General features: G+C 45.9%; 1 protein-coding gene across 3 annotated transcripts; it reads right to left on the bottom strand.

Annotated features, from left to right (window-relative positions):
• Positions 1 to 37,045: 37,045 nt before the first annotated feature.
• On the bottom strand, positions 37,046 to 56,362 carry LOC140077844 (inter-alpha-trypsin inhibitor-like). 3 transcript variants are annotated; one of them, XM_072125384.1, is made up of 6 exons: positions 56,129 to 56,362; positions 38,534 to 38,691; positions 38,349 to 38,451; positions 37,661 to 37,828; positions 37,247 to 37,420; positions 37,046 to 37,147 (listed from the first exon to the last, which is right to left on the bottom strand). In XM_072125384.1, the coding sequence occupies exons 2-6, from the start codon at positions 38,618 to 38,620 to the stop codon at positions 37,140 to 37,142; spliced, it is 540 nt and encodes a 179-aa protein (XP_071981485.1). In that variant the 5' UTR covers positions 38,621 to 38,691; positions 56,129 to 56,362; the 3' UTR covers positions 37,046 to 37,139. The 3 variants fall into 3 exon arrangements, with proteins under 3 accessions (XP_071981485.1, XP_071981486.1, XP_071981484.1); XM_072125385.1 differs by lacking the exon at positions 56,129 to 56,362 and adding an exon at positions 41,669 to 41,761 and having other exon boundaries at positions 38,349 to 38,400; XM_072125383.1 differs by lacking the exon at positions 56,129 to 56,362 and adding an exon at positions 41,669 to 41,761.
• Positions 56,363 to 72,089: the final 15,727 nt, after the last annotated feature.

A 72,089-nucleotide genomic window follows, 5' to 3' on the forward strand; every position in this document is an offset into this window, starting at 1 on the left:
AATAGTTAGGCACCGCCATGGGTCCGGTACTAGTTTAGTGTAACCCAGCTCTTCCTAGGACAGGACAGGTGTCTTCATTCTATCTACCTCTGTAATAGTTAGGCACCGCCATGGGTCCAGTACTAGTGTAACCCAGCTCTTCCTAGGACAGGACAGGTGTCTTCATTATATCTACCTCTGTAATAGTTAGGCACCGCCATGGGTCCGGTACTAGTTTAGTGTAACCCAGCTCTTCCTAGGACAGGTGTCTTCATTATATCTACCTCTGTAATAGTTAGGCACCGCGATGGGTCCGGTACTAGTTTAGTGTAACCCAGCTCTTCCTAGGACAGGACAGGTGTCTTCATTATATCTACGTCTGTAATAGTTAGGCACCGCCATGGGTCCGGTACTAGTTTAGTGTAACCCAGCTCTTCCTAGGACAGGACAGGTGTCTTCATTATATCTACCTCTGTAATAGTTAGGCACCGCCATGGGTCCAGTACTAGTGTAACCTAGCTCTTCCTAGGACAGGACAGATGTCTTCATTATATCTACCTCTGTAATAGTTAGGCACCGCCATGGGTCCGGTACTAGTTTAGTGTAACCCAGCTCTTCCTAGGACAGGTGTCTTCATTATATCTACCTCTGTAATAGTTAGGCACCGCCATGGGTCCGGTGCTAGTTTAGTGTAACCCAGCTCTTCCTAGGACAGGTGTCTTCATTATTTCTACCTCTGTAATAGTTAGGCACCGCCATGGGTCCGGTGCTAGTTTAGTGTAACCCAGCTCTTCCTAGGACAGGTGTCTTCATTATATCTACCTCTGTAATAGTTAGGCACCGCCATGGGTCCGGTACTAGTTTAGTGTAACCCAGCTCTTCCTAGGACAGGACAGGTGTCTTCATTATATCTACCTCTGTAATAGTTAGGCACCGCCATGGGTCCGATACTAGTTTAGTGTAACCCAGCTCTTCCTAGGACAGGACAGGTGTCTTCATTATATCTACCCCTGTAATAGTTAGGCACCGCCATGGGTCCGGTACTAGTTTAGTGTAACCCAGCTCTTCCTAGGACAGGACAGGTGTCTTCATTATATCTACCTCTGTAATAGTTAGGCACCGCCATGGGTCCGGTACTAGTTTAGTGTAACCCAGCTCTTCCTAGGACAGGACAGGTGTCTTCATTATATCTACCTCTGTAATAGTTAGGCACCGCCATGGGTCCAGTACTAGTGTAACCCAGCTCTTCCTAGGACAGGTGTCTTCATTATATCTACCTCTGTAATAGTTAGGCACCGCCATGGGTCCAGTACTAGTGTAACCCAGCTCTTCCTAGGACAGGACAGATGTCTACATTATATCTACCTCTGTAATAGTTAGGCACCGCCATGGGTCCGGTACTAGTTTAGTGTAACCCAGCTCTTCCTAGGACAGGACAGGTGTCTTCATTATATCTACCTCTGTAATAGTTAGGCACCGCCATGGGTCCGGTACTAGTTTAGTGTAACCCAGCTCTTCCTAGGACAGGACAGGTGTCTTCATTATATCTACCTCTGTAATAGTTAGGCACCGCCATGGGTCCGATACTAGTTTAGTGTAACCCAGCTCTTCCTAGGACAGGACAGGTGTCTTCATTATATCTACCCCTGTAATAGTTAGGCACCGCCATGGGTCCGGTACTAGTTTAGTGTAACCCAGCTCTTCCTAGGACAGGACAGGTGTCTTCATTATATCTACCTCTGTAATAGTTAGGCACCGCCATGGGTCCGGTACTAGTTTAGTGTAACCCAGCTCTTCCTAGGACAGGACAGGTGTCTTCATTATATCTACCTCTGTAATAGTTAGGCACCGCCATGGGTCCAGTACTAGTGTAACCCAGCTCTTCCTAGGACAGGTGTCTTCATTATATCTACCTCTGTAATAGTTAGGCACCGCCATGGGTCCAGTACTAGTGTAACCCAGCTCTTCCTAGGACAGGACAGATGTCTACATTATATCTACCTCTGTAATAGTTAGGCACCGCCATGGGTCCGGTACTAGTTTAGTGTAACCCAGCTCTTCCTAGGACAGGACAGGTGTCTTCATTATATCTACCTCTGTAATAGTTAGGCACCGCCATAGGTCCGGTACTAGTTTAGTGTAACCCAGCTCTTCCTAGGACAGGACAGGTGTCTTCATTATATCTACCTCTGTAATAGTTAGGCACCGCCATGGGTCCAGTACTAGTGTAACCCAGCTCTTCCTAGAACAGGGCAGGTGTCTTCATTATATCTACCTCTGTAATAGTTAGGCACCGCCATGGGTCCGGTACTAGTTTAGTGTAACCCAGCTCTTCCTAGGACAGGACAGGTGTCTTCATTATATCTACCTCTGTAATAGTTAGGCACCGCCATGGGTCCGGTACTAGTTTAGTGTAACCCAGCTCTTCCTAGGACAGAACAGGTGTCTTCATTATATCTACCTCTGTAATAGTTAGGCACCGCCATGGGTCCGGTACTAGTTTAGTGTAACCCAGCTCTTCCTAGGACAGGACAGGTGTCTTCATTATATCTACCTCTGTAATAGTTAGGCACCGCCATGGGTCCGGTACTAGTTTAGTGTAACCCAGCTCTTCCTAGGACAGGACAGGTGTCTTCATTATATCTACCCCTGTAATAGTTAGGCACCGCCATGGGTCCGGTACTAGTTTAGTGTAACCCAGCTCTTCCTAGGACAGGACAGGTGTCTTCATTATATCTACCTCTGTAATAGTTAGGCACCGCCATGGGTCCGGTACTAGTTTAGTGTAACCCAGCTCTTCCTAGGACAGGACAGGTGTCTTCATTCTATCTACCTCTGTAATAGTTAGGCACCGCCATGGGTCCGATACTAGTTTAGTGTAACCCAGCTCTTCCTAGGACAGGACAGGTGTCTTCATTATATCTACCTCTGTAATAGTTAGGCACCGCCATGGGTCCGGTACTAGTTTAGTGTAACCCAGCTCTTCCTAGGACAGGACAGGTGTCTTCATTATATCTACCTCTGTAATAGTTAGGCACCGCCATGGGTCCGGTACTAGTTTAGTGTAACCCAGCTCTTCCTAGGACAGGACAGGTGTCTTCATTATATCTACCTCTGTAATAGTTAGGCACCGCCATGGGTCCGGTACTAGTTTAGTGTAACCCAGCTCTTCCTAGGACAGGACAGGTGTCTTCATTATATCTACCTCTGTAATAGTTAGGCACCGCCATGGGTCCAGTACTAGTGTAACCCAGCTCTTCCTAGAACAGGGCAGGTGTCTTCATTATATCTACCTCTGTAATAGTTAGGCACCGCCATGGGTCCGGTACTAGTTTAGTGTAACCCAGCTCTTCCTAGGACAGGTGTCTTCATTATATCTACCTCTGTAATAGTTAGGCACCGCCATGGGTCCGGTACTAGTTTAGTGTAACCCAGCTCTTCCTAGGACAGGACAGGTGTCTTCATTATATCTACCTCTGTAATAGTTAGGCACCGCCATGGGTCCGATACTAGTTTAGTGTAACCCAGCTCTTCCTAGGACAGGACAGGTGTCTTCATTATATCTACCTCTGTAATAGTTAGGCACCGCCATGGGTCCGGTACTAGTTTAGTGTAACCCAGCTCTTCCTAGGACAGGACAGGTGTCTTCATTATATCTACCTCTGTAATAGTTAGGCACCGCCATGGGTCCAGTACTAGTGTAACCCAGCTCTTCCTAGAACAGGGCAGGTGTCTTCATTATATCTACCTCTGTAATAGTTAGGCACCGCCATGGGTCCGGTACTAGTTTAGTGTAACCCAGCTCTTCCTAGGACAGGTGTCTTCATTATATCTACCTCTGTAATAGTTAGGCACCGCCATGGGTCCGGTACTAGTTTAGTGTAACCCAGCTCTTCCTAGGACAGGTGTCTTCGTAATATCTACCTCTGTAATAGTTAGGCACCGCCATGGGTCCGGTACTAGTTTAGTGTAACCCAGCTCTTCCTAGGACAGGACAGGTGTCTTCATTATATCTACCTCTGTAATAGTTAGGCACCGCCATGGGTCCAGTACTAGTTTAGTGTAACCCAGCTTTTCCTAGAACAGGACAGATGCCTTGGTTATATCTTACTTTGGTAAAGTTGGCCACCTGCATTGAATCAGTCCTAGTTCCTTGTAACCCAGCTTTTCCTAGAACAGTACAGACGTCTTTGTTATATCTGCTTTGGATATATTTAGGCACTGCCATGGGTCCAGTGCTTGCTCCTTGTAGCTGGACTCTTTCTTGAGCAGTAGTGCGAGTCAGATGGGGACAACTCTGCGTTCTACTTGTATTGAAGGCCGTAACGCAGCCGCGCCTCAGGAATCCACAATGTCCGAATGTGTTTGGCGCGGTAACCGGAGGGATTCTTTGTCATCTCCAGGCTGAAAAAAAAAATCCCATCTTGTGAGGATTTGCAGTGGGAATGGAAGCCTGGCACCCATCGCCGTCCACGCCGGCCAGTTCCCAGTCCACATCGTGAACTCTTGGCGTGCGTTCCAGCCCAGATTCCCTCACCCAGCGCCAGATTGTAACGTGACATCTCCAAGCATGTGAATGGCAGGTGAGACAGGCGAGCCGCCCAGACAGACGGAGCTGTGTTTAGTCACTTGGCTACTACTTGTCGCTCCTGTCTGCACTTGTGACCAAGGTATGGAGTGTATGGCGCTAATGACGGTATAACGCAAAACAAATATGGCCCCCCCCCCCCTTCCCGGCTTGTTGGGGGTAGAAGTTTTGCTGTCACTGGGAAGAGATCCTGAGAATTGTGCGTTGCGTTCCTGCCAAGATCTCCAGGAGGAATTTCGGCTTAAAAGCATTTCCTTGTATTGTTCTGGCTGCACAAGAACCTCAGACTGCGGAGCAGATGGATATTCTCTCGCTCAGTCCCCCCCCCCCCTCCTTATGTGCAAGGGGGAGGAAAGAGGGGAAGCAGGGGGGCTTCGCTGGAAATGAAGCAGCCTGTCAAAGGCAGGTCTGTGCCCCCCACCTCCTCTACATGCTGCTAGTCGGGGTCATGAGAATACAGCCGGGCTATATAGACATGTGAGGCAGACAAGGTGCTTCAGAGGAAAAGCATAACCTCTCGGAGGAGGGGGGGGGGCACTTTAATGGGCACTTTGTCTACGGGAGAGGCGTTTGGTCAACTCCTTTGACTTAACTTTCACTCATTGCTAAAATCTGGATGATTTCTCAACATAAGGCATAGAGGACCCCCCACTAATAAGAGGGTCTAAAGATAGGTGTGTGTATAGGTGGGGGGCACTAGCCCAGATTAGCCCAATCCTTCATCCCCTTTGCTGGCAGGGACACTCCCTTAATAAAACTTATCTCCATCCCCTGTACTAATATGTGTGTATAGATGGGTTTCTCCATCTCTCCTCCATCCTCGAGGCTGCGGTCACACATGGCGCTTGCATTGTGTTTCTAAATGCAACGCAAGCGCCGCACGTGACCGCACCCTCCAGGCCGCCCACCTCTCGTCTGGTAAGTGTCCCATGAAGCCCTGGCACAGAGCGGTGGTCATTATATCCCCTTCCTCTGTCACCTCCTTTATGATACATAGGACAAGGCCCTGGTGAAGTTGGGGTCACACCTGATCTGTTCCCCTCAAGCCGCTGAATCTGACACCATGTCTTCCTTTGCGTTGCCTGTTATTGATGGTAGTCCGGCTCTTCTGGCTCCTAAACGGCTCCCTATTAAATATATGATAGGGAGTCCTGTCAGTCACCCAACACCATTACATTTTTAACCCAATTTTACTGGGTTAAGCTATGAGCTCTCTGAAGGGAACCGACTCCTGTTGTTCACACGAAAGAGCCGGCCCGTTTGGGAACGACCCATCAGTACTCTACATCCCGGATGGGAGCATCTTCCTGCAGCATGAAGTGGATTCATTTGTGGGGGTTACACTGAGTTGTAAAACTATGGTCTCTGTTTCCCCCTTAAATCTGCCTTCCCACCATCTATTACCCCCTGGCTTTGCCTTCCCACCATCTATTACCCCCTGGCTTTGCCTTCCCACCATCTATTACCCCCTGGCTTTTCCTTCCTACCATCTATTACCCCCTGGCTTTTCCTTCCCACCATCTAGTACCACCTGGCTTTTCCTTCCCACCATCTATTACCCCCTGGCTTTGCCTTCCCACCATCTATTACCCCCTGGCTTTTCCTTCCCACCATCTATTACCCCCTGGCTTTTCCTTCCCCCCATCTATTACCCCGTGGCTGTGCCTCTCCACCATCTATTACCCCCTGGCTTTGCCTTCCCACCATCTATTACCCCCTGGCTTTTCCTTCCCACCATCTATTACCCCCTGGCTTTTCCTTCCCACCATCTATTACCCCCTGGCTTTGACTTCCCACCATCTATTACCCCCTGGCTTTTCCTTCCCACCATCTATTACCCCCTGGCTTTTCCTTCCCACCATCTATTGCCCCCTGGCTTTTCCTTCCCACCATCTATTGCCCCCTGGCTTTTCCTTCCCACCATCAATTGCCCCCTGGCTTTTCCTTCCCACCATCTATTACCCCCTGGCTTTGCCTTCCCACCATCTATTACCCCCTGGCTTTTCCTTCCCACCATCTATTACCCCCTGGCTTTTCCTTCCCACCATCTATTACCCCCTGGCTTTGACTTCCCACCATCTATTACCCCCTGGCTTTGACTTCCCACCATCTATTACCCCCTGGCTTTTCCTTCCCACCATCTATTGCCCCCTGGCTTTTCCTTCCCACCATCTATTGCCCCCTGGCTTTTCCTTCCCACCATCTATTACCCCCTGGCTTTGCCTTCCCACCATCTATTACCCCCTGGCTTTGCCTCCCCACCATCTATTACCCCCTGGCTTTGCCTCTCCATCATCTATTACCCCCTGGCTTTCCTTCCCACCATCTATTACCCCCTGGCTTTGCTTTCCCACCATCTATTACCCCCTGGCTTTGCCTCTCCATCATCTATTACCCCCTGGCTTTGACTTCCCACCATCCTTTACCCCCTGGCTTTGCCTCCCCACCATCTATTACCCCCTGGCTTTGCCTCTCCATCATCTATTACCCCCTGGCTTTCCTTCCCACCATCTATTACCCCCTGGCTTTGCTTTCCCACCATCTATTACCCCCTGGCTTTGCCTCTCCATCATCTATTACCCCCTGGCTTTGACTTCCCACCATCTATTACCCCCTGGCGTTGCTTTCCCATCATCTATTACCCCCTGGCTTTGCTTTCCCATCATCTATTACCCCCTGGCTTTGACTTCCCACCATCTATTACCCCCTGGCTTTGACTTCCCACCATCTATTACCCCCTGGCTTTGACTTCCCACCATCTATTACCCCCTGGCTTTGACTTCCCACCATCTATTACCCCCTGGCTTTGACTTCCCACCATCTATTACCCCCTGGCTTTGACTTCCCACCATCTATTACCCCCTGGCTTTGACTTCCCACCATCTATTACCCCCTGGCTTTTCCTTCCCACCATCTATTACCCCCTGGCTTTTCCTTCCCACCATCTATTGCCCCCTGGCTTTTCCTTCCCACCATCTATTGCCCCCTGGCTTTTCCTTCCCACCATCTATTACCCCCTGGCTTTGCCTCTCCATCATCTATTACCCCCTGGCTTTGACTTCCCACCATCTATTACCCCCTGGCTTTGACTTCCCACCATCTATTACCCCCTGGCTTTGCTTTCCCATCATCTATTACCCCCTGGCTTTGCTTTCCCATCATCTATTACCCCCTGGCTTTGACTTCCCATCATCTATTACCCCCTGGCTTTGACTTCCCACCATCTATTACCCCCTGGCTTTGACTTCCCACCATCTATTGCCCCCTGGCTTTGACTTCCCACCATCCTTTACCCCCTGGCTTTGCCTCCCCACCATCTATTACCCCCTGGCTTTGCTTTCCCACCATCTATTACCCCCTGGCTTTCCTTCCCACCATCTATTACCCCCTGGCTTTGCTTTCCCACCATCTATTACCCCCTGGCTTTGCCTCTCCATCATCTATTACCCCCTGGCTTTGACTTCCCACCATCTATTACCCCCTGGCGTTGCTTTCCCATCATCTATTACCCCCTGGCTTTGCTTTCCCATCATCTATTACCCCCTGGCTTTGACTTCCCACCATCTATTACCCCCTGGCTTTGACTTCCCACCATCTATTACCCCCTGGCTTTGACTTCCCACCATCTATTACCCCCTGGCTTTGCTTTCCCATCATCTATTACCCCCTGGCTTTGCTTTCCCATCATCTATTACCCCCTGGCTTTGACTTCCCATCATCTATTACCCCCTGGCTTTGACTTCCCACCATCTATTACCCCCTGGCTTTGACTTCCCACCATCTATTACCCCCTGGCTTTGACTTCCCACCATCTATTGCCCCCTGGCTTTGACTTCCCACCATCCTTTACCCCCTGGCTTTGCCTCCCCACCATCTATTACCCCCTGGCTTTGCTTTCCCACCATCTATTACCCCCTGGCTTTCCTTCCCACCATCTATTACCCCCTGGCTTTGCTTTCCCACCATCTATTACCCCCTGGCTTTGCCTCTCCATCATCTATTACCCCCTGGCTTTGACTTCCCACCATCTATTACCCCCTGGCTTTGCTTTCCCATCATCTATTACCCCCTGGCTTTGACTTCCCACCATCTATTACCCCCTGGCTTTGACTTCCCACCATCTATTACCCCCTGGCTTTGACTTCCCACCATCTATTACCCCCTGGCTTTGACTTCCCACCATCTATTGCCCCCTGGCTTTGGCTAGATACGGGGTACATGTCACCATCTATTGCCCCCTGGCTTTGACTTCCCACCATCTTTTACCCCCTGGCTTTGCCTTCCCACCATCTATTGCCCCCTGGCTTGCCGGACGGGGATCTTCTGATCCTCTATTAGGGTGACGGGGCGTCCGGCTAGATACGGGGTACATGTCAGAATTATACTGTGGGTGTGTGGAAGGTCACAGGAAAGATACAAAAGGACGCCCAAATGGGGCAGGACCGGGTGTCATGACGGAGTCGTTCTCACACCTGCCAACCCTGCCCCCCTCGCCCTGAATCCTTAACACAAGTTCAAGAAACTAAAGGCAGCCGAATGTGCGCCCCCCCTCTACTCCTCCCTTCTCGCTACACCCTGATCCAAGGCCATTCTTCGCTGCCTCCCGGAGCCTTTATTCCAGGTCGCCTCCGCCTATTCATGGTCTGTACAGCCGAGTCCTTCTCTTGTGGCGAGGGCCTCATGCAGCAGCTGCTATGGTAATGAGGGCCCCGCAGAAAAGCCCCCCTCGCCTTTCCAAATGCACAATAAATCCAGCGGCCCGGGCAGTCACAAAGGAGGCAGCTCACCCTAACACTGCTGCCTTTCACATTCAAATGCATTAACCAGCGGGTAGAATGGGTTTGGACTGTATAAAATAGATGCATAAGGAGACCCCCCCCCCTCCCTCCCCTCCCTCCTCAGTCCCCCAATTTCCAGACACAGCCCAGAATTCAGCGCTCGCCCCCTCCCCGCGCACATACTCACAGATTGTTGTGTCTGCTGTGGAATTTGTGAATGCAATATGTGAGCGCAGGTCCCCAGGCCCCATATATAGAGCTGCGGTCTATACGTAACTAGCTATGTACTAATATGTGTATAAAAAGGATGCAGGGAACCTACATGGGGCCCCATATACAGAGCCGCGGTCTATACGTAACCAGCTATGTACTAATATGTGTATAAAAAGGATGCAGGGAACCTACATGGAGCCCCATATACAGAGCCACAGTCTATACGTAACCAGCTATGTACTAATATGTGTACAGAAAGGATGCAGGGAACCTACATGGAGCCCCATATACAGAGCCACAGTCTATACGTAACCAGCTATGTACTAATATGTGTACAGAAAGGATGCAGGGAACCTACACGGAGCCCCATATACAGAGCCACAGTCTATACGTAACCAGCTATGTACTAATATGTGTATAAAAAGGATGCAGGGAACCTACATGGAGCCCCATATACAGAGCCGCGGTCTATACGTAACCAGCTATGTACTAATATGTGTATAAAAAGGATGCAGGGAACCTACATGGAGCCCCATATACAGAGCCACAGTCTATACGTAACTACCTATGTACTAATATGTGTATAAAAAGGATGCAGGGAACCTACATGGGGCCCCATATACAGAGCCGCGGTCTATACGTAACCACCTATGTACTAATATGTGTATAAAAAGGATGCAGGGAACCTTCATGGGGCCCCATATACAGAGCCACAGTCTATACGTAACTACCTATGTACTAATATGTGTATAAAAAGGATGCAGGGAACCTACATGGGGCCCCATATACAGAGCCGCGGTCTATACGTAACCACCTATGTACTAATATGTGTATAAAAAGGATGCAGGGAACCTACATGGGGCCCCATATATAGAGCTGCGGTCTATACGTAACTAGCTATGTACTAATATGTGTATAAAAAGGATGCAGGGAACCTACATGGGGCCCCATATACAGAGCCGCGGTCTATACGTAACCAGCTATGTACTAATATGTGTATAAAAAGGATGCAGGGAACCTACATGGAGCCCCATATACAGAGCCACAGTCTATACGTAACCAGCTATGTACTAATATGTGTACAGAAAGGATGCAGGGAACCTACACGGAGCCCCATATACAGAGCCACAGTCTATACGTAACCAGCTATGTACTAATATGTGTATAAAAAGGATGCAGGGAACCTACATGGAGCCCCATATACAGAGCCGCGGTCTATACGTAACCACCTATGTACTAATATGTGTACAGAAAGGATGCAGGGAACCTACATGGAGCCCCATATACAGAGCCTCGGTCTATACGTAACCAGCTATGTACTAATATGTGTACAGAAAGGATGCAGGGAACCTACATGGAGCCCCATATACAGAGCCGCGGTCTATACGTAACCACCTATGTACTAATATGTGTACAGAAAGGATGCAGGGAACCTACATGGAGCCCCATATACAGAGCCTCGGTCTATACGTAACCAGCTATGTACTAATATGTGTACAGAAAGGATGCAGGGAACCTACATGGAGCCCCATATACAGAGCCTCGGTCTATACGTAACCAGCTATGTACTAATATGTGTACAGAAAGGATGCAGGGAACCTACATGGAGCCCCATATACAGAGCCTCGGTCTATACGTAACCAGCTATGTACTAATATGTGTATAAAAAGGATGCAGGGAACCTACATGGAGCCCCATATACAGAGCCGCGGTCTATACGTAACCAGCTGTGTACTAATCTGTGTATAAAAAGGATGCAGGGAACCTACATGGAGCCCCATATGCAGAGCCGCGGTCTATACGTAACCACCTATGTACTAATATGTGCATAAAAAGGATGCAGGGAACCTACATGGGGCCCCATATACAGAGCCGCGGTCTATACGTAACCAGCTATGTACTAATATGTGTATAAAAAGGATGCAGGGAACCTTCATGGGGCCCCATATACAGAGCCGCGGTCTATACGTAACCAGCTATGTACTAATATGTGTACAGAAAGGATGCAGGGAACCTACATGGAGCCCCATATACAGAGCCGCGGTCTATACGTAACCACCTATGTACTAATATGTGCATAAAAAGGATGCAGGGAACCTACATGGAGCCCCATATACAGAGCCTCGGTCTATACGTAACCAGCTATGTACTAATATGTGTACAGAAAGGATGCAGGGAACCTTCATGGGGCCCCATATACAGAGCCGCGGTCTATACGTAACCAGCTATGTACTAATATGTGTACAGAAAGGATGCAGGGAACCTACATGGAGCCCCATATACAGAGCCGCGGTCTATACGTAACCACCTATGTACTAATATGTGTATAAAAAGGATGCAGGGAACCTACATGGGGCCCCATATACAGAGCCGCGGTCTATACGTAACCACCTATGTACTAATATGTGTATAAAAAGGATGCAGGGAACCTACATGGGGCCCCATATACAGAGCCGCGGTCTATACGTAACCAGCTATGTACTAATATGTGTATAAAAAGGATGCAGGGAACCTACATGGGGCCCCATATACAGAGCCGCGGTCTATACGTAACCAGCTATGTACTAATATGTGTATAAAAAGGATGCAGGGAACCTACATGGGGCCCCATATATAGAGCCGCGGTCTATACGTAACCAGCTATGTACTAATATGTGTACAGAAAGGATGCAGGGAACCTACATGGGGCCCCATAAACAGAGCCGAGGTCTATACGTAACCAGCTATGTACTAATATGTGTACAGAAAGGATGCAGGGAACCTACATGGGGCCCCATATACAGAGCCGCGGTCTATACGTAACCACCTATGTACTAAAATGTGTATAAAAAGGATGCAGGGAACCTTCATGGGGCCCCATATACAGAGCCGCGGTCTATACGTAACCACCTATGTACTAATATGTGTACAGAAAGGATGCAGGGAACCTACATGGAGCCCCATATACAGAGCCTCGGTCTATACGTAACCAGCTATGTACTAATATGTGTATAAAAAGGATGCAGGGAACCTACATGGAGCCCCATATACAGAGCCGCGGTCTATACGTAACCACCTATGTACTAATATGTGTACAGAAAGGATGCAGGGAACCTACATGGAGCCCCATATACAGAGCCTCGGTCTATACGTAACCAGCTATGTACTAATATGTGTATAAAAAGGATGCAGGGAACCTACATGGAGCCCCATATACAGAGCCGCGGTCTATACGTAACCACCTATGTACTAATATGTGTATAAAAAGGATGCAGGGAACCTACATGGGGCCCCATATACAGAGCCGCGGTCTATACGTAACCAGCTATGTACTAATATGTGCATAAAAAGGATGCAGGGAACCTACATGGGGCCCCATATACAGAGCCGCGGTCTATACGTAACCAGCTATGTACTAATATGTGTATAAAAAGGATGCAGGGAACCTACATGGGGCCCCATATACAGAGCCACAGTCTATACGTAACCAGCTATGTACTAATATGTGTATAAAAAGGATGCAGGGAACCTACATGGGGCCCCATATACAGAGCCACAGTCTATACGTAACCAGCTATGTACTAATATGTGTACAGAAAGGATGCAGGGAACCTACATGGAGCCCCATATACAGAGCCACAGTCTATACGTAACCAGCTATGTACTAATATGTGTACAGAAAGGATGCAGGGAACCTACATGGAGCCCCATATACAGAGCCACAGTCTATACGTAACCAGCTATGTACTAATATGTGTATAAAAAGGATGCAGGGAACCTACATGGAGCCCCATATACAGAGCCACAGTCTATACGTAACTACCTATGTACTAATATGTGTATAAAAAGGATGCGGGGAACCTACATGGGGCCCCATATACAGAGCCGCGGTCTATACGTAACCAGCTATGTACTAATATGTGTATAAAAAGGATGCAGGGAACCTACATGGGGCCCCATATACAGAGCCGCGGTCTATACGTAACCACCTATGTACTAATATGTGTATAAAAAGGATGCAGGGAACCTTCATGGGGCCCCATATACAGAGCCGCGGTCTATACGTAACCAGCTATGTACTAATATGTGTACAGAAAGGATGCAGGGAACCTACATGGAGCCCCATATACAGAGCCTTGGTCTATACGTAACCAGCTATGTACTAATATGTGTATAAAAAGGATGCAGGGAACCTACATGGAGCCCCATATACAGAGCCGCGGTCTATACGTAACCAGCTATGTACTAATCTGTGTATAAAAAGGATGCAGGGAACCTACATGGGGCCCCATATACAGAGCCGCGGTCTATACGTAACCACCTATGTACTAATATGTGCATAAAAAGGATGCAGGGAACCTACATGGGGCCCCATATACAGAGCCGCGGTCTATAAGTAACCACCTATGTACTAATATGTGTATAAAAAGGATGCAGGGAACCTACATGGGGCCCCATATATAGAGCCGCGGTCTATACGTAACCAGCTATGTACTAATATGTGTATAAAAAGGATGCAGGGAACCTACATGGGGCCCCATATACAGAGCCGCGGTCTATACGTAACCACCTATGTACTAATATGTGTATAAAAAGGATGCAGGGAACCTACATGGAGCCCCATATACAGAGCCTCGGTCTATACGTAACCAGCTATGTACTAATATGTGTATAAAAAGGATGCAGGGAACCTTCATGGGGCCCCATATACAGAGCCGCGGTCTATACGTAACCAGCTATGTACTAATATGTGTATAAAAAGGATGCAGGGAACCTACATGGAGCCCCATATACAGAGCCTCGGTCTATACGTAACCAGCTATGTACTAATATGTGTATAAAAAGGATGCAGGGAACCTTCATGGGGCCCCATATACAGAGCCGCGGTCTATACGTAACCACCTATGTACTAATATGTGTATAAAAAGGATGCAGGGAACCTACATGGGGCCCCATATACAGAGCCGCGGTCTATACGTAACCAGCTATGTACTAATATGTGTATAAAAAGGATGCAGGGAACCTACATGGGGCCCCATATACAGAGCCGCGGTCTATACGTAACCAGCTATGTACTAATATGTGTATAAAAAGGATGCAGGGAACCTACATGGGGCCCCATATATAGAGCCGCGGTCTATACGTAACCAGCTATGTACTAATATGTGTACAGAAAGGATGCAGGGAACCTACATGGGGCCCCATATACAGAGCCGAGGTCTATACGTAACCAGCTATGTACTAATATGTGTATAAAAAGGATGCAGGGAACCTACATGGGGCCCCATATATAGAGCCGCGGTCTATACGTAACCAGCTATGTACTAATATGTGTACAGAAAGGATGCAGGGAACCTACATGGGGCCCCATAACTTAGGCATCGGGCTGTAATAAATATAACATATATATATATATATATATATATATATATACACATCGCTAAGAAAATGATAATCTTTGATGAAAATCTTCAAAAAAGCTGATCCAGCACTAAAAGTTCAACATTTAAAATCCAATAGTCTTCTTAAGTCTCCATTAATAATCCTGCGCACCTGTGACCGGGCGTCATCGCTCCTGACCTTTGTGTCTCGGCTTCAAAAAGCTTTAATCACAATCCTAGCAAAACGAGGCAATCACTTATTATTTGTCGATCAGGTCATGTGACCCACCTGTCACATGACATAGGAAAAGCATCACATGACCCATGTAACAAAGCTCTGCTACACACACTGAACAATGGATACAGAACAATACATGTCACATCACAGACATTAGATACTTTCCGTACAGTATAGAGAGAACACGCACCCGGGATTATCGCCAGGAAAGGTTTTTAGTATTTTTTCACTGAATGTAGATGTACGGTATATACGGTATATATATATAGATAGATGTACGGTATATACGGTATATATATAGATAGATGTACGGTATATACGGTATATATATATAGATGTACGGTATATACGGTATATATATATAGATGTACGTATATACGGTATATATATATAGATGTACGGTATATACGGTATATATATAGATAGATGTACGGTATATACGGTATATATATATAGATGTACGGTATATACGGTATATATATATATAGATGTACGGTATATACGGTATATATATATAGATGTACGGTATATACGGTATATATATATATATATATAGATGTACGGTATATACGGTATATATAGATAGATGTACGGTATATACGGTATATATAGATAGATGTACGGTATATACGGTATATATAGATAGATGTACGGTATATACGGTATATATAGATAGATGTACGGTATATACGGTATATATATAGATAGATGTACGGTATATACGGTATATATATATAGATGTACGTATATACGGTATATATATATAGATGTACGGTATATACGGTATATATATAGATAGATGTACGGTATATACGGTATATATATATAGATGTACGGTATATACGGTATATATATATATAGATGTACGGTATATACGGTATATATATATAGATGTACGGTATATACGGTATATATATATATATATATAGATGTACGGTATATACGGTATATATAGATAGATGTACGGTATATACGGTATATATAGATAGATGTACGGTATATACGGTATATATAGATAGATGTACGGTATATACGGTATATATAGATAGATGTACGGTATATACGGTATATATATATAGATGTACGGTATATACGGTATATACGGTATATATATATATATATATATATATATATATATATATAGATGTACGGTATATACGGTATATATATAGATAGATGTACGGTATATACGGTATATATAGTAAAGTAGTTCATGTCAATCCTGGAATCAGAGGAAATATAAAGAACAATAGAAGGTAACAGATAAACACATAATTACTAATGTTTGATACTTTTATTAATAACAATGTATCATATCTTGCCTGCACGTCATACCATCAGGCTGTGGGGTGTGGAGGGTAAAAGTCCTGGAGGACCCTAGTCCTGACCTCTCCCCCTCCTCGTACTGATGGGACATCCTTTACCTTCCCCTTCCAGGAGAAACCTGGGAGATCTTCCCAATGTCCTGAAATGCCGAGACTAATTAGAGAGATTCCCACTTTTTTGCAGACGCCTCTTAGGGTGATGTCACCCATGGCGTTGTGAACCGGTTTTTGGTCCGTTTTTAAGCAGTCCGTTAAACGCATCCATTTTTGACAGGTTTTACCAATTATATTAATTAAACCTGGTCAAAAACGCATGCATTTTTGGACGGACTGCTTAAAAACGGACCAAAAATGGGTTCAAAACGGCATGTGTGGCATCACCCTCAATCCAAGTCTCTGTCTTTACAGCGGTGGTCGCTCAGATTTCCATGGAGAGGGGAGGGGTGATGGGCCCTTATCCCTCCTCCCTCCTGCACCCGGGCGAGCACACATTCATGTGCATGAGGCCTTAGGGTCAGGAAGAAAGGAGTTATATTAGTGGAGACTTTGCCAATTAAGGCCACCTTACAGGCGTGTGGAGACTTATTGCCATTGATGCTCCATTAGGGGGATTCTGGAAAATAAGCAAATATGTATTCCAGGGCGTGAAATGGTAAACGACGCCTCTATTAGCGACCTCAAGAGGCAGCCACATTACCACCAGGTGATAGAGCCTCAGTGGGCCCTGGGTGACAGAGCCTCAGTGGGCCCCTGGGTGACAGAGCCTCAGTGGGCCCCTGGGTGACAGAGCCTCAGTGGGCCCCTGGGTGACAGAGCCTCAGTGGGCCCCTGGATGACAGAGCCTCAGTTGGCCCTGGGTGACAAAGCCTCAGTGGACCCTGGGTGACAGAGCCTCAGTGGCCCCTGGGTGACAGAGCCTCAGTGGGCCCCTGGGTGACAGAGCCTCAGTGGGCCCCTGGGTGACAGAGCCTCAGTGGGCCCCTGGGTGACAGAGCCTCAGTGGGCCCCTGGATGACAGAGCCTCATCATGCCTCTGGGTGACAGAGCCTCAGTGGGCCCCTGGGTGACAGAGCCTCAGTGGGCCCCTGGGTGACAAAACCTCAGTGGGCCCTGGGTGACAAAGCCTCAGTGGACCCTGGGTGACTGAGCCTCAGTGGACCCTGGGTGACAGAGCCTCAGTGGGCCCTGGGTGACAGAGCCTCAGTGGACCCTGGGTGACAGAGCCTCAGTGGCCCCTGGGTGACAGAGCCTCAGTGGGCCCCTGGGTGACAGAGCCTCAGTGGCCCCCTGGGTGATAGAGCCTCAGTGCCCCCTGGGTGACAGAGCCTCAGTGGCCCCTGGGTGACAGAGTCTTAGTGGGCCCCTTTGTAGTGAACTCATGTGGCAGCATTCACAATTTGAAAAGTAAAAGTCTCCTGTACTGTTCTCTTCCTATTGGGACATGATAATATTTCGGCTCCCGTAGGACCCCCCTCGCCCGCTGATATAACCGCCCATCAGATGTGACATATCAGTCACCTGACAGTCGTGGTGAATAATGAATGAGGCGTAATAAGATTATATATTTGGTGAGTATAACCCTTGCATGGGGGTGTGAGTTATGGGGTGGGGGCTCCACTCTAGTAATGACAGGTGGGTCCGGAGCCCCTGACATCTCTGGATCCTGTATCTCCAGTAGTAACGTGCGGCTCATGGGGGGGGGGGGGGGACATGACGAGGTTCCTGCTACTCCCCCTCCTTCATAGGGTGACAAATCATTTTGAGCTCCCGGCAGGGAAGGGGTTAAGGGGCCCGGCCCTTCCTCTCTCCCCCTTTTTATCAACTTTTCAAAGGCTTCATTCACCTTGTGCAGCCACACAGAAAATGCAGGGCCGGATCGCAGCCTGTGTAGTGTGGGGCCGGGCTGGAGGGAGGAGGGGAGGGCCAGATATTTCATGTCTTTGTAACGTAAGATAAAGAGCGCAGATTTGGAGCGCAGACATTGTAGCCAAGGAGGCGACCACGAGTACAATGCTGGGGGGCTGTTAGTTTGCGGTTAATGACCAATTTGCAGACCGGGGGTCTATTAGAGGACTGGACCCTGCAATGAGGAAGGGGCTTTCTGCACTTAGGAAATGCATAAGTAGCAACAACTTAATGGAATTGCTCCTTTTATACGAGTAACGTAAGTCCTGAGCCGGCAGATTCCACCAGTAGGGGGCGCCGTGCTCTAAGTATCTAATACATGGAGACAAATCCCCTGCATATAAGTGTGACACAAGAGCTTACAGTCTATGAGGATGAGGGGGTGACACAAGAGCTTACAGTCTATGAGGATAAGGGGTGACACAAGAGTTTACAGTCTATGAGGATGGGGGGGGGTCACACAAGAGCTTACAGTCTATGAGGATGAGGGGGGACACAAGAGCTTACAGTCTATGAGGATGAGGGGTGACACAAGAGCTTACAGTCTATGAGGATGAGGGGGACACAAGAGCTTACAGTCTATGAGGATGAGGGGGGACACAAGAGCTTACAGTCTATGAGGATGAGGGAGTGACACAAGAGCTTACAGTCTATGAGGATGAGGGGGTGACACAAGAGCTTACAGTCTATGAGGATGAGGGGGAGACAAGAGCTTACAGTCTATGAGGATGAGGGGTGACACAAGAGTTTACAGTCTATGAGGATGGGGGGGGGTCACACAAGAGCTTACAGTCTATGAGGATGAGGGGTGACACAAGAGCTTACAGTTTATGAGGATGAGGGGGTGACACAAGAGCTTACAGTCTATGAGGATGAGGGGGGTGACACAAGAGCTTACAGTCTATGAGGATGAGGGGGTGACACAAGAGCTTACAGTCTATGAGGATGAGAGGGGACACAAGAGCTTACAGTCTATGAGGATGAGGGGGTGACACAAGAGCTTACAGTCTATGAGGATGAGAGGGGACACAAGAGCTTACAGTCTATGAGGATGAGGGGGTGACACAAGAGCTTACAGTCTATGAGGATGAGGGGGTGACACAAGAGCTTACAGTCTATAAGGATGAGGGGGTGACACAGGAGCTTACAGTCTATGCGGATGAGAGGGGACACAAGAGCTTACAGTCTATGAGGATGAGGGGATGACACAAGAGCTTACAGTCTATGAGGATGAGGGGGGACACAAGAGCTTACAGTCTATGAGGATGAGGGGTGACACAAGAGCTTACAGTCTATGAGGATGAGGGGGTGACACAAGAGCTTACAGTCTATGAGGATGAGGGGGTGACACAGGAGCTTACAGTCTGAGGATGAGGGGGGGCACAAGAGCTTACAGTCTATGAGGATGAGGGGGTGACACAAGAGCTTACAGTCTATGAGGATGAGGGGATGACACGAGCTTAGAGTCTATGAGGATGAGGAGGTGACACAAGAGCTTACAGTCTATGAGGATAAGGGGGTGACACAAGAGCTTACAGTCTATGAGGATAAGGGGGTGACACAAGAGCTTACAGTCTATGAGGATGAGAGGATGATACAAGAGCTTAGAGTCTATGAGGATGAGGGGGTGACACAAGAGCTTACAGTCTATGAGGATGAGGGGGTGCCACAAGAGCTTAGAGTCTATGAGGATGAGGGGGGACACAAGAGCTTACAGTCTATGAGGATGAGGAGGTGACACAAGAGCTTATAGTCTATGAGGATGAGGGGGGACACAAGAGCTTACAGTCTATGAGGATGAGGGGGTGACACAAGAGCTTACAGTCTATGAGGATGAGGGGGGACACAAGAGCTTCCAGCCTATGAGGATGAGGGGGTGACACAAGAGCTTACAGTCTATGAGGATGAGGGGGTGACACAAGAGCTTACAGTCTATGAGGATGAGGGGGTGACACAAGAGCTTACAGTCTATGAGGATGAGGGGGGACACAAGAGCTTCCAGCCTATGAGGATGAGGGGGTGACACAAGAGCTTACAGTCTATGAGGATGAGGGGGTGACACAAGAGCTTACAGTCTATGAGGATAAGGGGTGACACAAGAGTTTACAGTCTATGAGGATGGGGGGGGGGGGGTCACACAAGAGCTTACAGTCTATGAGGATGAGGGGGGGACACACAAGAGCTTACAGTCTATGAGGATGAGGGGGGACACAAGAGCTTACAGTCTATGAGGATGAGGGGTGACACAAGAGCTTACAGTCTATGAGGATGAGGGGGACACAAGAGCTTACAGTCTATGAGGATGAGGGGGGACACAAGAGCTTACAGTCTATGAGGATGAGGGGTGACACAAGAGTTTACAGTCTATGAGGATGGGGGGGGTCACACAAGAGCTTACAGTCTATGAGGATGAGGGGGGGACACACAAGAGCTTACAGTCTATGAGGATGAGGGGTGACACAAGAGCTTACAGTTTATGAGGATGAGGGGGTGACACAAGAGCTTACAGTCTATGAGGATGAGGGGGGTGACACAAGAGCTTACAGTCTATGAGGATGAGGGGGTGACACAAGAGCTTACAGTCTATGAGGATGAGAGGGGACACAAGAGCTTACAGTCTATGAGGATGAGGGGGTGACACAAGAGCTTACAGTCTATGAGGATGAGGGGGTGACACAAGAGCTTACAGTCTATGAGGATGAGGGGGTGACACAGGAGCTTACAGTCTATGCGGATGAGAGGGGACACAAGAGCTTACAGTCTATGAGGATGAGGGGATGACACAAGAGCTTACAGTCTATGAGGATGAGGGGGGGACACAAGAGCTTACAGTCTATGAGGATGAGGGGTGACACAAGAGCTTACAGTCTATGAGGATGAGGGGGTGACACAAGAGCTTACAGTCTATGAGGATGAGGGGGTGACACAGGAGCTTACAGTCTATGAGGATGAGGGGATGACACGAGCTTAGAGTCTATGAGGATGAGGAGGTGACACAAGAGCTTACAGTCTATGAGGATAAGGGGGTGACACAAGAGCTTACAGTCTATGAGGATAAGGGGGTGACACAAGAGCTTACAGTCTATGAGGATGAGAGGATGATACAAGAGCTTAGAGTCTATGAGGATGAGGGGGTGACACAAGAGCTTACAGTCTATGAGGATGAGGGGGTGCCACAAGAGCTTAGAGTCTATGAGGATGAGGGGGGACACAAGAGCTTACAGTCTATGAGGATGAGGAGGTGACACAAGAGCTTATAGTCTATGAGGATGAGGGGGGACACAAGAGCTTACAGTCTATGAGGATGAGGGGGTGACACAAGAGCTTACAGTCTATGAGGATGAGGGGGGACACAAGAGCTTCCAGCCTATGAGGATGAGGGGGTGACACAAGAGCTTACAGTCTATGAGGATGAGGGGGTGACACAAGAGCTTACAGTCTATGAGGATGAGGGGGTGACACAAGAGCTTACTGTCTATGAGGATGAGGGGGGACACAAGAGCTTACAGTCTATGAGGATAAGGGGATGATACAAGAGCTTACAGTCTATGAGGATGAGGGGATGACACGAGCTTAGAGTCTATGAGGATGAGGAGGTGACACAAGAGCTTATAGTCTATGAGGATGAGGGGGGACACAAGAGCTTACAGTCTATGAGGATGAGGGAGGACACAAGAGCTTACAGTCTATGAGGATGAGGGGGTGACACAAGAGCTTACAGTCTATGAGGATGAGGGGGTGACACAAGAGCTTACAGTCTATGAGGATGAGGGGTGACACAAGAGCTTACAGTCTATGAGGATGAGGGATGACACAAGAGCTTACAGTCTATGAGGATGAGGGGGTGACACAAGAGCTTACAGTCTATGAGGATGAGGGGTGACACAAGAGCTTACAGTCTATGAGGATGAGGGGTGACACAAGAGCTTACAGTCTATGAGGATGAGGGCGACACAAGAGCTCACAGTCTATGAGAATGAGGGGGCGACACAAGAGCTTACAGTCTATGAGGATGAGGGGGTGACACAAGAGCTTACAGTCTATGAGGATGAGGGTGTGACACAGAAGGTACAAGAGCTTATATAATGGTCCAGTCATTCTTTATAAGGGAACAGTATACAATAATTTAATAAATTAAAATTCAGCCGCTTCTTCGCTTCTTATATACAGAGTCCAAGGTAAATGTGACTGCAGAGATGCCTGGAGCTTGGTATGTAGTAATCTCATGAGCTCCTCCTAGTGGTGGCTGTATATACAGTATATAGTAATCTCCTGAGCTCCCCCTAGTGGTGGCTGTATATACAGTATGTAGTAATCTCCTGAGCTCCCCCTAGTGGTGGCTGTATATACAGGATGTAGTAATCTCCTGAGCTCCTCCTAGTGGTGGCTGTATATACAGTATGTAGTAATCTCCTGAGCTCCCCCTAGTGGTGGCTGTATATACAGTATGTAGTAATCTCCTGAGCTCCTCCTAGTGGTGACTGTATATACAGTATATAGTAATCTCCTGAGCTCCTCCTAGTGGTGACTGTATATACAGTATGTAGTAATCTCCTGAACTCCTCCTAGTGGTGGCTGTATATACAGTATGTAGTAATCCCCTGAGCTCCTCCTAGTGGTGACTGTATTTACAGTATATAGTAATTTCCTGAGCTCCTCCTAGTGGTGGTGGCTGTATATACAGTATGTAGTAATCTCCTGAGCTCCCCCAAGTGGTGGCCGTATATACACTACGTAGTAATCTCCTGAGCTCCCCCTAGTGGTGGTGTATATACAGTATGTAGTAATATGCTGAGCTCCTCCTAGTGGTGGCTGTATATACAGTATGTAGTAATCTCCCGAGCTCCCCCTAGTGGTGGTTGTATATACAGTATGTAGTAATCTCATGAGCTCCCCCTAGTGGTGGCTGTATATGCAATATGTCGTAATCTCATGAGCTCCCCTAGTGGTGGCTGTATATACAGTATGCAGTAATCTCCTGAGCTCCCCCTAGTGGTGGCTGTATATACAGTATGTAGTAATCTCCTGTGCTCCCTCTAGTGGTGGCTGTATATACAGTATGCAGTAATCTCCTGAGCTTGCCCTAGTGGTGGCTGTATATACAGTATGTAGTAATCTCCTGTGCTCCCTCTAGTGGTGGCTGTATATACAGTATGTAGTCATCTCCCTGAGCTCCTCCTAGTGGTGGCTGTATATACAGTATGTAGTAATCTCCTGAGCTTCCCCTAGTGGTGGTGTATATACAGTATGTAGTAATCTCCTGAGCTCCCCCTAGTGGTGGCTGTATATACAGTATGTAGTAATCTCCTGAGCTTCCCCTAGTGGTGGTGTATATACAGTATGCAGTAATCTCCTGAGCTCCCCCTAGTGGTGGCTGTATATACAGTATTCAGTAATCTCCTGAGCTCCCCCTAGTGGTGGCTGTATATACAGTATGCAGTAATCTCCTGAGCTCCCCTAGTGGTGGGTATAGATAGTATGTAGTAATCTCCTGAGCTCCCCCTAGTGGTGGCTGTATATACAGTATGTATTTATCTTCTGAGCTCCCCCTAGTGGTGGCTGTATATACAGTTATGCAGTGATCTCCTGATCTCCCTCTAGTGGTGGCTGTATATACAGTATGCAGTAATCTCCTGAGCTCCCCCTAGTGGTGGCTGTATATAGTGGTGGTTATATATAGCATGTAGTATACAGTAATGATAGCGCTTTAGTTAATGAGACAGTGTCCATGATTTGATCTAATTTAAAAGTAAAAGCAAACCCAGCAGCACAGAGTGTTTCAGGAATGAGCTTTGGATGTATATATGTATTTAAAACACCACTAATATGATATCTAAAATATATGTGTTTGTACTTGCAGTAATAGGCACCTATAATTGGGCAGATAATCAATGGGGGTGTAGGTCCAGTAAATTTTGCCTCCTTTCCTATGGATTGTGCCATTATATATATTGCAATAAAAGGAGTTCCAAAGTTGTTTAATTAAGTTCACTAGTTTTTGGTCTGGGCCGGACTCCATGAGCTGCATCTCTTGTCTTGTGCTGCCTCCTGCTGCCCTCAGTAGGGTACTACAACACTGTCAAACGTGTGCTGGATGCAATGATCTAAAAGTGGCATAAAGGATAACTACACCCAAAAGTCTTATTCTATGCAGTTAAAAAAGTTTTGTAAAATATAAAATAAGCTGATTTCTCTCTTCCCTTGACAAGTTTTAACTTTACAGACGATTTTATTACAGTTATATCATGAGAGAAGATGAGTCTTCCCATTCCACATCCATCTCTGCAGGTCACTCATAGTCAGGAGCGGATTAATACTGCCATGCACCCTGTGCTGTATGAATATTATAGCCCCTACAAGTCTGGAATCACTTCCTATATCTGGTATAAGAATCAGTTTATTGGGGAATGGAGGATGTGTCCCTTCTGTGGTTTCAGGACCTTTGGAGGATCTTCAATGGTCCTAAAATGGCTCTTGTGTACATGTGTATACATCACTCTGGTCCCATCAGACAAGTCCCTGGGAGATGCACATGATGTCTTAGAAGCTTTACAATGAACATGTTGGACATGGCCTCCTGTTTCATGGTGGGGTCCTGTTCCTATGCTCCCCAGGCCTAGAGGGTCATAGCTCCCATAGATCCCCATGACCTTTTGTCCTGCAGGTCTGGAGACAATCTCGTTCTGTATTAAACCTGTTCATGTTTCCAGCACAGTCGCCATATAGCAGAACCTCACAGGTCATGGAGGAGGAGTCATAGAAATAGCAGAAGTCATACCCCATACATGGACCAATATCCAGGGGCAGGTGGCATCCAAGTGGTCTTACATGAGTTATTTTTCAGTCCACAAAATGTTGGAGGATTGTAACTAGAGATGAGCGAGCACTAAAATGCTCGGGTACTCGTTATTCGAGACGAACTGTTCCCGATGCTCGAGTGCTCGTCTCGAATAACGAGCCCCATTGAAGTCAATAATATCGGTAAATGATAAAAGTTTGCCAGTATATTTTGTGGATAACACAGCAGGGTGGCGACAAAGTTAACAAGTTTGATGTGGAAGCCATGAAAACAACCCAAAATTCTGCCTGACACAGCTCGTTTGATAAGGGGACGATGTATGGAGGCAGTGAACTAGTAGTAGATTAAAGGTGCTGCAGTTAAAAACTATGTTAGTTGGATCTTGGGATGGAGCTGGCGCTCCGCTGCCAGGCGAGCTTTCGCCAATCCAAGCCCCTGTCTCTAGGCTACTCCCCAAACAGCACTTCTAAGAACCTTTTGTATAAGATCAAGTGTAGTAGCGTTCTTATAAGTTTGGGATATGCCGGGTGAGGGGAATGTAAACAGATGCGCAAGAAGCGCTGAAATAATATCGGTAAATGATAAAAGTTTGCCAGTATATTTTGTGGATTACACAGCAGGGTGGCGACAAAGTTAACAAGTTTGATGTGGAAGCCATGAAAACAACCCAAAATTCTGCCTGACACAGCACGTTTGATAAGGCGGCCATGTATGGAGGCAGTGAACTAGTAGTAGATTAAAGGTGCTGCAGTTAAAACTATGTTAGTTGGATCTTGGGATGGAGCTGGCGCTCCGCTGCCAGGCGAGCTTTCGCCAATCCAAGCCCCTGTCTCTAGGCTACTCCCCAAACAGCACTTCTAAGAACCTTTTGTATAAGATCAAGTGTAGTAGCGTTCTTATAAGTTTAGGATATGCCGGGTGAGGGGAATGTAAACATATGCGCAAGAAGCGCTGAAATAATATCGGTAAATGATAAAAGTTTGCCAGTATATTTTGTGGATTACACAGCAGGGTGGCGACAAAGTTAACAAGTTTGATGTGGAAGCCATGAAAACAACCCAAAATTCTGCCTGACACAGCTCGCTTGATAAGGGGACGATGTATGGAGGCAGTGAACTAGTAGTAGATTAAAGGTGCTGCAGTTAAAACTATGTTAGTTGGATCTTGGGATGGAGCTGGCGCTCCGCTGCCAGGCAAGCTTTCGCCAATCCAAGCCCCTGTCTCTAGGCTACTCCCCAAACAGCACTTCTAAGAACCTTTTGTATAAGATCAAGTGTAGTAGCGTTCTTATAAGTTTGGGATATGCCGGGTGAGGGGAATGTAAACAGATGCGCAAGAAGCGCTGAAATAATATCGGTAAATGATAAAAGTTTGCCAGTATATTTTGTGGATTACACAGCAGGGTGGCGACAAAGTTAACATGGAAGCCATGAAAACAATCCAAAATTCTGCCTGACACAGCTCGTTTGATAAGGGGACCATGTATGGAGGCAGCTATATGGACGACTTTTGGAGGCAGCTATGGCGATGACGTGTGGAGGTAGCAATGGAGACAACGTGTGGAGCCAGCTAAAAAGTCGACGTGTGGAGGCTGCTATGGAGACAATGTAATTTGGATAGTGCCTGTATGTGGCAGTCCAAAAAAGTTTTCAAAGCAGAGGAGCAGGTAGCTGGTCCTCCAAAAAGATTAAATAGATTGAGTGCCTGTATGTGGCACTCCCAAAAATTGTTTAAAACAGAGGACCGGGTAGGTGGCCCTCCAGAAAAATTAAATACATAGAGTACTATAGCCAGAGCCAGTTGGCCCTGGCAAAAAAATAGCCAGTTTCCTCTGCTTTAGTGTACAAAGAGGAGGAGAAGGAGGACAATGAGGAGGAGGAGTGCATACATTATTCAGGTTCAGCTTCTTTCACCTGGTGGAGAATGGAAATGCGGAGAAATCCAGGCTTTATTCATCTTGATAAGCGTCAGCCTGTCAGCGCTGTCAGTCGACAGGCGTGTACGCTTATCGGTGATGATGCCACCAGCTGCACTGAAAACCCGCTTGGACAACACGCTAGCGGCAGGGCAGGCAAGAACCTCCAAGGCGTACAGCGCCAGTTCGTGCCACATGTCCAGCTATATACAGAGGGGAAGGACATCATCAGACACTATATACAGAGGGGAAGGACATCATCAGACACTATATACAGAGGGGAGGACATCATCATACACTATATACAGAGGGAGAGGACATCATCAGACACTATATACAGAGGGGAAGGACATCATCAGACACTATATACAGAGGGGAAGGACATCATCAGACACTATATACAGAGGGGAGGACATCATCCTACACTATATACAGAGGGAGAGGACATCATCAGACACTATATACAGAGGGGAAGGACATAATCAGACACTATATACAGAGGGGAGGACATCATCAGACACTATATACAGAGGGGGAGGACATCAAAAGACAGTATATACAGAGGGGAAGGACATCATCAGACACTATATACAGAGGGGAGGACATCATCCGACACTATATACAGAGGAGGAGAACATCATCAGACACTTAATACTGGGGGGAAGACATCATCATACACTATATACAGAGGGAGAGGACATCAAAAGACAGTATATACAGAGGGGAAGGACATCATCAGACACTATATACAGAGGCGAGGACATCATCAGACACTATATACAGAGGAGGAGAACATCATCAGACACTTTAAACTGGGGGGAAGACATCATCAGACACTATATACAGAGGGGAGGACATCATCATACACTATATACAGAGGGAGAGGACATCATAAGACACTATATACAGAGGGGAAGGACATCATCAGACACTATATACAGAGGGAGAGGACATCATCAGACACTATATACAGAGGGGAAGGACATAATCAGACACTATATACAGAGGGGAGGACATCATCAGACACTATATACAGAGGGGGAGGACATCAAAAGACAGTATATACAGAGGGGAAGGACATCATCAGACACTATATACAGAGGGGAGGACATCATCAGACACTATATACAGAGGAGGAGAACATCATCAGACACTTTATACTGGGGGGAAGACATCATCAGACACTATATACAGAGGGGAGGACATCATCATACACTATATACAGAGGGAGAGGACATCATAAGACACTATATACAGAGGGGAAGGACATCATCAGACACTATATACAGAGGGGAGGACATTATCATACACTATATACAGAGGGAGAGGACATCATCAGACACTATATACAGAGGGGAAGGACATCATCAGACACTATATACAGAGGTGAGGACATCATCAGACACTATATACAGAGGGAGAGGACATCATCAGACACTATATACAGAGGGGAAGGACATCATCAGACACTATATACAGAGGGGAAGGACATCATCAGACACTATATACAGAGGGGAGGACATCATCAGACACTATATACAGAGGGGAAGGACATCATCAGACACTATATACAGGGGGGGAGGACATCATCAGACACTATATACAGAGGGGGAGGACATCATCATACACTATATACAGAGGGGAAGGACATCATCAGACACTGTATATAGTGTCTGATGATGTCCTCCCCTCTGTATATAGTGTCTGATGATGTCCTTCCCCTCTGTATATAGTGTCTGATGATGTCCCCCCCTCTGTGTATAGTGTCTGATGATGTCCTCCCCTCTGTATATAGTGTCTGATGATGTCCTCCTTCGCTGTATATAGTGTCTGATGATGTCATCTCCCTCTGTATATAGTGTATGATGATGTCATCTCCCTCTGTATATAGTGTATGATGATGTCCTCCCCCTCTGTATATAGTGTCTGATGATGTCCTCCCCCTCTGTATATAGTGTCTGATTATGTCCTCCCCCTCTGTATATACTGTCTGATGATGTCCTCCCTCTCTGTATATAGTGTCTGATGATGTCATCTCCCTCTGTATATAGTGTATGATGATGTCATCTCCCTCTATATATAGTGTCTGATGATGTCCTCCCCCTCTGTATATAGTGTCTGATGATGTCCTCCCCCGCAGTATATAGTGTCTGATGATGTCTTCTCCCTCTGTATATAGTGTATGATGATGTCCTCCCCCTCTGTATATAGTGTCTGATGATGTCCTCCCCCTCTGCATATAGTGTATGATGATGTCCTCCCCCTCTGTATATAGTGTCTGATGATGTCCTCCCCCGCTGTATATAGTGTCTGATGATGTCATCTCCCTCTGAATATAGTGTCTGATGATGTCCACCCCCTCTGTATATAATGTCTGATGATGTCCTCCCCCTCTGTATATAGTGTCTGATGATGTCCTCTCCCTCTGTATATAGTGTATGATGATGTCCTCCCCCTCTGTATATAGTGTCTGATGATGTCCTCCCCCTCTGTATATATTGTCTGATGATGTCCTCCCCCTCTGTATATAGTTTCTGATGATGTCCTCTCCCGCTGTATATAGTCTCTGATGATGTCCTCCCCCTGTGTATATAGTGTCTGATGATGTCCTCCCCCCTCTGTATATAGTGTCTGATGATGTCCTCCCCCTCTGTATATAGTGTCTGATGATGTCCTCCCCCTCTGTATATAGTGTATGATGATGTCCTCCCCCTCTGTATATAGTGTCTGATGATGTCCTCCCCCTCTGTATATATTGTCTGATGATGTCCTCCCCCTCTGTATATAGTGTATGATGATGTCATCTCCCTCTGTATATAGTGTATGATGATGTTCTCCGCTGCTGTATATAGTGTCTGTTGATGTCCTCCCCCTCTGTATATAGTGTATGATGATGTCATCTCTCTGTATATAGTGTCTGATGATGTCCTCCGCTGCTGTATATAGTGTCTGTTGATGTCCTCCCCCTCTGTATATATTGTCTGATGATGTCCTCCCCCTCTGTATATAGTGTATGATGATGTCATCTCCCTCTGTATATAGTGTATGATGATGTTCTCCCCTCTGTATATAGTGTCTGATGATGTCCTCCCCCTCTGTATATAGTGTATGATGATGTCCTCTCCCTCTGTATATAGTGTCTGATGATGTCCTCTCCCTCTGTATTTAGTGTCTGATGATGTCCTCCCCCTCTGTATATATTGTCTGCTGATGTCCTCCCCCTCTGTATATAGTTTCTGATGATGTCCTCTCCCGCTGTATATAGTCTCTGATGATGTCCTCCCCCTGTGTATATAGTGTCTGATGATGTCCTCCCCCGTCTGTATATAGTGTCTGATGATGTCCTCCCCCTCTGTATATAGTGTCTGATGATGTCCTCCCCCTGTGTATATAGTGTCTGATGATGTCCTCCCCCCTCTGTATATAGTGTCTAAAGATGTCCTCCCCCTCTGTATATAGTGTCTGATGATGTCCTCTCCCTCTGTATATACTGTCTGATGATGTCCCCCCCTCTGTATATGGTGTCTGATGATGTCCTCCCCCTCTGTATATAGTGTCTGATGATGTCATCTCCCTCTGTATATAGTGTCTGATGATGTCCTCTCCCTCTGTATATAGTGTCTGATGATGTTCTCCCCCTCTGTATATAGTGTCTGATGATGTCCTCCCTCTCTGTATATAGTGTCTGATGATGTCCTCCCCCTCTGTATATAGTGTATGATGATGTCCTCCGCCTGTGTATATAGTGTCTGATGATGTCTTCATCCCTCTGTATATAGTGTCTGATGATGTCCTCCCCCTCTATATACAGAGAGATGACATCATCAGACACTATATACAGCGGGGGAGGACATCATCAGACACTATATACAGCAGCGGAGGACATCATCAGACACTATATACAGAGAGATGACATCATCAGACACTATATACAGCGGGGGAGGACATCATCAGACACTATATACAGTGTCTGATGATGTCCTCCGCTGCTGTATATAGTTTCTGATGATGTCCTCCCCCTCTGTATATATTGTCTGATGATGTTCTCCCCCTCTGTATATAGTGTATGATGATGTCATCTCCCTCTGTATATAGTGTATGTTGATGTCCTCCTCCTCTTTATATAGTGTCTGATGATGTCCTCTCCCTCTGTATATAGTGTCTGATGATGTCCTCCCCTCTGTATATAGTGTCTGATGATGTCCTCCCCCTCTGTATATAGTGTCTGATGATGTCCTCCCCCTGTGTATATAGTGTCTGATGATGTCCTCCCCCTGTGTATATAGTGTCTGATGATGTCCTCCCCCCTCTGTATATAGTGTCTGATGATGTCCTCCCCCTCTGTATATATTGTCTGATGATGTCCTCCCCCTCTGTATATAGTGTCTGATGATGTCCTCTCCCTCGGTATATAGTGTCTGATGATGTCCTCCCCCTCTGTATATAGTGTCTGATGATGTCCTCCCCCTGTGTATATAGTGTCTGATGATGTCCTCCCCCCTCTGTATATAGTGTCTGATGATGTCCTCCCCCTCTGTATATAGTGTCTGATGATGTCCTCCCCCCTCTGTATATAGTTTCTGATGATGTCCTCCCCCTCTGTATATAGTGTCTGATGATGTCCTCTCTCTCTGTATATAGTGTCTGATGATGTCCCCCCCTCTGTATATGGTGTCTGATGATGTCCTCCCCCTCTGTATATAGTGTCTGATGATGTCCTCTCCCTCTGTATATAGTGTCTGATGATGTTCTCCCCCTCTGTATATAGTGTCTGATGATGTCCTCCCTCTCTGTATATAGTGTCTGATGATGTCCTCCCCCTGTGTATATAGTGTATGATGATGTCCTCCCCCTCTGTATATAGTATCTGATGATGTCCTCTCCCTCTGTATATAGTGTCTGATGATGTCCTCCCCCTGTGTATATAGTGTATGATGATGTCATCTCCCTCTGTATATAGTGTCTGATGATGTCCTCCCCCTGTGTATATAGTGTATGATGATGTCATCTCCCTCTGTATATAGTGTCTGATGATGTCCTCTCCCTCTGTATATAGTGTCTGATGATGTTCTCCCCTCTGTATATAGTGTCTGATGATGTCCTCTCCCTCTGTATTTAGTATCTGATGATGTCCTCCCCCTCTGTATATATTGTCTGATGATGTCCTCCCCCTCTGTATATAGTGTATGATGATGTCATCTCCCTCTGTATATAGTGTATGATGATGTCCTCCTCCTCTGTATATAGTGTCTGATGATGTCCTCTCCCTCTGTATATAGGGTCTGATGATGTCCTCCCCTCTGTATATAGTGTCTGATGATGTCCTCCCCCTCTGTATATAGTGTCTGATGATGTCCTCTCCCTCTGTATATAGTGTCTGATGATGTCCTCCCCCTGTGTATATAGTGTCTGATGATGTCCTCCCCCTGTGTATATAGTGTCTGATGATGTCCTCCCCCCTGTGTATATAGTGTCTGATGATGTCCTCCCCCCTGTGTATATAGTGTCTGATGATGTCCTCCCCCTCTGTATATAGTGTCTGATGATGTCCTCCCCCTCTGTATATAGTGTCTGATGATGTCCTCCCCCTGTGTATATAGTGTCTGATGATGTCCTCCCCCCTCTGTATATAGTGTCTGATGATGTCCTCCCCCTCTGTATATATTGTCTGATGATGTCCTCCCCCTCTGTATATAGTGTCTGATGATGTCCTCCCCCTGTGTATATAGTGTCTGATGATGTCCTCCCCCCTCTGTATATAGTGTCTGATGATGTCCTCCCCCTCTGTATATATTGTCTGATGATGTCCTCCCCCTCTGTATATAGTGTCTGATGATGTCCTCCTCCTCTGTATATAGTGTCTGATGATGTCCTCCTCCTCTGTATATATTGTCTGATGATGTCCTCCCCCTCTGTATATAGTGTCTGATGATGTCCTCCTCCTCTGTATATAGTGTCTGATGATGTCCTCCTCCTCTGTATATAGTGTCTGATGATGTCCTCCCCCTCTGTATATAGTGTCTGATGATGTCCTCCCCCTGTGTATATAGTGTCTGATGATGTCCTCCCCCCTCTGTATATAGTGTCTGATGATGTCCTCCCCCTCTGTATATAGTGTATGATGATGTCCTCCCCCCTCTGTATATAGTGTCTGATGATGTCTTCTCCCGCTGTATATAGTCTCTAATGATGTCCTCACCCTGTGTATATAGTGTCTGATGATGTCCTCCCCCCTCTGTATATAGTGTCTGATGATGTCCTCCCCCTCTGTATATAGTGTCTGATGATGTCCTCCCCCTGTGTATATAGTGTCTGATGATGTCCTCCCCCCTCTGTATATAGTGTCTGATGATGTCCTCCCCCTGTGTATATAGTGTCTGATGATGTCCTCCCCCCTCTGTATATAGTGTCTGATGATGTCCTCCCCCCTCTGTATATAGTGTCTGATGATGTCCTCCCCCTCTGTATATAGTGTCTGATGATGTCCTCTCCCTCTGTATATAGTGTCTGATGATGTCCTCTCCCTCTGTATATAGTGTCTGATGATGTCCCCCCCTCTGTATATGGTGTCTGATGATGTCCTCCCCCTCTGTATATAGTGTCTGATGATGTCCTCCCCCTCTGTATATAGTGTCTGATGATGTCCTCTCCCTCTGTATATAGTGTCTGATGATGTTCTCCCCCTCTGTATATAGTGTCTGATGATGTCCTCCCTCTCTGTATATAGTGTCTGATGATGTCCTCCCCCTCTGTATATAGTGTATGATGATGTCCTCCCCCTGTGTATATAGTGTCTGATGATGTCCTCCCCCTCTGTATATAGTGTCTGATGATGTCCTCCCCCTCTGTATATAGTGTCTGATGATGTCCTCTCCCGCTGTATATAGTCTCTGATGATGTCCTCCCCCTGTGTATATAGTGTCTGATGATGTCCTCCCCCCTCTGTATATAGTGTCTGATGATGTCCTCCCCCTCTGTATATAGTGTCTGATGATGTCCTCCCCCTGTGTATATAGTCTCTGATGATGTCCTCCCCCCTCTGTATATAGTGTCTGATGATGTCCTCCCCCTCTGTATATAGTGTCTGATGAGGTCCTCTCCCGCTGTATATAGTCTCTGATGATGTCCTCCCCCTGTGTATATAGTGTCTGATGATGTCCTCCCCCCTCTGTATATAGTGCCTGATGATGTCCTCCCCCTCTGTATATAGTGTCTGATGATGTCCTCTCCCTCTGTATATAGTGTCTGATGATGTTCCCCCCTCTGTATATGGTGTCTGATGATGTCCTCCCCCTCTGTATATAGTGTCTGATGATGTCCTCTCCCTCTGTATATAGTGTCTGATGATGTCCTCTCCCTCTGTATATAGTGTCTGATGATGTCCTCCCCCTCTGTATATAGTGTCTGATGATGTCCTCTCCCTCTGTATATAGTGTCTGATGATGTCCTCCCCCTCTGTATATAGTGTCTGATGATGTCCTCCCTCTCTGTATATAGTGTCTGATGATGTCCTCCCCCTCTGTATATAGTGTATGATGATGTCCTCCCCCTGTGTATATAGTGTCTGATGATGTCCTCCCCCCTCTGTATATAGTGTCTGATGATGTCCTCCCCCTCTGTATATAGTGTCTGATGATGTCCTCTCCCGCTGTATATAGTCTCTGATGATGTCCTCCCCCTGTGTATATAGTGTCTGATGATGTCCTCCCCCATCTGTATATAGTGTCTGATGATGTCCTCCCCCTCTGTATATAGTGTCTGATGATGTCCTCCCCCTGTGTATATAGTGTCTGATGATGTCCTCCCCCCTCTGTATATAGTTTCTGATGATGTCCTCCCCCTCTGTATATAGTGTCTGATGATGTCCTCTCCCTCTGTATATAGTGTCTGATGATGTCCCCCCCTCTGTATATGGTGTCTGATGATGTCCTCCCCCTCTGTATATAGTGTCTGATGATGTCCTCCCCCTCTGTATATAGTGTCTGATGATGTCCTCTCCCGCTGTATATAGTCTCTGATGATGTCCTCCCCCTGTGTATATAGTGTCTGATGATGTCCTCCCCCATCTGTATATAGTGTCTGATGATGTCCTCCCCCTCTGTATATAGTGTCTGATGATGTCCTCCCCCTGTGTATATAGTGTCTGATGATGTCCTCCCCCCTCTGTATATAGTTTCTGATGATGTCCTCCCCCTCTGTATATAGTGTCTGATGATGTCCTCTCCCTCTGTATATAGTGTCTGATGATGTCCCCCCCTCTGTATATGGTGTCTGATGATGTCCTCCCCCTCTGTATATAGTGTCTGATGATGTCCTCTCCCTCTGTATATAGTGTCTGATGATGTCCTCTCCCTCTGTATATAGTGTCTGATGATGTCCTCCCCCTCTGTATATAGTGTCTGATGATGTCCTCTCCCTCTGTATATAGTGTCTGATGATGTCCTCCCCCTCTGTATATAGTGTCTGATGATGTCCTCCCTCTCTGTATATAGTGTCTGATGATGTCCTCCCCCTCTGTATATAGTGTATGATGATGTCCTCCCCCTGTGTATATAGTGTCTGATGATGTCCTCCCCCCTCTGTATATAGTGTCTGATGATGTCCTCCTCCTCTGTATATAGTGTATGATGATGTCCTCCCCCTGTGTATATAGTGTCTGATGATGTCCTCCCCCCTCTGTATATAGTGTCTGATGATGTCCTCCTCCTCTGTATATAGTGTATGATGATGTCCTCCCCCTGTGTATATAGTGTCTGATGATGTCCTCCCCCCTCTGTATATAGTGTCTGATAATGTCCTCCCCTCTGTATATAGTGTCTGATGATGTCCTCTCCCTCTGTATATAGTGTCTGATGATGTCCTCCCCCTGTGTATATAGTGTCTGATGATGTCCTCCCCCCTCTGTATATAGTTTCTGATGATGTCCTCCCCCTCTGTATATAGTGTCTGATGATGTCCTCTCCCTCTGTATATAGTGTCTGATGATGTCCCCCCCTCTGTATATGGTGTCTGATGATGTCCTCCCCCTCTGTATATAGTGTCTGATGATGTCCTCTCCCTCTGTATATAGTGTCTGATGATGTCCTCTCCCTCTGTATATAGTGTCTGATGATGTCCTCCCCCTCTGTATATAGTGTCTGATGATGTCCTCTCCCTCTGTATATAGTGTATGATGATGTCCTCCCCCTCTGTATATAGTGTCTGATGATGTCCTCCCTCTCTGTATATAGTGTCTGATGATGTCCTCCCCCTCTGTATATAGTGTATGATGATGTCCTCCCCCTGTGTATATAGTGTCTGATGATGTCCTCCCCCCTCTGTATATAGTGTCTGATGATGTCCTCCTCCTCTGTATATAGTGTATGATGATGTCCTCCCCCTGTGTATATAGTGTCTGATGATGTCCTCCCCCCTCTGTATATAGTGTCTGATGATGTCCTCCTCCTCTGTATATAGTGTATGATGATGTCCTCCCCCTGTGTATATAGTGTCTGATGATGTCCTCCCCCCTCTGTATATAGTGTCTGATAATGTCCTCCCCTCTGTATATAGTGTCTGATGATGTCCTCTCCCTCTGTATATAGTGTCTGATGATGTCCTCCCCCCTCTGTATATAGTGTCTGATGATGTCCTCCTCCTCTGTATATACTGTAGTGTCTGATAATGTCCTCAAGCGACACTTTTTAAAAAAAAAAAACTTCCGGGTTTTTTCTGAATCCGTCGGGTTTTCCGACGGCCACGCCCCCCGATTTCCATCGCGTGCATGCCGGCGGCGTTGCGCCACAATCTGATCGCGTGCGCCAAAAACCCGGGGCAATTCGGCGCAAATCGGAAAAATTTGTGAAAACCGACAGTAAAAAAGCAATTCCGGGCCCTTAGTAAATGACCCCCATCATCTGATTTCTCTGATAATCTCCCAAGTTTTGACGTCACAGACAATTTTATGACAACTTTAGGTTTATTTCATGATGGAGGATGAGTCTTCCCGTTACAGATCCATCTCTGCAGGTTACTCATAGTCTATCGCTCCGCTCCCATCTTACTGATCTGTAATGTAAAAGCAGTAAGAATAGAAGATTATGACACGTGTTCGGGATCTCATGGCTTAATGACATGGAGCGGATGGACATGCGGAGCAGCACTCACCATTTGTAGGGACTCCACAGTACTCCTTACATTCCTTCTCTGTGTAGAAGTGGTTACCATTTCCTTGGCAGCCGCCATATTGGAAGGTGATGCACTTTCCTTGTGTGGCATCAAATGCCCAGCGAGGGTGGATGCCCCTGCAGGGTCCCCGGACTATGGGTAAGCGGCAGGCGGCTGGAAGAGAGATGATCGGATCAGCCAGGATCAGGAATACGGGCTCCGGGGGGCTCGATAAGCCTGGATAATGGGTATGGGTGGGTGGCAGTTGTGGCAGGGGTCTGCTTGTACATGCAGGGACACCATCCATTAGTAGCTTTACAATGGACATGTTGGACAGAGCCCCCTGTTTCATGGTGGGGTGCTGTTCCTATGCTCCCTCGGTCTGGCGTGGCCATAGCTCCTGTATGTCCTCACCTTCTGTCCTGCAGGTCTGGAGACAATCTTGCTCTTTTAAAAACCTGTTCCAGTTTCCACCACAGCCGCCATAATGGAACCTCTCACAGGTCATGGAGGAGGGGTCGTAGAAATAGCGGAAGAAATACCCAAAACATGGACCAGGCTTCGGGGACAGGTAACATCCGGCTGCAAGGGGGAGATAACACATCTGGGGTTTTACATTAGTTATTTGTCTCCACCAGGAGATGATGGAGGTGCCAAGTCCCATAAATGAACGGAATTATATCCCAGGATTGTAGCTTCTCCAAGTGACGGGATACGGATATGATATCAATTGGATAGAGAAGGGTTGGAGGTCAGCAAAGCTTTGGGGAATTATGATTAACTGTTTCTGATGGAGGAAGAGGGGGGCGAGTCTCTTCATTTTCTTCTTTTGTTAATTTTTCAAGTAAACATAGATTCCTTCATTCACTGGAAGCAAGTGGAGATCTGAATAAAAGTCTCTCCACAATGAAGTTAGCCAGACCCCCCCCCCCCCCTCCATGAGAAGAAAGCACTGCTACTATCTATGTGTCATGTCATTGGATTGAAGGGACCAATAAAGATGAGGATGACCTTTTAAGAAGTGCTGGACTCTGTTATCACAGAAAGTCTACCTCTAACTAATATTGTATTTTGGTACGAGAGATGATGGCGTCGCACTCACCGGATTTGCTGGACGCCTCCGCTGCCTCATTCCCTGCTGATCTCTCAGATCTCTGAATATGAAAAGATAAAATCCAGGTCATTCTGTGTATCATGTCTGTTTGCTGTCAATGAATAGAAGAATCTCAGTATGTTAACCCTTTATGACACCCTATAGATCCCCCCGCAGTCATCTCTGGATCTTACCCTATTGGGGACGGGGTCTTCACTCAGGATGGGGGTCACAGTCAGTAAGAGCAGGAGGGGCGGCAGGAGACACAGATAAATCTTCATCCTGATGGTCCGGGGTACACTGCCGCCTCTGTCACCTCCCAAATGTGTAATGTGTCAGCGGAGGAGGGGGCCTTTGAGGGGACACAAACTAATCAATGAATTGATCAGAAGAGCAGAATTTTTTTTTCTTATTTACATGCAATTATGATTTCAGGGGACCCGGGAACTATTGATTTTAGGGGAGACAAGGATCAAATATGTACAATCCCCAAGGGGTAATATTATGTACCAACAGATGTATCTGGCAGTGGCTTATTCCCCTCTCTGCTTTTATAATACATGCATCCTCAGCTAAGCTACGTGAAACAGTGACACTTGGGGGGGACAGGACAGGGACACGCTGACACTTGGGGGACAGGGACACGCTGATACTTGGGGGGACAGGACAGGGACACGCTGACACTTGGAGGACAGGACAGGGACACGCTGACACTTGGGGGGACAGGACAGGGACACGCTGACACTTGGGGGGACAGGACAGAGACACGCTGACACTTGGGGGACAGGACAGGGACACACTGACACTTGGGGGACAGGGACACGCTGATACTTGGAGGACAGGACAGGGACACGCTGACACTTGGGGGGACAGGACAGGGACACGCTGACACTTGGGGGGACAGGACAGGGACACGCTGACACTTGGGGGACAGGACAGGGACACGCTGACACTTGGGGGACAGGGACACGCTGATACTTGGGGGGACAGGACAGGGACACGCTGACACTTGGGGGACAGGACAGGGACACGCTGACACTTGGGGGGACAGGACAGGGACACGCTGACACTTGGGGGGACAGGACAGGGACACGCTGACACTTGGGGGACAGGATAGGGACATGCTGACACTTGGGGGACAGGACAAGGACACGCTGACACTTGGGGGGGACAGGACAGGGACACGCTGACACTTGGGGGGACAGGACAGGGACACGCTGACACTTGGGGAAAGGACAGGGACACGCTGACACTTGGGGGACAGGACAGGGACACGCTGACACTTGGGGGGACAGGACAGGGACACGCTGACACTTGGGGGGACAGGACAGGGACACGCTGACACTTAGGGACAGGACAGGGACACGCTGACACCTGGGGGGACCGGACAGGGACACCCTGACACTTGGGGGGACAGGACAGGGACACGCTGACACCTGGGGGGACCGGACAGGGACACCCTGACACTTGGGGGGACAGGACAGGGACACGCTGACACTTGGGGGGGGGGGGGACAGGACAGGGACACGCTGACACTTGGGGGACAGGACAGGGACACGCTGACACCTGGGGGACAGGACAGGGACATGCTGACACTTGGGGGGACAGGACAGGGACATGCTGACACTTGGGGGGACAGGACAGGGACACGCTGACACTTGGGAGGGACAGGACAGGGACACGCTGACACTTGGGGGGACGGGACAGGGACACGCTGACACTTGGGGGGACGGGACAGGGACACGCTGACACTTGGGGGACAGGACAGGGACACGCTGACACTTGGGGGGACAGCACAGGGACACGCTGACACTTGGGGGGGACAGGACAGGGACACGCTGACACTTGGGGGGACAGGACAGGGACACGCTGACACTTGGGGGTACGGGACAGGGACACGCTGACACTTGTGGGGACAGGACAGGGACACGCTGACACTTGGGGGACAGGACAGGGACACGCTGACACTTGGGGACAGGACAGGACACGCTGACACTTGGGGGACAGGACAGGGACACGCTGACACTTGGGGGGACAGGACAGGGACACGCTGACACTTGGGGGGACAGGACAGGGACACGCTGACACTTGAGGATACAAGCAAGCAATATTTCATGTCCTCTGTCTTGCTTCTTGTTGCAGAGATACCTGATGTGTTTTGAGGTGTCCTGTGTCTCCTCCGTTCTCTCACAGGTCAGATGTTTTTTCTGCTGTCAGTTTTTTTATAGCTCACTCTCACAGAGGTCATTTACTAAGGGCCCGAATCGCGTTTTTCTGACGGGTTATCCAAATAATTCCGATTTTCCGATAATTCCGATTTTCTGAATTGCCCCGGGATTTTGGCGCACGCGATCGGATTGTGGTGCATTGGCACCAGCATGGGGGGGGGGGGGCGCATGGCCGTAACAAAAACCCACGGATTCGGAAAAACCGCCGCATTTTAAAAAAAAAAGTGTTGCTTGACTCGCGCTTACCTGAACCCCGCGTGGGACGGTGAACTTCAGTGCACTCCGACGGAATTCAGTGCTGCAGTGACACCTAGTGGATATCGGGGGAACTATCTTAGTAAATCCTGGCCGGACCCGAATCCTCCGCAGAGAACGCGCCGCTGGATCGCGAATGGACTGGGTAAGTAAATCTGCCCAATTGACTTTTTTCTCTTGATCTTTTCTTTTGGCAGCTGAGATACTCGGAATATAGCTACAGGGCCCATCCTAATATATGGCATCTCCTCTTGCTTGGATATACCTCGATGGTGATTAGGCAGGTCCAACCATGACACCCCTAGTAAGCCAGAGTTCATGTGCATACATATTTTTATCTAGAGATTGTATCATGTTTCATAGGATTAGATACACTGCTAATAAATCAGTAATGCACATGGAAGGATTAGATACACAGCTCAGCAGGCAGAAAGTATACCATGACAGGATACAGAACCGGATTCTGTCTGTTGGAGGCCCAGAGGCAAAATAAATCCTCCCAACTTATGATTGATTTTTAGCTTTTAACGTATTAAAACACAAGAAAATCATAAACACTTTCACAGTGAAGTCCATGAAATCAAAACGTGTAAGAAAAAGGGGCACATTTTTTTTTTGGGCAGTGCATTTGGAATTAATTGTTGCATGAAATATTAAATGGAACCCGCCAGAATAGAATATAATTTGTCCTGTAAAAAACAAGCCCCATAGATCTCTGTAAATAGAAAAATAAAACCGTTCTGACTTTTGGAAGGAAGGAAAGGGCTGAACAAAAAAACGCTGCAGCAATTCACTGGAAACTTAAACACTGACAAAATAAGCGGAGCAGAAACATTTAGAACTTACCTGTGTCCAAATCAAAACTATCCCTGATGAGCTGGTATATTTTAGCTACTACAATGTTTTGGGTGAGTAGTAAATGTCTGGCAATACCTGGTGTTAGGAGGAGTTATGAAGTGCACAGCCAATAAGTTGGCAAGAGAAAAAGTAAATAAAGCTACAACCAGGATAAGCTGTGTAATAGACCTAGGAAAACAGCTGCCACTATGTAATAGGTAGGTTCTTTTGTTTGGCAAGTATTGCTCACGCTTTACACAGTCTCAATAAGATATCAGTGTCCATAATGCTACACTAGTTTGTTATTATATTGGTGGCAGCTATTATGCTTGACTGAAGACTGACTGGTGGTAGTGATTATACTAGACTGAGGAGTGACTGGTGGCAGTGATTATACTATACTGAAGACTGACTGGTGGTAGTGATTATACTAGACTGAGGACTGACTGGTGGCAGTCATTATACTAGACTGAGGAGTGACTGGTGGTAGTGATTATACTAGACTGAGGACAGACTGGTGGCAGTGATTATACTAGACTGAGGACTGACTGGTGGTAGTGATTATACTAGAATGATGACTGACTGGTAATAGTGATTATACTAGAATGAGGACTGACTGGTGATTTTGATTATACTAGACAGAGGACTGACTGGTGGTAGGGATTATACTAGACTGAGGACTGACTGATGATAGTGATTATACTAGACTGAGGACTGACTGGTGGTAGTGATTATACTAGACTGAGGACCGACTGGTGGTAGTGATTATACTAGACTGAGGACCGACTGGTGGTAGTGATTATACTAGACTGAGGAATGACTGGTGGCAGTGATTATACTAGACTGAAGACTGACTGGTGGCAATGATTATATTAGACTGAGGACTGATTGTTGGCAGTGATTATACTAGACTGAAAACTGACTGGTGGCAATGATTATACTAGACTGAGGACTGACTGGTGGCAGTGATTATATTAGACTGAGGACTGATTGTTGGCAGTGATTATATTAGACTGAGGACCGACTGGTGGTAATGATTATACTTGACTGCGGACTGACTGGTGGCAGTGATTATACTAGACTGAAGACTGACTGGTGGCAATGATTATACTAGACTGAGGACTGACTGGTGGCAGTGATTATACTAGACTGAGGACTGACTGGTGGCAGTGATTATACTAGACTGAGGAATGACTGGTGGCAGTGATTATACTAGACTGAAGACTGACTGGTGGCAATGATTATACTAGACTGCGGACTGACTGGTGGTAGTAATTATACTAGACTGAGGACTGACTGCTGGTAGTGATTATACTAGACTGAGGACTGACTGGTGGCAGTGATTATACTAGACTGAGGACTGACTGGTGGTAGTGATTATACTAGACTGGGGACTGACTGGTGGTAGTGATTATACTAGACTGAGGACTGACTGGTGGTAGTGATTATACTAGACTGAGGACTGACTGGTGGTAGGGATTATACTAGACTGAGGACTAACTGGTGGTAGTGATTTTACTAGACTGACTGGTGGTAGTGATTATACTAGACTGAGGACTGATTTGTGGTAGTGATTATACTAGACTGGGGACTGAATGGTGGTAGTGATTATACTAGACTGAGGACTGACTGGTGGTAGTGATTATACTAGACTGAGGACTGACTGCTGGTAGTGATTATACTAGACTGAGGACTGACTGGTGGCAGTGATTATACTAGACTGAGGACTGACTGGTGGTAGTGATTATACTAGACTGGGGACTGACTGGTGGTAGTGATTATACTAGACTGAGGACTGACTGGTGGTAGTGATTATACTAGACTGAGGACTGACTGGTGGTAGTGATTATACTAGACTGAGGACTGACTGGTGGTAGTGATTATACTAGACTGAGGACTGACTGGTGGTACGGATTATACTAGACTGAGGACTGACTGGTGGTAGTGATTTTACTAGACTGAGGACTGACTGGTGGTAGTGATTTTACTAGACTGAGGACTGACTGCTGGTAGTGATTATACTAGACTGAGGACTGACTGGTGGTAGTGATTATACTAGACTGAGGACTGACTGGTGGTAGTGATTATACTAGACTGAGGACTGGCTGGTGGTAGTGATTATACTAGACTGAGGACTGGCTGGTGGTAGTGATTATACTAGACTGAGGAGTGACTGGTGGCAGTGATTATACTAGACTGAGGACTGGCTGGAGGCAGTGATTATACTAGACTGAGGACTGGCTGGAGGCAGTGATTATACTGGACTGAGGACTGTCTGGAGGCAGTAATTATACTAGACTGAGGACTGACTGGTGGCAGTCATTATACTAGACTGAGGACTGGCTGGAGGCAGTGATTATACTAAACTGAGGACTGGCTGGAGGCAGTGATTATACTGGACTGAGGACTGGCTGGAGGCAGTGATTATACTAGACTGAGGACTGACTGGTGGTAGTGATTATACTAGACTGAGGACTGGCTGGAGGCAGTGATTAAACTAGACTGAGGACTGGCTGGAGGCAGTGATAATACTAGACTGAGGACTGACTGGTGGTAGCGATTATACTAGACTGAGGAGTGACTGGTGGTAGCGATTATACTAGACTGAGGACTGACTGGTGGTAGTAATTATACTAGACTGAGGACTGACTGCTGGTAGTGATTATACTAGACTGAGGACTGACTGCTGGTAGTGATTATACTAGACTGAGGACTGACTGGTGGTAGTGATTATACTAGACTGGGGACTGACTGGTGGTAGTGATTATACTAGACTGAGGACTGACTGGTGGTAGTGATTATACTAGACTGAGGAGTGACTGGTGGCAGTGATTATACTAGACTGAGGTCTTACTGGTGGTAGTAATTATACTAGACTGAGGTCTGACTGGTGGTAGTGATTATACTAGACTGAGGACTGACTGGTGGTAGTGATTATACTAGACTGAGGAGTGACTGGTGGCAGTGATTATACTAGACTGAGGTCTTACTGGTGGTAGTAATTATACTAGACTGAGGTCTGACTGGTGGTAGTGATTATACTAGACTGAGGACTGACTGGTGGTAGTGATTATACTAGACTGAGGACTGACTGGTGGTAGTGATTATACTAGACTGAGGACTGACTGGTGGTAGTGATTATACTAGACTGAGGACTGACTGGTGGTAGTGATTATACTAGACTGAGGACTGGCTGGTGGTAGTGATTATACTAGACTGAGGACTGACTGGTGGTAGTGATTATACTAGACTGAGGACTGACTGGTGGTAGTGATTATACTAGACTGAGGACTGACTGGTGGTAGTGATTATACTAGACTGAGGAATGACTGGTGGCAGTGATTATACTAGACTGAGGACTGGCTGGAGGCAGTGATAATACTAGACTGAGGACTGGCTGGAGGCAGTAATTATACTAGACTGAGGACTGACTGGTGGTAGTGATTATACTAGACTGAGGACTGGCTGGTGGCAGTGATTAAACTAGACTAGGGACTGACTGGTGGTAGTGGTTATACTAGACTGAGGACTGACTGGTGGCAGTGATTATACTAGACTGAGGACTGGCTGGAGGCAGTGATTATACTAGACTGAGGACTGGCTGGAGGCAGTGATTATACTAGACTGAGGACTGACTGGTGGTAGTGATTATACTGATCTGAGGACTGGCTGGAGGCAGTGATTAATCTAGGCTGAGGACTGACTGGTGGCAGTCATTATACTAGACTGAGGACTGGCTGGAGGCAGTGATTATACTGGACTGAGCACTGGCTGGAGGCAGTGATTATACTAGACTGAGGACTGACTGGTGGTAGTGATTATACTAGACTGAGGACTGGCTGGAGGCAGTGATTAAACTAGACTAGGGACTGACTGGTGGTAGTGGTTATACTAGACTGAGGACTGACTGGTGGCAGTGATTATACTAGACTGAGGACTGGCTGGAGGCAGTGATTATACTGGACTGAGGACTGGCTGGAGGCAGTGATTATACTAGACTGAGGACTGGCTGGTGGTAGTGGTTATACTAGACTGAGGACTGACTGGTGGCAGTTATTATACTAGACTGAGGACTGGCTGGAGGCAGTGATTATACTGGACTGAGGACTGGCTGGAGGCAGTGATTATACTGATCTGAGGACTGGCTGGAGGCAGTGATTAATCTAGGCTGAGGACTGACTGGTTGCAGTCATTATACTAGACTGAGGACTGGCTGGAGGCAGTGATTATACTAAACTGAGGACTGGCTGGAGGCAGTGATTATACTGGACTGAGGACTGGCTGGAGGCAGTGATTATACTAGACTGAGGACTGACCGGTGGTAGTGATTATACTAGACTGAGGACTGGCTGGAGGCAGTGATTAAACTAGACTGAGGACTGGCTGGAGGCAGTGATTATACTGGACTGAGGACTGGCTGGAGGCAGTGATTATACTGGACTGAGGACTGGCTGGAGGCAGTGATTATACTAGACTGAGGACTGACCGGTGGTAGTGATTATACTAGACTGAGGACTGGCTGGAGGCAGTGATGATACTAGACCGAGGACTGGCTGGAGGCAGTGATTATACTGATCTGAGGACTGGCTGGAGGCAGTGATTATACTGGACTGAGGACTGGCTGGAGGCAGTGATTATACTAGACTGAGGACTGGCTGGAGGCAGTGATGATACTAGACCGAGGACTGGCTGGAGGCAGTGATTATACTGATCTGAGGACTGGCTGGAGGCAGTGATTATACTGGACTGAGGACTGGCTGGAGGCAGTGATTATACTAGACTGAGGACTGGCTGGAGGCAGTGATGATACTAGACCGAGGACTGGCTGGAGGCAGTGATTATACTGATCTGAGGACTGGCTGGAGGCAGTGATTATACTGATCTGAGGACTGGCTGGAGGCAGAGATTATACTAGACTGAGGACTGACTGGTGGCAGTGATTATACTAGACTGAGGACTGACTGGTGGTAGTGATTATACTAGACTGAGGACTGACTGGTGGTAGTGATTATACTAGACTGAGGACTGACTGGTGGCAGTGATTATACTAGACTGAGGACTGACTGGTGGCAGTGATTATACTAGACTGAGGACTGGCTGGAGGCAGTGATTATACTGGACTGAGGACTGGCTGGAGGCAGTGATTATACTGATCTGAGGACTGGCTGGAGGCAGTGATTAATCTAGGCTGAGGACTGACTGGTTGCAGTCATTATACTAGACTGAGGACTGGCTGGAGGCAGTGATTATACTAAACTGAGGACTGGCTGGAGGCAGTGATTATACTGGACTGAGGACTGGCTGGAGGCAGTGATTATACTAGACTGAGGACTGACCGGTGGTAGTGATTATACTAGACTGAGGACTGGCTGGAGGCAGTGATTAAACTAGACTGAGGACTGGCTGGAGGCAGTGATTATACTGGACTGAGGACTGGCTGGAGGCAGTGATTATACTGGACTGAGGACTGGCTGGAGGCAGTGATTATACTAGACTGAGGACTGACCGGTGGTAGTGATTATACTAGACTGAGGACTGGCTGGAGGCAGTGATGATACTAGACCGAGGACTGGCTGGAGGCAGTGATTATACTGATCTGAGGACTGGCTGGAGGCAGTGATTATACTGGACTGAGGACTGGCTGGAGGCAGTGATTATACTAGACTGAGGACTGGCTGGAGGCAGTGATGATACTAGACCGAGGACTGGCTGGAGGCAGTGATTATACTGATCTGAGGACTGGCTGGAGGCAGTGATTATACTGGACTGAGGACTGGCTGGAGGCAGTGATTATACTAGACTGAGGACTGGCTGGAGGCAGTGATGATACTAGACCGAGGACTGGCTGGAGGCAGTGATTATACTGATCTGAGGACTGGCTGGAGGCAGTGATTATACTGATCTGAGGACTGGCTGGAGGCAGAGATTATACTAGACTGAGGACTGACTGGTGGCAGTGATTATACTAGACTGAGGACTGACTGGTGGTAGTGATTATACTAGACTGAGGACTGACTGGTGGTAGTGATTATACTAGACTGAGGACTGACTGGTGGCAGTGATTATACTAGACTGAGGACTGACTGGTGGCAGTGATTATACTAGACTGAGGACTGACTGGTGGTAGTGATTATACTAGACTGAGGACTGACTGGTGGTAGTGATTATACTAGACTGAGGACTGACTGGTGGCAGTGATTATTCTAGACTGAGGACTGACTGGTGGCAGTGATTATACTAGACTGAGGACTGACTGGTGGCAGTGATTATACTAGACTGAGGACTGACTGGTGGCAGTGATTATACTGGACTGAGGACTGGCTGGAGGCAGTGATGATACTAGACTGAGGACTGACTGGTGGCAGTGATTATACTGGACTGAGGACTGGCTGGAGGCAGTGATGATACTAGACTGAGGACTGGCTGGAGGCAGTGATTATACTGATCTGATGACTGGCTGGAGGCAGTGATTATACTGGACTGGGGACTGGCTGGAGGCAGTGATTATACTAGACTGAGGACTGGCTGGAGGCAGTGATTATACTGATCTGATGACTGGCTGGAGGCAGTGATTATACTGGACTGGGGACTGGCTGGAGGCAGTGATTAATCTAGGCTGATGACTGAAAGGTGGTAGTTATAGTAGTAGTAGTGTTATGTTTATACGCTTCACCACCCCATATATAGATTATGATGAAATCATCACTCATTCCAGGGAATAATGTATTCAAGCATTTTATTGGTAGTGGTAAAGCAATCCAAAATCTAGTAATGTGCAAGCTTTGGGACAGGTCCTTTGTCAGGCATTAAAAGTATATACAAAAGTATACATTATGATACAATTGCAGCCGAGATCCGGGGTGCACGTCACTAATAGATCACACCGCATGTGCTGGATGTCGGCTGGCGGAGCGGCGCCTTTAACATAGGGCATGTGACACAATTTGCAAATTAAATAAGGCGCTCAGTCCGAATCAGTCGGACTGTCTGAAGGCACACCCCCTAATTTGGGTCGCATGGAAGCTGCGCCACAAAAGGGTTGTGTGCAACACAATCCCAGCGCTCACACTTCTTATATACCTGTGCAAGCCATTTTAGCCTAGAAGAACATGCACAGTCTGACAAAAGTGCGTGCAACCCTTAGTAAAAGAGCCCCACTGGGGCAGATTTACTTACCTGGTCCAGTCGTGATCCAACGGCACGTTCTCAAATGCTGATTCGGCTTCTGCCGGGATTCACTAAGGTCGTGCTCCCGATGTCCACTAGGTGTCGCTGCTGCGTTGAAGTCCGCCGGAGTTCACCTCCTCCGTCTCGCTCCTCCGTCTTTAAAATTCTGTGGTTTTTCCGCATCCATCGGATTTTCCCACGGCCGCGCCGGCCCGATTTCTGTCGCGTGAAAGCTGGCGCCGATAAGCCACAATCATATCACGTTCCCCAAAATCCCGGGGCAAATCGGAAAAATTAGGGAAACCCGGCAGAAAAATGCAATTCGGACCTTTAGTAAATGAGCCCCACTGTGTTCCTTGTGCTGCCTTTGGACTAAAGGGAAAAGAAATGAAGTAATTTTAGCCATTTTTGTACATAAGGGGCAGTATTATAGTAGTTATATTCTTGTACATAGGGGGCAGTATTATAGTAGTTATATTCCTGTACATAGGGGGCAGTATTATAGTAGTTATATTCTTGTACATAGGGGGCAGTATTATAGTAGTTATATTCTTGTACATAGGAGGCAGTATTATAGTAGTTATATTCTTGTACATAGGGGGCAGTATTATAGTAGTTATATTCTTGTACATAGGAGGCAGTATTATAGTAGTTATATTCTTGTACATAGGGGGCAGTATTATAGTAGTTATATTCTTGTACATAGGGGGCAGTATTATAGTGGTTATATTCCTGTACATAGGGGGCAGTATTATAGTAGTTATATTCCTGTACATAGGGGGCAGTATTATAGTAGTTATATTCTTGTACATAGGGGGCAGTATTATAGTAGTTATATTCTTGTACATAGGAGGCAGTATTATAGTAGTTATATTCCTGTACATAGGAGGCAGTATTATAGTAGTTATATTCCTGTACATAGGAGGCAGTATTATAGTAGTTATATTCTTGTACATAGGGGGCAGTATTATAGTAGTTATATTCTTGTACATAGGGGGCAGTATAATAGTAGTTATATTCTTGTACATAGGGGGCAGTATTATAGTAGAAATATTCTTGTACATAGGGGGCAGTATTATAGTAGTTATATTCCTGTACATAGGGGGCAGTATTATAGTAGTTATATTCTTGTACATAGGGGGTAGTATTATAGTAGTTATATTCTTGTACATAGGGGGCAGTATAATAGTAGTTATATTCTTGTACATAGGGGGCAGTATTATAGTAGTTATATTCCTGTACATAGGGGGCAGTATTATAGTAGTTATATTCCTGTACATAGGGGGCAGTATTATAGTAGTTATATTCTTGTACATAGGAGGCAGTATTATAGTAGTTATATTCCTGTACATAGGGGGCAGTATTATAGTAGTTATATTCTTGTACATAGGGGGCAGTATTATAGTAGTTATATTCTTGTACATAGGGGGCAGTATTATAGTAGTTATATTCCTGTACATAGGGGGCAGTATTATAGTAGTTATATTCTTGTACATAGGGGGCAGTATTATAGTAGTTATATTCCTGTACATAGGGGGCAGTATTATAGTAGTTATATTCTTGTACATAGGGGGCAGTATTATAGTAGTTATATTCCTGTACATAGGGGGCAGTATTATAGTAGTTATATTCTTGTACATAGGGGGCAGTATTATAGTAGTTATATTCCTGTACATAGGGGGCAGTATTATAGTAGTTATATTCCTGTATATAGGGGGCAGTATTATAGTAGTTATAGTCTTGTACATAGGGGGCAATTTTTATTAGTAAAAACAAACAAAAATTTACAATACATTCTTGTCAGAATGAAAAATAAAACAATTATTTAACAAAGATCAAACACATCAGCAAAATAATGAATTTAGAGTAACTTCAAATTAAAAAGTCCATCACTGGTAATAAGGGAAAAAAAGAAATAAACAGAATTCCATGACATATAATCCATCACTGTAGATTTATGTTCCTCCATAACTGAACATTCTCACTCTTTTTCCTGAACTCTAATGATCGGATCCACCTCAGCTCTGATAGTATCTGTGTGACTGCGGTCATGGGCTGGAAGGACTCATTATGGACGGACACTCTGGTCCTGGTGTGCCAGTGGTAGTATTTAGTTACCGTGATGATCAGGTACATGGTCCCCCTGTCGATGCCGGCTACCTGTGGTGTCACCCCATAGATTATGTCCGGGTAGGTCAGAGACTGCAGTCTTGGTATCCTAAGCCTGCGGGACACCTCCTGCCATATCCGTCTCCCTCCCTGGCACTCGGTAATGAAGTGCTGCATCGTCTCCTCCTGCTGACAACCCAAGGGACACATACGGTCTGAGACACTTAAAAACTTTAAATTACCCCTAACAAAAAGTTTCCAATGTCGAATAGTTTTGCAGGAAGCCTAGGACTATTGAGGAGCGTCAGACTTTTCTGCAATGTGGCCGTTGTGCAGTCCCTCAGAGCTGGCTGTAAAGTATAAAAGGTCCTACAGACACTGGTGTAAAGGTCCTTCCTGGTCTTACTCTCCAGATAGGTCTTATCTATTCTCCACTTTTTCACACACCTGAGACCATACTCCAGATACTGGGGGAGGAAGCCAGGAGTCCATCGGCCCCTCTTGAGACTGCCGCCTCGCACCCAAGACTCTGCAAAAGGCAATATCCAGTCCCTGACACTACTTACCCACAGGAGACCATTATTTGAGTCCAGGCATCCAAAATTAACTTTCAGAAACATGGAGTCAAAAAAGACCCTTGGATTTAACATATCCAGCCCACCCTCTCTCCTCTGCAGGTAGGTGATCCCTCTTTTTACTGGGTTCAACCTGTTCCCCCATAAAAGCTGGAAGAACAGGCTAAAGAGCCTAGCGGAGAAAGATTCTGGCAAAGGAAAGACGACAGAGACGTAGAGGAAGACAGGGACCAGGTAAGTCTTCAGCAGAGTAACCCTTTCTCTATAGGTCAGCCTCCAGTTCTTCCATCGCTGAATCTTTACATTTCCGGTTTCCAACTTCTCTTCCCAATTTAGTTTGGCATTGTCTTCCCTCCCAAATTTAATCCCAAGGATCTTAATATGGGTGGAGGCCTTGGCGAACTGTGGCAGATCAAAGCCAGGAGCAGTATCCAATGTCCAGAAAGCTTGACTCTTCTCAAGGTTGACCAGAGACCCGGAGGCCCCTGAGTAACTTCTGATGGCTGTGGATAACATCTCCACCTCACGAGGCTCAGATATCACCACAGTCACATCATCCGCGTAGGCGACTACCTTCAAAGGCAAGCAATGGGGGACCGGCACCCCCTGAAAATCACACCGCTGCAGTGATCGCAGAAACAAGTCTATGGCAAACACATACAGCAGTGGACTCAGGGGGCAGCCCTGTCGCACCCCGGCCTCTACTTCAAAAGTGTCCCCCTGCCAACCATTGATCAGAGGAAAGCTCTTCGCCTCTCTGTACAAAGTTCTCAGCCAATCTATAAATTGTCCCGGAATACCGTACTTTGACAAAGTGGCCCATAGATAATCGTGATCAACCCTGTCAAAGGCTTTAGCCTGGTCCAGACCTACAACATATCTCCCACACCTCAGGGCTTTACATCTCTCAAACATCTCTCTTATCGAGATGACTGCTCCAGAGATGTTCCGCCCTCTTACTGTGCCGTACTGAGAGCCTGCCAACAGTGCCGAGGACAAACAGACTAACCTAGAAAACAGAATTTTTGCCAAAATCTTCCGGTCAACATTCAAGAGGGCGATCGGCCTCCAGTTCTTGATGTCACTAGGCTCCTTACCTTAATAAGGGAGGACACTCTCATGGATGGAGGCATCAGGTGATTTTCTAGACAATTTGTAAGCACATCCACAAGGATCGGGGCTAAGAGGTCTTTAAACTTTTTATAAAATTCTGCTGTTATCCCATCTGGTCCTGGTGCCTTCTTCAGATGTAACTTATCAATGGCCTCTTTAACCTCCTCCTCTGTTATTCCTGCTGTCAAAGGAGAAAAGTCCAAATCTTTAGTGTCAGGACCTGGAGTTGCCTCCAAGAATTGAGCCATTTTCTCTTTATCCAAAACCTTCTTCTGAAATAACTCAGCATAGTAGGATCTCACCACCCCCAGGATACCCTCCCGAGATTCCTGTAAAACTCCCTGGGAGTCAGTGAGACCTGTGATCGATTTTTTTTCCACACGTACCAGGCAATTTTCATACGGATCAGGAACGCCGAGAGTCCCGTAATCCCGTTCTACAACAAGAGACGTGTAGCGGCTGTACTGATACTGCTTTATCTCAGATTTCAGTCGGTCAATCGTTTGTTTGTCCCCCCCACCCGCCGAATACAGTGACTCCAATTCTCTCCGCAGCTTGAGATACTGGCTGTACTTACTCTTACCCTTCTTCACTGACAGTCTCTTTAAGAGGGACCTGATCTCCTCCTTGACGTTCTCCCACCAGTCAGATATGTTGTCATAGAAGTCTACTCTCTGGAGCTGGTCCTGAAAAAGGGAGTGGATACAATTCTGGACACAGACATCATCCAGGATGCTAGAATTGAGCCTCCATAACCCCCGACCAATGTCCGAGCGGTTAGAGGCTCCCATACAAAAAAATAACGCCAGGTGATCAGAATATGGGACGGCCTTCTCACTCATCCCACTAACAGTCTCCGAGGGACTCACAAATGCCATGTCAATCCTACTGCTCCTGTCAGCACATGTGTAGGTGTACTTGGGTTTCCTGCCACCCAGGGTAAACACATCACATAGATGGGCCTGTGATATGATGCTCTTTAGGACTTTGGAGTCTCTGACCACTGCTCTGCCCGAGGACCTGTCACCCGATGTCAAAGTAACATTAAAGTCACCCGCCATTATCACAGGGATTGAGGTAAATAGATATTGTTTTACCTCATTGAACAGCTGGATTCTCTCCGTCACTGTCTGTGGGCCATAGATGTTGATCAGCCGGAGCCGCCTACCATGGATTGTCCCTTCCAGCACCAGGCACCTCCCCATAGCGACCTCCGTCAGCCTGTGCACCGTCACGTCTGTGGTGTTAAACAGTATGGCGACCCCGGCGTACGGCTCCACAGCCAGTGACCAGTAAGAAGGACCAGACCGCCACTCACGCTCAGCCTCACGGAGATGCCCTAAGGTGGTCAGACGGGTCTCCTGCAGGAAGATAACATCAGCGTCCAGATATCTCAGGTGGTCATACACGGCGTGTCTGGTCCTTCTTACTTTAATGCTGTTAACATTGCTAGAAGCAACTCTTAGAGAGAATACAGCCATCACAATGATAAAGAGCAGAGCAGCGACCCCCATCATCATGAGTCAGAGTCAGATTCCCTCTGCCTACCACCAGTCTCCATGTCTGACAGGGGGTCTCCAGCTTCAGAAGAAGGGGGCTTCTTTTTTGTCGGAGGGTCTTCTGTATCCCCGTCACACTCATTATCAATGCGTTCTAACTCACGCTCAAAATCTCCATCTGACTCTGATAAGACATCAAATCTATTGGAAAGGACCATGACCCCGGCATCACCACTGGATTTTTTCATGGTCTTAGACCCTGCACCATACTCTGTCTCAGGCTTACGGGAGGATTTGTCTTTTTTCTTTCTTTTGTTCTTTTTGGCCTCCTCATATTTGGTAGTAGATGTTATAGAGGCTGCTGCCTGAGGCTGGTCCTGAGTGACAACCTCCATATTCTGCTGAGTGCGGACTGCTCTCTGAGGTTCTGGCGCAGTATCACCTGACCCCTGCCTAGTTAGTATTAGACCTGACATCAAGGCCTCCTCCTCTAAGGCGTCTGCCTCCTGCACCATCTCATCATCGGAGAAATCCCTGGCGATGTTGTGCCAGGCCTCCGGGCAATCCTTGTGTGGGTGGCCCATCTCTCCGCAGAGGTTACATCTGACCATCTCACAGGTGGCACTGAGATGGCCGACCTCCCCACACAGGTTGCACTTTACTACTGTGCATACTTTGGCCACATGCCCGATCTTACCGCATCTAAAACACTTTCTCGGCTGCCCGGGATAGAAGCAGACGCCTTTCTCTCTGCCTATGAAGAAGCTGTTGGGGAGGTGCAGGGTGATGTTATTATACTGGCGTAACTTCACCAGTACCTTCCACCCTCCAGTCCAGATACCGTCGGCGTCTCTATTCTTGGTGAGGTCAGACACAAGATCACAATGGCGCCTGAGCCACACCAGAATATCCTGAGGGGGAACAGACTTATTCCAAAAGATGATATTTACCACTACGGTACCTGGCCTGGATATGGGGACAAACGTGAACTTACACCAGCCGTCAGTGTCCCTGAACCGGGGGAGTTTGTCCCAGAACCTATCCAGACTAGACATGAGCTTAAAGCTGACATCATAGCCCTGTCTGTCTGGAAGGTTGATGACTGCCAGGATGTCATCAGGCGTGAACCCCATCTGGCGGCACAGGAGATCCCGCACCACAAACCTCCTATCTGGGAGATCTTCCTTAGCGCCTCTGTTCTTAAAGCGCACCACGTTCCTCCTCTTAAACGCCTGCCCGGAGTATTGTGCACTGGAGGTAAAGGAGGGAGCACCGCGGCTCCAGGCATTTCTAGGAGGCTCTTGACGGGGTTCACTCTGGCTATTAGGGGGAGGGTCTAATCTAGGGGGATCTGACTTATTTGGGGGGCTTGATGTTAGAGGGGGGAAATCACATACATCATCCTGTACAACCCCCTGCGCCCCATCCACCTCTATGCTATTATTAGATGGTTGCATATCCCAGACAGACTGAGGGTCCCCTCCATCCCCCAACCCCTCAGGTTCATCAGAATGTCCCCCAGTCTCGGTCACAGCAGCACAGATCTCCTGGGACAATGCATCAGTCTGACACACAGAGGAAAATGCTTTGTCTTGCTGCTGCGCAGTCACTGCTGGGACTTGTTGTACCACATCCTCGTGCTCCTCAGTGACTGCTGCAGAGGTCTGCGGCTGATCCTGCGACTGTCCCTTTTGGAAGGAGAAACTAGCAGGTTTCAGTACAGGTGTTGTAACACGGGGCGCATCTGGGATCTTGGGTCTGGAGTCACAGCTCTGCCTCTGCTGAGAGAAGCGCTCCCTATTCCGATATGTCTCAGCCAGGGTTCCCATCTTCTCCAGAACACAGTCCATGTCCCTCACCACCTGTGCCAGCTCTATGCTCAGTGAGTGCAGCTTGGTATCATACAGTCTCTTACTCTCTGGATGCGCAGTTTTCAGGTTATACATACAGTCTATCTGCATCTGCAGCATTTCCTTATGGTGGCTAAGCTCCCCCATCCTCCTTACCAGTCCTGGGATCTCCTCTGCTAGCCTCAGCTCAGGCGCTCGCACGGTCTCCTTCCCCTGCTGTGCTGGTCGGGGTGCTGCTCCAGGTGGTCTAGGAGCACCCGTCTCCTTTGCAGCTCCAGTCTTTCTGCCTGCAGTGGCAGAGCTTGAGGCCTGTTCACACTGTGCAGGGACACTCAGCGGCTTAGCTGTAGATCTGGTGCGGCCTGTGCAGGCCATGCTGGACACCACATCCTTCTGCAGTAAGTTCTCTTGCAGGGTTTGTCTCTCCAGGGATGTTCTTCTCTGTCTGGGTGCAGGAGTGGGGGGGCTGTGCACCTGCTGCTCGTCCTGCACTCACCACCTGTGCCGCTCCATGCTGGCCGGGCCTGGGACTCACTTCCATCATTGCTTCACTCACTTTGTTTTCTTGTATCTTCTTTACAACATCCATATTCTGTTGACTTTCTTCCTTACAAATGACTCTGGGATTTCCATCCCTTGTAGAAATTGTATGGGAGTTTTCTCCCGGTGTAGGCCTGGAAGCCTGGGCCTTGCTTGGGGAATCTCCCCACCCAGGGTGGCCCCGCCCTGGGCTCGCTCCAGACATCAGGAGACTCAGGAGCTCAGCTCTAACACAACCTCCCAGCAAGGGGGCAGTATTATAGTAGTTATATTCTTGTACATAGGGGGCAGTATTATAGTAGTTATATTCTTGTACATAGGGGGCAGTATTATAGTAGTTATATTCCTGTACATAGGAGGCAGTATTATAGTAGTTATATTCTTGTACATAGGGGGCAGTATTATAGTAGTTATATTCCTGTACATAGGGAGCAGTATTATAGTAGTTATATTCTTGTACATAGGGGGCAGTATTATAGCAGTTATATTCCTGTACATAGGGGGCAGTATTATAGTAGTTATATTCCTGTACATAGGGGGCAGCATTATAGTAGTTATATTCTTGTACATAGGGGGCAGTATTATAGTAGTTATATTCCTGTACATAGGGGGGCAGTATTATAGTAGTTATATTCTTGTACATAGGGGCAGTATTATAGTAGTTATATTCCTGTACATAGGGGGGCAGTATTATAGTAGTTATATTCTCGTACATAGGGGGCAGTATTATAGTAGTTATATTCTTGTACATAGGAGGCAGTATTATAGTAGTTATATTCTTGTACATAGGGGGCAGTATTATAGTAGTTATATTCCTGTACATAGGGGGGCAGTATTATAGTAGTTATATTCCTGTACATAGGGGGCAGTATTAAAGTAGTTATATTCCTGTACATAGGGGACAGTATTATAGTAGTTATATTCCTGTACATAGGGGGCAGTATCATAATAGTTATATTCTTGTACATAGGGGGCAGTATTATAGTAGTTATATCCTTGTACATAGGGGGCAGTATTATAGTAGTTATATTCCTGTACATAGGGGCAGTATTATAGTAGTTATATTATTGTACATAGAGAGCAGTATTATAGAAGTTATATTCTTGTACATAGGGGGCAGTATTATAGTAGTTATATTCTTGTACATAGGGGGCAGTATTATAGTAGTTATATAGCACAAGAAAAAATGTTTGAAGATCAGCTCACCCCTATGATGGTCCTCGTTTGGCCAGGGAACGACAGGTTGCACGGGAGCCTGGGTCCAGTCCGGACTTTGGACCGCCACTCGGGCGAAATGGAAAGTTTTCCATTATAGTAGTTATATTCCTGTACATAGGGGGCAGTATTATAGTAGTTATATTCCTGTACATAGGGAGCAGTATTATAGTAGTTATATTCTTGTACATAGGGGGCAGTATTATAGTAGTTATATTCCTGTACATAGGGGGCAGTATTATAGTAGTTATATTCCTGTATATAGGGGGCAATTTTTATTAGTATAAAACAAAAATAAATACAGAAATACTTTTTCCATCAAAATAAATCATAGATCATTCAGTATAAATCATACATGTTCAAAAAAATTTAAATTTATATTAAATGTAACTTAAGAGTCCATTTTGGCTGAAAGGGAAATAAAGAAAAACATAAGAAAACATATGCATCCACATTATATAATCAGACATATTTCATTCTAGATGGATGTTCCTCCAGAGTCTTATATTCTGCCCCTTTTTCCTGACCTCTAGTGACCGGATCCACCTGAGCTCGGACATGATGAGGCTTATGGCCTTATGATGGTGGAATGGCTCGCTATGTATGGACACTCTGGTTCTCATGTGCCAGTGATAGTACTTGATGACCTGTATAACTATGTACATGGTCTCCTGGCTGAAGTTATGTACAGAAGGTGTCACTCCATACAGCATCTCGGGGTACCTGAGGGACTGCAGTGATGGGATTCTTAGCTTGGTGGATATGTCACGCCAGATGTTCCGTCCACCCCAGCACTCTGATATAAAGTGGACCATTGTCTCCTCCTGCTGACACCCGAGGGGACACATGCGATCAGTCACACTTAGGAATTTTAGATTCCCCCTCACAAACAGTTTACCCTGTAATGAGAGCCAGGCAATGTCACGAAACTTATAGGGCAGCCTCCGACCATTCAGAAACCTCAGACTGTCCTTTAGGGTGGCGGTTGGACAGTCTGGGAGTGCCAGTTGTAAGCAATAGAAGGTCCTGCAGACTCTGGAGTACACATCTTTTCTGGTCTTAGTTTCTAGGAAAGACTTTTCAATGCCCCATTTCCTTAAACACCGTATCCCATACTCCAGATACTGGGGGAGGAAGCCAAGAGTCCATCGACCCCTCTTGAGACTGCCGCCTCGCACCCAAGACTCTGCAAAAGGCAATATCCAGTCCCTGACACTACTTACCCACAGGAGACCATTATTTGAGTCCAGGCAACCAAAATTTACTTTCAGAAACATGGAGTCAAAGAAAACCCTTGGATTTAACATATCCAGTCCACCCTCTCTCCTCTGCAGGTAGGTGATCCCTCTTTTAACCGGGTTCAACCTGTTCCCCCATAAAAGTTGGAAGAACAGGCTAAAGAGCCTAGCGGAGAAAGATTCTGGCAAAGGAAATACGACAGAGACGTAAAGGAAGACAGGGACCAGGTAAGTCTTCAGCAGAGTAACCCTTTCTCTATAGGTCAGCCTCCAGTTCTTCCATCGCTGAACCTTTACATTTCCGGTTTCCAACTTATCCTCCCAGTTTAGTGTGGAATTGTCTTCCCTCCCGAATTTCACCCCAAGGATCTTAATATGGGTGGAGGCCTTGGCGAATTGTGGCAGGTCAAAGCCAGGAGCAGTATCCAATGTCCAGAAAGCTTGACTCTTCTCTAGGTTGACCAGAGACCCGGAGGCCTCTGAGTAACTTCTGATGGCTGCAGACAACATCTCCACCTCACGAGGTTCAGATATCACCACAGTCACATCATCCGCGTAGGCAACAACATCCAGGGGCAAACAATGGGGGACCGGCACCCCCTGAAAATCACACCGCTGCAGTGATCTCAGGAACGGGTCGATAGCAAACACATACAGCAGTGGACTCAGGGGGCAGCCTTGTCGCACCCCTGCCTCTACCCTGAAAGTGTCCCCCTGCCAACCATTGATCAGAGGAAAGCTCTCAGCCTCTCTATACAAAGTCCTGAGCCAATCCAAAAATTGTCCCGGAATACCGTACTTTGATAAAGTTGCCCATAGATAATCATGGTCAACCCTGTCAAAGGCTTTAGCCTGGTCCAGACCTACAACATATCTCCCACACCTCAGAGCTTTACATCTCTCAAACATCTCTCTTATCGAGATGACTGCTCCAGAGATGTTCCGCCCTTTTACCGTGCCGTACTGAGAGCCTGCCAAGAGTGCCGGGGACAAACAGACTAATCTAGAGAATAGAATTTTTGCCAGAATTTTCCTATCAACATTCAAAAGGGCGATCGGCCTCCAGTTCTTGATGTCACTAGGCTCTTTCCCTTTGGATAGCAGGATCAACGATGAGACCCTCATGGATGGAGGCATCAGGTGATTTTCTAGACAATTTCTGTAAACATCCACAAGGATTGGAGCCAAGAGGTCTCTAAACTTCTTATAAAATTCTGCTGTAATACCGTCAGGACCTGGTGCCTTCTTCAGATTTAACTTATCAATGGCCTCTTTTATCTCCTCCACCGTTATTCCTGCTGTCAAAGGAGAAAAGTCCAATTCTCTAGTATCAGGGCCTGGAGTTGCCTCCAAGAATTGGGCCACTTTTTCCTTACCCAAAGCTTTCTTCTGAAACAAGTCAGTATAGTACGATCTCACCACTCCCAGGATTCCCTCCCGAGACTCTTGTAAAACACCCTGGGAGTCAGTGAGACCTGCGATCAGTTTTTTCTCCACACGCTCCCGGCAATTCTCAAATGGATCAGGTGCCCCTCGGGTGCCATAGTCCCTTTCCACTACCAGGGAGGTGTACCTACTGTACTGATACTGTCTTATCTCAGATTTCAGCCGGTCAATGCTTTGTTGGTCATCCCCACCCGCCGAATAGAGTGACTCCAATTCTTTACGCAGTCTCAGATACTGGCTGTACTTACTTCTCCCCTTCTTAATTGACAGTCTTTGCAAGAGGGATCGGATCTCCTCCTTGACGTCCTCCCACCAGTCGGCCATGTTGTCATAAAAATCCACTCTTTCCATTTGATGATGAAAGAAAGAGTAAATGTATTCCTGGACAGAATCGTCATCTAACAGACTAGAATTTAGTCTCCACAGCCCTCTACCAACATCAGGATACTTAGAGGCACCCAAACAAAAATATAAGGCCAAATGATCGGAGTATGGGACCGTTCTTTCCCTTTTTTCTCCAATGGCTTCAGTAGGACTCACCAGAGCGAGATCAATCCTACTGCTGCGTCCTGCACATGTGTAAGTAAACTTAGGACTCCTACCACCCTGTACAAAAACATCGGACAGGCCAGCCTGCTGAATTATACTATTAAGGACCTTACAGTCCCTGGTAAGGGGCCTACCGTTCCTGTCCCTGGTGGTAGTGGTGGCATTAAAGTCCCCGGCCATGATGACTGGAATAGACGTGAATAGATAAGGCTTCACATCATTAAAAAGCTGAGTCCTTTCGGTCAATGTCTGTGGGCCATAGATGTTAATGAGCCGGAGTCTTCTGCCTCTGATGGTGACCTCTAGCAGCAGGCACCGTCCCATCGATACCTCGGTGAGTCTGTGGACGGTGACATCATGGGTGTTAAATATGATAGAGACTCCGGCATAAGGCTCCACAGCCAGCGACCAAAAGGAAGGACCAGACTGCCAATCTCTCTCCGCCTCTCGTATGAGACCCAAGGTGTTTAAACGGGTCTCCTGTAAGAAAAACACATCGACATTGAGATATTTCAGATGTTCGTACACAACATGTCTGGTCCTTCTAGCCCTAATACTATTCACATTGCTGGAGATCACAGTAAGATGGAAGTGCGCCATCATGAGAAGAAATAGAAAGATCAACCCCATCATCATAAATCAGAGTTGTCTTCCTGACTACCGGTTTCCATATCCCAAACTGACTGTGACTCGGCATGAAGGGGTTTCCTTTTTGTGGGAGGATCCCCCCCTGGGTCGTCATCATACTCCTCCATCATGCGCTTCAGTTCTCTCTCAATCTCCTCCTCTCCATCTGACTCGGACAGTACGCTGTACCTATTAGTGGTCACAGTAACATCAGCCTGACTCTGCATTTTCACTTTTGAGGGTTTTTGGACGGTAGTCCACGCACTCTCAGGTTTTCGGGTGCTCCTGTCCTTCTTCCTCTTTTTAACACTATGATTTCCCCCAGTGGTGGGTGTCAAGTCAGGGGAAGAGACGGGCGCTGGCTGCACTAATGGCTGCTCCCCTACCTCCATGTCTCCCTCAGTGTTACCTGTCCCTGGATGGTCTGGGGCAGCACCACTAATATCAGGAGTTTCTGGCACTGTACACACTGACCCTGATAATAGGGCCTCCTCCTCCTGCTCCTCCTCTGGTACATCTGCCCCTTCCATCAGGTCTTCATCGGGGAGGTCCCTACAGATATTATGCCAGGCATCAGGACAGTCCCTGTGGGGGTGACCAATCTGACCACAGAGGTTGCACCTGATGGTCTGGCAGTTGGCGCTCATATGGCCGAGGTCCCCGCACAGGGTGCACTTCACTGTGGTGCAGTTACTCGCCACATGACCGGATCTTCCACACTTAAAACATAACCTGGGCTGACCGACATAAAAGCATACACCCTTCTCTCTGCCGATAAAGAAGGAATTGGGGAGGTGATGGGTGATGTTCTGGTTCTGATGTAATTTAACCAGGACCCTCCACCCCCCGGTCCAGATTCCATCCTCATCCCTGGTCTTGGTCATGTCTGACATGAGGGTGCAATGTCTCTTGAGCCAGATAACGATGTCCTGAGGGGGGACAGACTCGTTCCAGAACATGATGGTGACAACCGCTGTATCTGGCTTGGAGATGGGAATGAAACTAAACTTGTTCCACCCCTCAGTATCTCTATAACGGGGTTGTTGAGCCCAGAACCGGTCCAGATTAGACATCAGCTTGAAGCTAATGTCATACCCCTGTCTGTCAGGCAGATTTATCACTGCCAGGATGTCGGCTGGCTGGAAACCCATCTGGGCGCACAACATGTCCCTGACCACATGTCTCCTGTCAGGCAGATCCTCCTTAGCCCCTCTATGCCTAAACCGGACAACATTTCTCCTCTTGAAGGCCTGGCCAGTGTAACTGGTATTAGAGGAGAAGAATGGGGAACCCCGACTCCATGCATTACCTGATGACTGACCCCTGTCCTGCTGTGGGGGATGTGTGGGCTGTGGATCATCAGTACAAGGGGGCTGCTGACCACCCGGACCATGGGGCTGCTGACCACCCTGACCATGGGGCACTGCTGCCTGTGGCGTGACTAGTGGGGGGAACTCCTCAGCTGTAGATTGTCCCTCACCCTCCACAACAACATCAGTGCTATCTGTGTCACCAGCTGCCCTAGACTGCACTGGAGATGACTCCTCAGCTGGGACATTTTTATGCACAGAAACATCAGACATATCAGAAACAGCAACCACAATATTAGGCACATCAGCAGCTTCATCAATATCAGCATTAACCCCTTGCACATCACAGTCCTGAATGTCCCCCCCAGAAACATCCTGCACAGCAAAGTCCTGTGGAGAAACACCCTGAGGTGCTAAGGTGTTACCTTCAGGTGCGAGTCCTGAGTCCTCCTGCTGTTTGCTGCCTCCTGAGACTTGTGGTGTTTGCACAACTTCACTGCTGTCATCAGGTCTGCTTACTGCTGGGACTTGTTGTGCCTCATCAAGGGTTGCTGGGACTTGTGGTGCCTCACCAAGGGTTGCTGGGATTTGTGGTGCCTCATCAAGGGTTGCTGGGTCTTGTAGTACCTCACCGTGTTGATGTTGTCTTCTTTTGTATACATCTCCCTCCTCAAAAAGAAGAGTTGCTGGCTGCAGTACTGGCCTTACATGGGACTGCTGGCTCTCAGACCTGGATGTTGATGCAGATATCTTGTCAAACCTCTGCTGGTTCCTATAGGTCTCTCCAACTGGTCCCATTTGGTCAATAACAGACTCCATCTCCCTCACAATGTCAGATAGTTGTTTGGCCAGTGAGTCCAGCTTGTTATTCAGCAGGGCCTGCTTCCCCGGGTTTGCTGCCTTCAGTTTGTAAGTGCAATCTATTTGCTTTTGCAGGTGCAGCTTTTGTTTTTGTAAAGGGTCCATCTTCCTCACCAGTGCTGGGATCTGAGCGGCCAGCTGGAGCTCAGGTGATGGCTCTGGGGGCTGCAGTTTGCTACTGGGGTGTTGTTCTGACTTGCTTGCAGGCCTGGATCCTGTAGCCGAACTACCACCGCTCTTTCCTGGTAACAGACCCGGTGACTTCTGGTGTTTGGTAGCTGCTGTTACTGCTCGTGGGTCACAATCTCTTGCTGGGTGACTGGGTCCCAGAGGTCTTGCAGACACAACACTGTTAGCACCTTTGGCTCTTTCCTCATGGCCGCCTTGCATCTCCTTCCCAGCCTGCATTCCCCCAGACCTGGTGCGCTCAGCTGGTAACACAACTCGCTGCTGCAGGTTCTCCTGGATTGTCTGCCTCTCCAGTGATGTCCTCCTCTGCCTGCCTGGGGTGGAGGTGGATGGTCTGCCTCTCCAGTGATGTCCTCCTCTGCCTGCCCGGGGTGGAGGTGGATGGTCTGCCTCTCCAGTGATGTCCTCCTCTGCCTGCCCGGGGTGGAGGTGGATGGTCTGCCTCTCCAGTGATGTCCTCCTCTGCCTGCCCGGGGTGGAGGTGGATGGTCTGCCTCTCCAGTGATGTCCTCCTCTGCCTGCCCGGGGTGGAGGTGGATGGTCTGCCTCTCCAGTGATGTCCTCCTCTGCCTGCCCGGGGTGGAGGTGGATTGTCCACCTGAGGCCTGGGATGGAGCTTGCTGCACACTGTGGATGTTACTTGCCTTTGGACTTTCAGGCACTTTTGCTCTGCTCACAGATGATCCAACATTTTCACTGGTAGGTTGTTTTACCAGCTTCTGGCTTGTAACTTCTTCATTGTCCACACAAACTTTCCTACTCGCACTGGAACTCGCACTGCTGACATTTGTTCCTTTAACAGAAACTTGGGGATTAACATCCCTTGTTTGAGCTGGCTGGGTGTTATCTGCCAGATTAGGCCTTGGAGCCTGGGCCTTGCTTGGGGAGCTTCCCCACCCAGGATGGCCCCGCCCTGGGCTGTCTCCAGACATCAAAAGGGGTCAGGAGCTCAACTATCACACAACCTCACCTCTAGGAGGCAGTATTATAGTAGTTATATTCCTGTACATAGGGGCAGTAGTATAGTAGTTATATTCTTGTACATAGGGGGCAGTATTATAGTAGAAATATTCTTGTACATAGGAGGCAGCATTATAGTAGTTATATTCCTGTACATAGGGGGCGGTATTATAGTAGTTATATTCTTGTACATAGGAGGCAGCATTATAGTAGTTATATTCTTGTACATAGGGGGCAGTATTATAGTAGTTATATTCTTGTACATAGGGGGAAGTATTATAGTAGTTATATTCCTGTACATAGGGGGCAGTATTATAGTAGTTATATTCCTGTACATAGGGGGCAGTATTATAGTAGTTATATTCCTGTACATAGGGGGTAGTATTATAGTAGTTATACTCTTGTACATAGGAGGCAGTATTATAGTAATTATAGTCTTGTACATAGGGGGCAGTATTATAGTAGTTATATTCTTGTACATAGGGGGCAGTATTATAGTGGTTATATTCTTGTACATAGGAGGCAGCATTATAGTAGTTATATTCCTGTACATAGGGGGCAGTATTATAGTAGTTATATTCTTGTACATAGGAGGCAGCATTATCGTAGTTATATTCCTGTACATAGGGGGCAGTATTATAGTAGTTATATTCTTGTACATAGGGGGCAGTATTATAGTAGTTATATTCCTGTACATAGGGGCAGTAGTATAGTAGTTATATTCTTGTACATAGGGGGCAGTATTATAGTAGTTATATTCTTGTACATAGGGGGCAGTATTATAGTAGTTATATTATTGTACATAGAGGGCAGTATTATAGTAGTTATATTCTTGTACATAGGGGGCAGTATTATAGTAGTTATATTCCTGTACATAGGGGGTAGTATTATAGTAGTTATATTCTTGTACATAGGAGGCAGTATTATAGTAGTTATAGTCTTGTACATAGAGGGCAGTATTATAGTAGTTATATTCCTGTACATAGGGGGCAGTATTATAGTAGTTATATTCCTGTACATAGGGGGCAGTATTATAGTAGTTATATTCCTGTACATAGGGGCAGTATTATAGTAGTTATATTCTTGTACATAGGGGGCAGTATTATAGTAGTTATATTCCTGTACATAGGGGGCAGTATTATAGTAGTTATATTCTTGTATATAGGAGGCAGCATTATAGTAGTTATATTCCTGTACATAGGGGGCAGTATTATAGTAGTTATATTCTTGTACATAGGGGGCAGTATTATAGTAGTTATATTCCTGTACATAGGGGCAGTAGTATAGTAGTTATATTCCTGTACATAGGGGGCAGTATTATAGTAGTTATATTCTTGTACATAGGGGGCAGTATTATAGTAGTTATATTATTGTACATAGGGGGCAGTATTATAGTAGTTATATTCTTGTACATAGGGGGCAGTATTATAGTAGTTATATTCCTGTACATAGGGGGTAGTATTATAGTAGTTATATTCTTGTACATAGGAGGCAGTATTATAGTATTATAGTCTTGTACATAGGGGGCAGTTATATTATTGTACATAGGGGGCAGTATTATAGTAGTTATATTCTTGTACATAGGGGGCAGTATTATAGTAGTTATATTCCTGTACATAGGGGGTAGTATTATAGTAGTTATATTCTTGTACATAGGAGGCAGTATTATAGTAGTTATATTCTTGTACATAGGGGGCAGTATTATAGTAGTTATATTCCTGTACATAGGGGGCAGTATTATAGTATTTTTATTCTTGTACATAGGGGGCAGTATTATAGTAGTTATATTCCTGTATATAGGGGGCAGTATTATAGTAGTTATATTCTTGTACATAGGGGGCAGTATTATAGTAGTTATATTCTTGTACATAGGGGGCAGTATTATAGTAGTTATATTCCTGTACATAGGGGGTAGTATTATAGTAGTTATATTCTTGTACATAGGAGGCAGTATTATAGTATTATAGTCTTGTACATAGGGGGCAGTTATATTATTGTACATAGGGGGCAGTATTATAGTAGTTATATTCTTGTACATAGGGGGCAGTATTATAGTAGTTATATTCCTGTACATAGGGGGTAGTATTATAGTAGTTATATTATTGTACATAGGGGGCAGTATTATAGTAGTTATATTCTTGTACATAGGGGGCAGTATTATAGTAGTTATATTCCTGTACATAGGGGGTAGTATTATAGTAGTTATATTCTTGTACATAGGGGGCAGTATTATAGTAGTTATATTCCTGTACATAGGGGGCAGTATTATAGTAGTTATATTCTTGTACATAGGGGGCAGTATTATAGTAGTTATATTCCTGTACATAGGGGCAGTAGTATAGTAGTTATATTCCTGTACATAGGGGGCAGTATTATAGTAGTTATATTCCTGTACATAGGGGGCAGTATTATAGTAGTTATATTCCTGTACATAGGGGGCAGTATTATAGTAGTTATATTCCTGTACATAGGGGCAGTATTATAGTAGTTATATTCTTGTACATAGGGGGCAGTATTATAGTAGTTATATTCCTGTACATAGGGGGCAGTATTATAGTAGTTATATTCTTGTATATAGGAGGCAGCATTATAGTAGTTATATTCCTGTACATAGGGGGCAGTATTATAGTAGTTATATTCTTGTACATAGGGGGCAGTATTATAGTAGTTATATTCCTGTACATAGGGGCAGTAGTATAGTAGTTATATTCCTGTACATAGGGGGCAGTATTATAGTAGTTATATTCTTGTACATAGGGGGCAGTATTATAGTAGTTATATTATTGTACATAGGGGGCAGTATTATAGTAGTTATATTCTTGTACATAGGGGGCAGTATTATAGTAGTTATATTCCTGTACATAGGGGGTAGTATTATAGTAGTTATATTCTTGTACATAGGAGGCAGTATTATAGTATTATAGTCTTGTACATAGGGGGCAGTTATATTATTGTACATAGGGGGCAGTATTATAGTAGTTATATTCTTGTACATAGGGGGCAGTATTATAGTAGTTATATTCCTGTACATAGGGGGTAGTATTATAGTAGTTATATTCTTGTACATAGGAGGCAGTATTATAGTAGTTATATTCTTGTACATAGGGGGCAGTATTATAGTAGTTATATTCCTGTACATAGGGGGCAGTATTATAGTATTTTTATTCTTGTACATAGGGGGCAGTATTATAGTAGTTATATTCCTGTATATAGGGGGCAGTATTATAGTAGTTATATTCTTGTACATAGGGGGCAGTATTATAGTAGTTATATTCTTGTACATAGGGGGCAGTATTATAGTAGTTATATTCCTGTACATAGGGGGTAGTATTATAGTAGTTATATTCTTGTACATAGGAGGCAGTATTATAGTATTATAGTCTTGTACATAGGGGGCAGTTATATTATTGTACATAGGGGGCAGTATTATAGTAGTTATATTCTTGTACATAGGGGGCAGTATTATAGTAGTTATATTCCTGTACATAGGGGGTAGTATTATAGTAGTTATATTATTGTACATAGGGGGCAGTATTATAGTAGTTATATTCTTGTACATAGGGGGCAGTATTATAGTAGTTATATTCCTGTACATAGGGGGTAGTATTATAGTAGTTATATTCTTGTACATAGGGGGCAGTATTATAGTAGTTATATTCCTGTACATAGGGGGCAGTATTATAGTAGTTATATTCTTGTACATAGGGGGCAGTATTATAGTAGTTATATTCCTGTACATAGGGGCAGTAGTATAGTAGTTATATTCCTGTACATAGGGGGCAGTATTATAGTAGTTATATTCTTGTACATAGGGGGCAGTATTATAGTAGTTATATTATTGTACATAGGGGGCAGTATTATAGTAGTTATATTCTTGTACATTGGGGGCAGTATTATAGTAGTTATATTCCTGTACATAGGGGGTAGTATTATAGTAGTTATATTCTTGTACATAGGAGGCAGTATTATAGTATTATAGTCTTGTACATAGGGGGCAGTTATATTATTGTACATAGGGGGCAGTATTATAGTAGTTATATTCTTGTACATAGGGGGCAGTATTATAGTAGTTATATTCCTGTACATAGGGGGTAGTATTATAGTAGTTATATTCTTGTACATAGGAGGCAGTATTATAGTAGTTATATTCTTGTACATAGGGGGCAGTATTATAGTAGTTATATTCCTGTACATAGGGGGCAGTATTATAGTATTTTTATTCTTGTACATAGGGGGCAGTATTATAGTAGTTATATTCCTGTATATAGGGGGCAGTATTATAGTAGTTATATTCTTGTACATAGGGGGCAGTATTATAGTAGTTATATTCTTGTACATAGGAGGCAGCATTATAGTAGTTACATTCCTGTACATAGGGGGCAGTATTATAGTAGTTATATTCTTGTACATAGGAGGCAGCATTATAATACTTATATTTCTGTACATAGGGGGCAGTATTATAGTAGTTATATTCTTGTACATAGGGGGCAGTATTATAGTAGTTATATTCCTGTACATAGGGGCAGTAGTATAGTAGTTATATTCTTGTACATAGGGGGCAGTATTATAGTAGAAATATTCTTGTACATAGGAGGCAGCATTATAGTAGTTATATTCCTGTACATAGGGGGCAGTATTATAGTAGTTATATTCTTGTACATAGGAGGCAGCATTATAGTAGTTATATTCGTGTACATAGGGGACAGTATTATAGTAGTTATATTCTTTTACATAGGTGGCAGTATTATAGTAGTTATATTCTTGTACATAGGAGGCAGCATTATAGTAGTTATATCCCTGTACATAGGGGGCAGTATTATAGTAGTTATATTCTTGTACATAGGAGGCAGCATTATAGTAGTTATATTCCTGTACATAGGGGGCAGTATTATAGTAGTTATATTCTTGTACATAGGGGGCTGTATTATAGTAGTTATATTCTTGTACATAGGGGGCAGTATTATAGTAGTTATATTCTTGTACATAGGGGGCAGTATTACAGTAGTTATATTCCTGTACGTACGGGGCAGTATTATAGTAGTTATATTCCTGTACATAGGGGGCAGTATTATAGTAGTTATATTTCTGTACATAGGGGGTAGTATTATAGTAGTTATATTCTTGTACATAGGAGGCAGTATTATAGTAATTATAGTCTTGTACATAGGGGGCAGTATTATAGTAGTTATATTCTTGTACATAGTGGGCATTATTATAGTAGTTATATTCTTGTACATAGGAGGCAGCATTATAGTAGTTATATTCCTGTACATAGGGGGCAGTATTATAGTAGTTATATTCTTGTACATAGGAGGCAGCATTATAGTAGTTATATTCCTGTACATAGGGGGCAGTATTATAGTAGTTATATTCTTGTACATAGGGGGCAGTATATAGTAGTTATATTCCTGCAGTAGTATAGTAGTTATATTCCTGTACATAGGGGGCAGTATTATAGTAGTTATATTCATGTACATAGGGGGCAGTATTATAGTAGTTATATTATTGTACATAGGGGGCAGTATTATAGTAGTTATATTCTTGTACATAGGGGGCAGTATTATAGTAGTTATATTCTTGTACATAGGGGCAGTATTATAGTAGTTATATTCCTGTACATAGGGGGTAGTATTATAGTAGTTATATTCTTGTACATAGGAGGCAGTATTATAGTAGTTATAGTCTTGTACATAGGGGGCAGTATTATAGTAGTTATATTCCTGTACATAGGGGCAGTATTATAGTATTTTTATTCTTGTACATAGGGGGCAGTATTATAGTAGTTATATTCCTGTATATAGGGGGCAGTATTATAGTAGTTATATTCTTGTACATAGGGGGCAGTATTATAGTAGCTATATTCTTGTACATAGGAGGCAGCATTATAGTAGTTATATTCCTGTACATAGGGGGCAGTATTATAGTAGTTATATTCTTGTACATAGGAGGCAGCATTATAGTAGTTATATTCCTGTACATAGGGGGCAGTAATATAATAGTTATATTCTTGTACATAGGGGGCAGTATTATAGTGGTTATATTCCTGTACATAGGGGCAGTAGTATAGTAGTTATATTCTTGTACATAGGGGGCAATATTATAGTAGTTATATTCTTGTACATAGGGGGCAGTATTATAGTAGTTATATTCCTGTACATAGGGGGCAGTATTATAGTAGTTATATCCCTGTACATAGGGGGCAGTATTATAGTAGTTATATTCCTGTACATAGGGGGCAGTATTATAGTAGTTATATTCTTGTACATAGGGGGCAGTATTATAGTAGTTATATTCCTGTACATAGGGGGCAGTATTATAGTAGTTATATTCCTGTACATAGGGGGCAGTATTATAGTAGTTATATTCCTGTACATAGGGGGCAGTATTATAGTAGTTATATTCTTGTACATAGGGGGCAGTATTATAGTAGTTATATTCCTGTACATAGGGGGCAGTATTATAGTAGTTATATTCCTGTACATAGGGGCAGTATTATAGTAGTTATATTCCTGTACATAGGGGGCAGTTTTATAGTAGTTATATTCTTGTACATATGGGGCAGTATTATAATAGTTATATTCTTGTACATAGGGGGCAGTATTATAGTAGTTATATTCCTGTACATAGGGGGTAGTATTATAGTAGTTATATTCTTGTACATAGGAGGCAGTATTATAGTAGTTATATTCCTGTACATAGGGGGCAGTATTATAGTAGTAATATTCTTGTACATAGGGGGCAGTATTATAGTAGTAATATTCTTGTACATAGGGGGCAGTATTATAGTAGTTATAGTCTTGTACATAGGGGCAGTATTATAGTAGTTATATTCCTGTACATAGGGGCAGTATTATAGTAGTTATATTCCTTTACATAGGGGGCAGTATTATAGTAGTTATATTCTTGTACATAGGGGGCAGTATTATAGTAGTTATATTCTTGTACATAGGGGGCAGTATTATAGTAGTTATAGTCTTGTACATAGGGGGCAGTATTATAGTAGTTATATTCCTGTACATAGGGGGCAGTATTATAGTAGTTATATTCCTGTACATAGGGGGCAGTATTATAGTAGTTATATTCTTGTACATAGGGGGCAGTATTATAGTAGATATATTCTTGTACATAGGGAGCAGTATTATAGTAGTTATATTCTTGCACATAGGGGGCAGTATTATAGTA

The sequence above is a fragment of the Engystomops pustulosus genome, chromosome 9 (genome assembly GCF_040894005.1).
Source record: "Engystomops pustulosus chromosome 9, aEngPut4.maternal, whole genome shotgun sequence".
Taxonomy (NCBI): domain Eukaryota; kingdom Metazoa; phylum Chordata; class Amphibia; order Anura; family Leptodactylidae; genus Engystomops; species Engystomops pustulosus.

Coding starts and splice junctions, on each gene's coding strand:
- LOC140077844 (XM_072125384.1), bottom strand. CDS start 38,620: ATGAAGATTTATCTGTGTCTCCTGCCGCCCCTCCTGCTCTTACTGACT. Junction 38,452..38,533: donor AAGACCCCGTCCCCAATAGG/GTAAGATCCAGA, acceptor ATTCATTGACAG/CAAACAGACATGATACACAG. Junction 37,829..38,348: donor GGAGGCGTCCAGCAAATCCG/GTGAGTGCGACG, acceptor TCCCCCTTGCAG/CCGGATGTTACCTGTCCCCG.